This window comes from Alligator mississippiensis, chromosome 2, assembly GCF_030867095.1.
Source record: "Alligator mississippiensis isolate rAllMis1 chromosome 2, rAllMis1, whole genome shotgun sequence".
Lineage (NCBI taxonomy): Eukaryota > Metazoa > Chordata > Crocodylia > Alligatoridae > Alligator > Alligator mississippiensis.
Genome location: NC_081825.1, coordinates 179009123 through 179080854, shown reverse-complemented (window position 1 = coordinate 179080854; position 71732 = coordinate 179009123). Strand labels below are relative to the sequence as shown.

General features: G+C 45.9%; 1 protein-coding gene across 2 annotated transcripts; it reads right to left on the bottom strand.

The window, feature by feature from the left end:
- Positions 1-27660: 27660 nt before the first annotated feature.
- Positions 27661-67183, bottom strand: LOC102563693 (acyl-CoA 6-desaturase). Of its 2 annotated transcripts, XM_006274889.4 has the most exons (12): positions 66655-67181; positions 58986-59096; positions 56565-56762; positions 56088-56189; positions 51953-52078; positions 45296-45356; positions 44730-44806; positions 44424-44521; positions 41537-41633; positions 35476-35555; positions 34287-34412; positions 27661-32191 (listed from the first exon to the last, which is right to left on the bottom strand). In XM_006274889.4, the coding sequence occupies exons 1-12, from the start codon at positions 66859-66861 to the stop codon at positions 32140-32142; spliced, it is 1335 nt and encodes a 444-aa protein (XP_006274951.1). In that variant the 5' UTR covers positions 66862-67181; the 3' UTR covers positions 27661-32139. The 2 variants fall into 2 exon arrangements, with proteins under 2 accessions (XP_006274951.1, XP_059578484.1); XM_059722501.1 differs by lacking the exon at positions 56088-56189 and having other exon boundaries at positions 66655-67183.
- Between the last annotated feature and the right edge of the window lie 4549 nt (positions 67184-71732).

Genomic DNA, 71732 nt, shown 5'->3' with positions numbered 1-71732 from the left:
CCCTCTGCTCAAAGCAGGACCATCCCCAACTAGATCATCCCAGTCAAAGCTTTGTCTACCCAGGTCTTGAAAACCTCCAAGGATGGAGCTTCCATCACATCTCTGAGTAACCTGTTCTAGTGTTTTACTACGCTCCTAGTGAGAAAGTTCTTCCTACTATCTAACTTAAACGTCCCTTGCTGCAACTTGAGACTGTAGCTCTTGTTCTGTCATCTGCCACCACTGAGAACAGTCTATCTCTGTGATCACCAACCAGTGGATCTCAATCCACTGGTAGCTCTCGGAGCCTCTTGGAGTTGATCCAAGCCTGAGGTGGGGGGCTGAGTGCCTGCATGCATGCACATGTGCACCCCAGCCCAGCAGGTCAGTCCGTGGGGGATGGAAGGGGCGGGGGCTTGATTGAGGCCCCCATGATGAGGGACAGTGCTGTAGGGGCAGGAGCAGGGGTAAGTTGAGTGGGGCCCCGGCTGGGTAGGACTTACCTGCTGGGGAGACGTGTCCCCAAATAATTTTTTCTTCCTCTGCCTCAGTCTGCCCCCCCACCTTCCCACCCCACAGACTTTCTGGTGGATGGGTGGGGAGGGATGATGGCAGCACACAGTAGATCTTGGGGTGCTTTTAAATGCCAAAGGTGATCTACTTTAAAAGGTTGGAGACCACTGGTCTAGCTTCATCCTCTTTTGAACCCCGCTTCAGGTAGTTGAAGGCTCTTATTAAATCCTCCCTCAGTCTCCTCTTCTCTAGAGTTAATAAGCCCGGTTCCCTCAACCTGTCCCCATAAATCATGTGCCCCAGCACCCAAACCATTTTTGTCACCCTTTGCTGGGGGGTCTCCAATTTGTCCACATCCTTTCTGTAGTGAGGGACCCAACCCAAAACTGAACACAGTACTCCAGATGTGGCCTCACCAGTGCTGAATAGAGGGGAATAATCACTTCCCTTGACCTACTGTCAACACACCTACCAATGAGCCTTCTTGGCAACAAGGGCACACTGCTGGCTTGTATTCAGCTTATTGTCCACTGTGACCCCCAGGTCCTCTTTTTTTTGCAGAGCTGCTGCCAAGCCAGTAAGCTCCCAGCCTGTACCAGCACATGGGATTGTTTTGTCCCAAGTGCAAGACTTTGCACTTGTCCTTGTTGAACCTTATGAGATTCCTTTTGACCCAATCCTCCAATTTGTCTAGGTCACTCTGAACCCTAGTCCTACTAGGATGTACTACTCCCCCAGCTTGGCATTAATGTATCTTGTGTAGATGTGCCTTGTGTTTCCTAGAAGAAAAATGTGTTCTGGAAAGCAATATAACTAATGTTAGCAGGGGGAGACTGAATACCATGGGAAAACTGAGCTGGAAAGAAAAAGATGAAGCCAGAAGGTGGGAGTATTGCTTTCAAGGTGCAGAAGGCCAATTAAAACATGGAATTAAAGCCCCTCTCTATTGCACCCTTGTCACAGACTCAGAATGTGTTCATGGAGTCTGTTTGCAGATGGGGGATGAGAAGAGACTCTCTGCATAGAGCAAGGTTAGGATATACTTACAAAAAGTGTTTAACAAGATAACTGTAGTACAGAATAGATGTGAGGTGTGCTTAGTCTTTCAAGGAGAAATTTTGGCAGGAGGTGCACAGAGAGGTCTGCTAGGAACAGCCATGGGGTGCAGTGAATACAGAAGAGTCATTCTGTCCTGAGAGGCAGTTTGAGAATCGTACTGAGGAGCATGTGAGGAAGGCATATTGCTAGACAGAGATGGAGAGTCCCCTAAATCAGAAGTTTGAAGAGCTATCCTTCAGAAATAAATCTGTAAATATTTAAGGCCTGAGTTGGAACAGCAGCCAAAATGGGCATGCACCATTTTTTTTCCCCCATGTTGTCCTAGGTGTCTCCTTCTTGCTACAAAACAGGGAATGTCTGACTCCTTGCTGCTGGTGTCAGTACCAGGACAGAAGTCCTTAATGAAGGTGCAGGCTGAGGGACCTTCCTCTTAGTGAAGGGTAGGAGATGGAGGCCCCTATGAAAGCACCCTGCTTCACAGCCAGCATCTTCAGCCTGTGGGTTAAATAAGTATCTAACCAATGAGGCCACACTGCCATGCACCCTGCTGCTGTTCACCCTGAAGCTGATGCTGCTCACTTGCTTTCGAGGTCACTGCTCCTGGACACAGTTCCCTGCCCATCCATGGCCGCATCCCATCCACCTGGCTGAGTGCACCCTGCCCCCGGTTCTGGCCCAGTTTTCATGCAGACCTCACCCACCTGCTCTGTCCAGAGCACCTAGTGGTGGCTGTGGGGCAGACTGGCAGTGTCAGGTGGGCAACGCAAATCGCTGCCATGGAGGCTGCTGGGGAGCCAAGCCCAGCCGCTATGCCACCTCTGCCCTACTGCACACCCAGGGGTGGTGGAACCGGCTGCATGCACCATGGCCTCTGTTGCCCCCTGCAACTGGGCTGGGCATGGCTGAGGGCCAACCATGGGCTGGAGAGAATTCCTTGGTGGGCTGGATTCGGCCCACAGGCCATATTTTGCCCACCCTTACTCTAGGTGCATCTGTATCCATTTGAATGGGGACCGGGTTGCCTTCTCAATTGTCTTTTTCCTAAGTAGTCATCAAAAACCTACAGGAGTGACATTAAAAAAATTCTTGCTTGTGGCACAGAGCTAGCAATAGAGGGCTATTTGATGATTGCCTGTTTAATAGAGATCATTCAAACTAAAAGATGGCTATTACTCTAGGCAAATCTGAATTTCTGGACTGTGGTAATTAAGCAATGGATGATCTGGTGGGTGATACTGATCACCTGAGGCTGATCTGGGAGCCACCTGACAAAGGGAATGGGAGATTATAGAAGAAATAATTTCTTACTGGCCATTTTAGGGAGAGAGAGAGAGAGGGAGAGAGAGATTTTGGAAGGAAATGGGCTGCAGAGAGGAGAAAACAGAGACAGACAGAGAAAGATTCCATATTTCAGAAGGTCGTAGTGAGAGGAAGGATCCTGGACTCCTTAAATGACTTTAAGCTAAGCTGAAGTAAAGCTCATGAAAGATGAAGGTACTGAGGCAGAGATGTGTGTAGAAGTTCATTGTTTTGTCTACAGCTGATATCTCTTGTGCTAGCTAAAATAAATAGTGACTGGCTTTTTGAGCTCCTGCAAAATCTGTGGGTCTGCTGATGTCAAGTGCCCATGGGATTGGAGTGATGGGAAACAAGGCTCTGGTCCAAACTGAGTTCTGGTCCTGAGAGCCTTGGGCTGGTCAGCCAGGTGGGTTCACTTCCACGAAGAGGTACCAGACAGAGCACCTGTGCTCAGCGAGTAGCCCAGAGCAATTGAGGGATGGTGGTGAGCTTATTCAGACAGAGGGAGGTCTCAGACCTCATAGCTGTTGCACGCTGAGACCCAAGCACAGGAGCCTGCTGAGTGTTTAGCAGGGAGAGTGTTCCTAGGACTGACACCCTTAGGCAGGGTGACAACATGGCAAAGGTAATGAATGCAGCAGTAACAGTAATGCGGACAAAGGCAAGGAGAGCTGACAAGTTGCTTTTCTTCTCCCACAGCCTTAGCCCTTCTCATTACTCTTTTCTACCCCTCCCCTCACCCCCATTTCCATCCTGCCACCGTCTCTCTCTCTCATCTCTGAGCAAGGATCAGACTAGATAAGGGCTGTCCAACTTCTAGGCGGCTGGGGGCTGCATGCCCTGTGTGTACAGGGATGTGTCTGGGGATGGATTAACGCAAGGTCCTCAGATGGAGAGCCTAGGAGGACCCCCAACATAGTGGGGATCTACAGCTGTATGGGGGTGGAAGATACTGTCAGAGCTTTAGGAATTACTGCTGGGCCTGGAATGAGCTATGGGCAGAGCACTGTCTGTTTGCCCCACCTCACAGCTGGTGGATCTGGCTCTCAGGAGGCCAATGCTGCTTTTTGAGACTCAGTGCTGGCAGCAGAGAGACACTTGAGAGCTCTTCCAAAGTATGCAAGCCTGCATAAATGCACCTATCAATGTGCATTCACATGCAGAGGGGCTTGGATGCTGAGGGCTGCAGTTTGGAAAGGCTTCTGAGTCCCTTTTTCTAGCAAATGCCTTTCCTTCCCTACCCTGCAATGGTAGGCTCCTGAATCTGCCTAGACTAGGTGCACGCATATACGCCTAAGTGCTTGTGTCCATAACTGTATATGAAGGAGTGTACACACACATGCACACCTGACCAAGGCAGATTCAGGAGCAGGTGAGAGAAGTCATTTGTGGGAAGAAGATGGGAAGATTGCAGACTGGTGGATCCATGTGGTATCTGTAATGCTGCAGCCTACCTCTGTAAGAGCCAGACCTTTTGGTGCACCCTTCCAGAACATGGGCCAAAGCCCACCAAGTGGAGCTATAAGCCCCCATTGATGAGGGGGGCCACTAAGGGCATATCACTGATCTCTTGGGACAACTAAAGGACAAAATAGGGATGGGGCCAGAGCCTACTTCCTGTCCAGGTATATTGACAGCTTGGCTAGGGCCAGGAGGATGTTGGCCAGGACCTTTAAGAGCTAGGATACCTGGTAGCCAGCCCTATTCACTCTGCCCTGATTGTTATACCTAGGGCTCTCTGGAGGGAAAAAACCTGACAGTAGAAGGCTGGTTGTATTTTTTTTGTGCTTGACTAGAGCTTTGGAGCTGGCTATGAGGTGATAGGAGGAATTGTGATACTAGGGCTGTCCAGCTGAAAAGCTTGGCTCAAAAAGGAGCCATTGAGGGGAGGTTCACATGGCTGCAGACAGCAGGAGAGCTGCCTGTCAGATGAGGAAGAAGAGCAGGAGAGACCGTGCCTTCTGGAAGAATCGAGGCTAGCAGTCATGAAGGGCTGATGGAAAGCTGACTCCAGCTGCTTGAGATGGGAGTCCTGGGCTGCAACCCAGGGGAATGGGTGGATTTGGGGGTCCCTGGGTCAAGTCTTCCTTCCTCCAGTGCTAGAGGATACTGAAGACTGAGAGAGATCAATGGGTGCTAACCTGGGAGTTGGTCTGAGAAAGTTGGGTACAAGCAGGCAAACCACTTGATTGGGACCAGCAATTTCTGGTGTCATAAGGAAAAGCGAGGGGTGGGCAGTGTGGCTCTTCACATCACTGGGACAGGGAGTGGGGTATGTTGGGCAGTGAATGAAAATAAGCCCCAACCATTCCCCAAATGGACTGTACCCATAAGGACATCCAAGACCTCCTTACCTTCATCAAGGGACAAGGGACAAAAGGAAACAAATGTCAACTGATGTTCAAGATAATGTACACCTCCAGAAAAAGGGGGCAGAGGTTCAGGCTAAGCAACTTGAAAGGAGAACTTGAGCAGGGAAACCTAGACTGTGCTCACTGGTCTGGGGCTGAGGGAGTTGGAAGCTATAGGAGCCCTGCCTGGCCACAGGAAAGCAAAAATACCAGGATATGGGCTGTGCAGTCACAGAGAACACAGAAGATGGCTGTTCAGGGTAGTGCCAGGAGGACCTTACTACTTACGTCTTTGGACTCAGTGGGACCTGGATGAGGTGTTAGAAAAAGCACAGCTGGAACCTCATCGGAGGCAGAAGAGGGACCGATGCCCTTCATATAGACATGTGCCAGCATTGTCACCTAAGTGCAGAAATTACTGGTTTCAATTGCTCCAGCATTGTGACTGGGCTAGCTCCAAGAAGCCACCAGACTGAATCCCTGGTGGGACATAGAGCATGGTTGAAATGTAAACTGGCCTACCTGATGGGTTTGTTGGAAACCACAGATTTGGACAAGTTCAGGTCCCCCCATGCTCATTGTTCTCTTACTATCTCAGTTGTGCAGTGAAGGACCTACAAAATACCCATTGCAAGATGGATATCAAACCTACTAGCAAATGAAGTGGGATCCACTACCTGTACAGGCCACTAAAAACCCATTGTATGGCAATAGCTTTCAGTGAGGAAGGGTTTTGGCTTGGATTTGAACAGCAAACCAAGGGCTGAAGGGCTCTGGAGCTCACATTCCCTCCATAGCTTTAACCTCTGGGGAACCAGGGGGAGATTGAGTTCAGTTATGCTCTGAGTAAACTTGGCTGTGTGAATTTAATGGGGGTTTCACTTACGCACCAGAGGGCAGCACAGACTCTGCCACTGTATTTGAATAGTCTACAGTGCTCATAGCTATTGCGTTCATTGATTCTATTTGTCCTCAGCTGTGCCTTAAAATAGGGACAGTGCATGGAAATAAGGTGCCATGCCTGCTGGACTGGTTTGAAATTTAATGAGCTGTGCAGACATATATTAGTTCAAATACCTGTTTCCATACATGTATTTACCTTGTGCAAAGGCCAAATCAACAGAAAGTGCTCCTTTGTTTTTCCTGCTCCCTTACTAATTCTTTTTCCTGCCACAAAGAGCATTCTTATCAAGATTTTTATGTTAAGTTTGGGGGCATTTCTTACATACGTTGGCATTTATGCTGCTGCTCTCCCCCGTCCCCATCCTGAGACTGTCGAGATAAATGCACATCAGTGTGATTTTTAACCTCTTTCCACAGCAGCTTGTGTCAATCCACGTGAGACATGTGGTCACCCATTGTAACGTGATGAGAAGTGGCCAAACATATGGTTTCTCCTGGTGTGGCATTGGCTTCCTGGATTCATCAGAATGAGACCTGATGCCAGGGAGAGCAGCATTTCCAGATCCAGCTCTGCCACTAGTTCGCTGTATGATCTCAAGTATAGTGCTGGTTGTTGTGAACAGTACCAATACAGCTGTCAGTGCGCACAAGTACATGAGCGCCTCTGTGCCTATGGTTGGATGCAAAGAACTGGGTCATGTCACTTTATTAAGCCACAAGCCCCTTTCTCTGCACCAGCTTCAGTGTTCATGACTACACTTGATTGTCACTGAGTTTGCAGCAGAGTATGGAAGATGTCCAGGCTGCTTTTGTGGTGCTCTTGAGAGTGCTGCTAAGAAGCACATCTTACACACCTGCTCTGTTCTGCATTGTGAAGTTACTTGCAAGGCAAATCCTCTACTGCTCCTGAGCTCTCTGGCTCTGCTGTGCTGGAGAGCAATTGCGAAGGTGGCCCTGTGGGGAGCTTCACTGCCTCATTTGCTGCTTTGGTGCACGCGGACCAGGCATGAACAGGTAAGGCATGTGCCTCAGAGGTACTCTCTCACAGCAGAGGTGGTTTAGACACTCTCATGGGGTGAGAACCCAAAAAGGGGATGGCTTCGCAGCTTGGGCAGTAGAGACCAGGAATCTGTTTATTTGCAATGTACTTCTACCGCTAACTTTCTTTTGTGACCTCAGGCAAATCAGTCACTTCACTTCTCCTATCTATCAAATGGGGGCCATAGTACTTCCAAGCTGGTGTGAAGTGATGTCACAACTACGGCAGATGAAAGCAAATACAATCACTTCACTGTTACTTTGTCTTCTCCTACCCCTGGTTCTTATTGTTGCATCTCATCGCATGTTTGTGTTGTAAACTGTTCAGGGCATGGAGTGCTTTATTAGAGGCCCAGTGCCTAGCCAAGTGGGATTCTGCTTCCTGATTGGTGCCACTATGACTATTATAATAATAAATTAAGTATTACAGATCGTTCTGGGTGAAACAGTTCTAGGGGTTATTCTGTTACAGTGCTGCTTTATCTTGCAAGTGGCTGAATAACACTGTGGTGAGAATGGGGAATGGAATACTTAAATTACTTGAGTTCTTTTCAGCCCTAGATCTCAAATGGCTACATGGATTATAACAGGGGGACAGGGGCTTCTGAAGCTGCAGCAGAGAGGTCCCCAGGTGGAGGAAGAATGCATTAAAGACTGGCTGCAAGGGAATAGGCAGTCAGGGACCCATAGGGGTCCTATTGTGGGGCAAGCTATCTAGCAGTTGGACAGTAGGGCAGAGCTCTGGTCAGGCAGCAAGAACACTACCATAGCTCAGCTGGAGAATGTCACTAAGCTGCTCTGGAGTCTGAGGGGGACATACCCCCCCAGACTCCAGAGGGAGTCTGAGGGGGAGACCACTTGCCCAGAAAGAAAGGAGCCCTGGGGATGTAAGCCTGGGTCCCTGAGGCAGAGGGACCGTGCATCCCTGAACTCAACAGGGAGACGAACTCTTGCCTGCTCAGGCTGATCGGGAGTGGGAGCAGCAAACCATGGCAGGTGCTCACAAGGCTGAGACAGCCAGAAAATGGGGAGGTGGTTTGATATAGTCTGATGATCCAGAGGGGGAGTATTTGAGTTTGAAGTGGCTGCTTGTATTTTTGAGCAGCTTCCAGAGCTGCTCTAATTAAAGCACCGGCAGAATCATGTGTATTTATTATCCTGTGCTTCAAAATAGCAGTGGGGGCACTTTCACTAAAGCTTGTTTGATTAATTGAATCTGCTCTGATACATGCTAATTAGGACACATTGGAGCAGATGTCTGGCACATGTATAGGTGCCCAGAGAGGGCTGAGGTTGAGAGAACTGGGCCTGAATCAGTGGGCTAGGGCTGGAAGCTTGCAGCCAGAGAAAAGAGGGGTTAAAGCTGAGGCCCCTACAAGAGGACTAGACTGTGGACAAAGTAACATCTGTGAGGCATGGTTGTAGCTGTTGGGGTGAAAGGAGACCATGAATAGCCCTTAGGGAGACTGATGCCCTGAGGTACTGATGGGGCCACACAGGGGTCCTACTTAAGGCTTGAAAAGCAGGACTGGGGGTCAGTTGGATCTGGGAGGGACCCATTGACCAAAGCCAACTAAGTCTCACTCAGGGACCCTTGGGGAGCCTCCCTTTTACAACAGAAAATAATTCTATCAAGGCATAGCAGGAAAGAGGAGAAGGGAGGGTCCCTGAGGAGCCAGAGTGGGTTGGGAACTGCGTGGCCACCAGAGGTATCACAGCCACCCCTGGAGCCTCGTCTTGTCACATGGACAAATATTGTTATTCCACTTTAATGGCTAAGGAAACTGATCACAGAATAGAGGAGTGTTTTGATCACTTAATTAACGCAGCCAGGATAAGTTTATGGAGTGGATACAGAAAGACAAGTTCTAGCTGTCAAGTGATATGTGGAGTTAGGTGTGCTCTCCACAGGTTAGAATAGAATAGAGGGTGCTTGATTGTTCTCATGCTTCTGGGTTTTGCTGGTTGCTGCGTGGGTCCAGGAAGGAATTTTTCCTCCTTTTTTTTGCTGCAGGTGTCGGGGTTGTTTTTTGCCTGCCTTAGAATTGAGCATTGGCTGCAGTCAAGGCTGGGGATTTTGACTGAGGTGTGCCAATGCTCCTGATGTGACTAAACCCCATCAGTTTCTGATTAGGGGCTTTTACCCCTGTTTAGGATCAGACCAATTGTCATATTTAGGATCAGGATGAAATATTGCCCCATGATCAGATTGGTTTTTGCCTTCCTGTATAGCGGGGGCATGGTCCTTTTCTTTGCATCTCTCAAGTGCATTTTAACAGCTGTTGCAGTGGCAGGACACTGACAGCCCTTGTTGCTCAGCTGTACCTGTGGTAGGTTAGGGTGCTTTTGGTGTCTTGAGGCAATATGCCTGGCACTTGTGCAACAGGGTTGATTGTGTAGTTTTAGAACAGCTTGGACAAGGGCTTGTATGGGATGGTCTGGATCAGGATGATCCTGCCTCAAGTAGGAAGTTGGACTTGATGATCTCTGGAGATTCATTCTAGCCCTACATTTCATAGAATCATTGAACATGAGGGTTGGAAGGGACCTCAGGAGGTCATCTAGTCCAACCCCCTGCTCAGAGCAGGATCATCCCCAACTACATCATCCCAGCCAAGGTTTTGTCTAGCCAGGTCTTAAAAAACCCCAAGGATAGGGATTCTACAACCTCTCTGGGTAACCTGTTCCAGTGCTTTACCACCCTCCTAGTGAGAAAGTTCTTCCTAATACCTAACCTAAAGTTCCCTTTCTGCAACTTGAGACTGTTGCTCCTTGTTCTGTCATCGGCCACCAGTGAGAACAGTCTAGCTCCATCCTCTTTGGAACCTCCCTTCAGGTAGTTGAAGGCTGCTATCAAATTCCCCCTCAGTCTTCTCTTCTGCAGACTAAATAAGCCCAGTTCCTTCAGCTTTTCCTCTGAAATCATGTACTGCAGCCCAAAAATAATTTTTGTTGCCCTCTCTGGACTCTCTCCAATTTGTCTACATCCTTTCTATAGTAGGGGGCCCAAAACTGGACATAGCACTCCAGGTGTGGCCTCACCAGTGCTGAATACAGGGGATGAATCACTTCCCTTGATCTGCTGGCAGTGCTCCTACTAATACAGTCCAGTATGGCATTATCCTTCTTGGCAACAAGAGCACATTGTTGGCTCATATACAGCTTATTGTCTGCTGTAACCCCTAGGTACTTTTTTTCAGAGCTACTGCTTAGCCAATCAGTCCCCAGCCTGTACCAGTTCATGGGATTGTTCTGTCCTAAGTGGAGGACTTTGCACTTGTCCTTACTGAACCTCATGAGATTTCTTTTGATCCAATCCTCCAATCTGTTGAGGTCTTTCTGAATCTTAGACCTACCCTTCAGCATATCTACTATTTCCCCCAGCTTGGTGTCATCTGCAGACTTACTGAGGGAACACTCCATCCCATCTTACAGGTCACTGATGAAGATACAAGACAAAACCAGCCCCAGGACTGACCCCTGAGGCAGTCCACATGACACCAACTATCAACTAGACATTGAGCCATTGACTTTACCCTCTGAGCCTGATGATCCATCCAGTTTTCTATCCACCTAACAGTTCATTCCTCCAACCCATACTTCCTTAGCTTGCTTGTGAGAATATTGTGGCAGACCATGTCAAAAGCCTTGATAAAGTCAAGCTATGTCATGTTCACTGGTCTACCCACATCCCCAGAGCCAGTCATTTCATCAGAGAAGGCAGTCAGGTTGGTCAGGCATGACTTGCCCTTGGTTAATCCATGCTGACTGCTCCTAATCACCTTCTCTTCTTCCAAGTACTTAGAAATGGCTTCCTTGAGGACCTGCTCCATGATTTTTGCAGGGACTGAGGTGGGGCTGACTGGTCTGTACTTCCCTGAATCCTCCTTCTTCCCTTTCTTAAAGACGGGCGCTATGCTTGCCCTTTTCCAATCAGTTGGGACCTCTTCCAGTCACCACAAATTTTCAAAGATGATGGTTAGTGGCTCTGTAATCACATTAGCCAACTCCCTCAACACCCTCAGGTACATCTAATTTGGCCCCATGGACTTGTACACATCAGCTTTTATAAATAGTCCTTAACCTGTTCTTTTGCCACTGTTGCCTGATCACCTCCTCCCCAAACTGTGGTTCCTAGTGCAATAGTCTGGGAGCTGACCTTGCCTGTGAAGACTGAAGTGAAAAAGGCATTGCATACTTCAGCTTTTTCCACTTCACCTGTCACTAGGTTTCCTCATCCATTTAGTAAGGGACCCACACTTTCCCTGATCTTCCTTTTGTTGGTGACATATAGAAACCCTTCTTGTTACCCTCCATGTCCCTTGCTAGCTGCAATTATAATTGTTCCTTGGTCTTCCTGATTTCATGCCTGCATGTCCATACAATGCTCTTATACTCCTCCCTAGCTGTCCAAGCTTCCACTTCTTGTAAGTTTTCTTTTTGTGTGTTAGCTCACCAAATAGTTCTCTGCTAAGCCAAGATGGTCTTCTGCCATACTTGCTAGTCTTCCTGTACCTAAGGTTGGTTTGTTCCTGCGCCCTCAATAAGGTTTCTTTAAAGTACAGCCAGGTCTCCTGGACTTCTCTCCCCTCAGACTGGATTCCTATGGGATCTTGCCCATGAGTTCCCTGAGTGACTCAGAGTCTGCTTTTCTGAAGTCCAGGATCCTTACTCCACTGCTTTCCTTCCTTCCTTTCTTCAGGATCCTGAATTCAGTCATTTCATGGTTGCTGCTGCCCAAGTTGCCATCCACTACTATATTCCCCACCAATTCTTCTCTGTTTGTGAGCAGCAGATCAAGAAAAGCACAGCCTCTAGTCAACCTCTCCAACACTTGCACCAGGAAATTGTCCCCTGTACTCTCCAAAAACTTTCTGGATTGCTTGTGCACTGCTGTATTGCCCTTCCAGCAGATGCCAGGGTGATTGAAGTCCCACAAGAGAAACAGAGCCTGTGATTGGGAAACTTGTGCTAGCTGTTTGAAGAAAGCCTCATCCACCACATTCTAGTTAGATTTCCTGGCTTCAAGTCACGCAGATCATATTTTATGCTGAGAAGAACATGATGAGTGAAGGGGTGGAGGTGAAGACAGGAGGTCAGATCTACTGCAAAGAGCAGATCTGGGTGCAAAGACTGTGTTGGAACTTGGGATTGGAACAACTAGGGGGTATGTCATGTCATGTCACGTCCAGACCAAACTGCACTATCTAAAGCAAGGGTGCTCAACTCCCGCATGTGAGCAATATCTGACCCCTAGCACCGTGTAATTTGGCCCATAGGGCTCCCCACAGGTCTGAAAATTTAGTGGTGGGGGAGTGGTGCCACTGCTTCCCTGCTGCCAATTTTCCAAATTTGTGGGAGCCTCATGGGCCAGATAGCTTGGTTCTGTGCAATGGCTCAGGCCTGATCCCAACGCATGGGGCCGGGTAGGGACAGTGTAGGGCCTTGGAGCCCAATCCTGGCATGTGGGGCTGATCCCAGTGTGTGGGACCAGGAGGAGGCGGCGCAGGGCTCAATCCTGGTTTCTGGGCCAGGTGGAGGCAACATGAGGTCCAGTCCTCTTGCGGCGGACTCAATCCAGCCTACGGACCAGCTCCACACCACTCATCTGGAGCCAAAAGGTCAAGCACCATTGATCTAAAACAGCTTAGCTGCTACAGGGACAGTAACTTCAAGCACTTGGAGGGGGCTAATGTGCTTGTGTATGTCTGTGGTGGGGATATAAGTGGACTTTAAGATAGGTTTTGAGAAACAGGAAGAGAGAGAATGAGATTACAGGACCTAAATTGCTTCCTGACCACCACCCCTAATTTCCCCAGGGTTATCCTTTCTATCCCTCTCCTTTTCTCCCCCCAAAGCAGAGATAGAGCCCGGGTATCCTGGCTCCTAGCCACACCTCTACTTGCTAGCCCTTTAGTGCCAAGGCAGAGCTATGCAGGCAAGAAATAGTATTAACACTTAACTTGTGACTACTCATAGCACATTTTAACTTTTAACACTGCTTAACATTCTACAGATTTAATATGGTCTAAGTGTAATGTGTAACTTCAACCTTTAATGAAATGTCTAAGTGCTGTTCTATTCCACCCTTCTCAAGTCCTTGGAAAAATAGTTAATTCAAAGGGTATAGACATCTAAGTGGATTTGAACAATGAATAAGTGAAATAGAATCTGACCCCTTAACTGTGGTGTACGGAGGAAACTGGGCTTAGGGGCATACATGGGAATGAGAAAGGTTGTGTGTGTGTGCGCGCCATCTATTTTGACTCAATATGAAGTAAAGCAGCCTAGAAAGGTAGCCCATAATGGTTTGGATGATCATGGCCACCAAGGGGCAGTTGCTTGCTCGCTATACTTTCTCGGCACATACTTTATGCAGGGAGCTACAAGGAGATGGTGTTGGGGTTGAATTATACCAGCACTACCCCCAATAAGGATTCCCTCATACGACCAATCTTAGTGGTAGCACTGATTGTCTGATAGAGCAAGACATTAGTCTTTGCATTTAAATAAAGGCTATTGGGATAGCAGCCAAACTGATAAGAAGCTGATAAGAGCCAAAATGTAAACACCACCCCAGCTTTCAAGGCAATTGGACTTTGTGCTGGATCACCTAACAGTTCTGGCTCATGTTCATAGGATTATCTGGGGAGAAAGGGAGCTAGAACATTTGCCAGAGTAAAGTCACCCCATTAGGGTTGCCTACAATTGCCCTTGAGAGGGGAGGGAAGTTTTTGACCATGGTTACTGAACGGATATAAAAAGGCTTTCCAGATCTGCACAGGAACCAAACCACACTGCCATTTGCCTCTGAAGTGGGAAAAGGGAACACAAAGGAACGACTAGAGGGGTGCACCTGTAAAGAAATGTCTGTAGTCTAACACTGTGCTTAGCATTTACATTGCAGTAGACCCTGACACCACTCTGGGTTTGGGGCACTCGTGTTAAACACTGTAAAACATGCAAGAGAACTCGGTTCCTGTTTTGCAGGTTTTACAGGCCACTAGTTACAGATGAGTAACCCTCAGCCACAAACAGCATGTCACTTTTGAAACAGAGACAAGAGACGTATCTATACCAGAAATGTGGGCTGGAATTTCTCACTATTTCTGCCTCTGCTACATCACCAGTGGATGGTAGCCATGAGCCTCTGTGTAGACAAGGTACCAGTAGCTTCCAGCAGTTATAAGCTTTGTCAGGTAGACATGTGTTAAGCAGATTTTGGTGGTATGCACCCATTGCTTTGAGTCTGGCCTATATTAAGCTTCCTCTGGTGGTAGGAATGTGAGGGCAAACTCCTACAAATCCCAGTATAGGCAGGTTTAATCAGATTAGACCTGAGTCAAAGTGACTGCTGAAAATGACTGACTCTTGAGATTTGCCTTACAAAAGGCACTGATTTCTCCTGGTACAACACATGGTGTTGACAGTGATAATCTTCCCTGGCAGTGATTTCTCTAGAGCTGCCTAGACATTCCCGAATTGGCAGTGTCACCAACCCTCCCAGCTTCCTTGGGGTTTAACAACAGTTTAGTCATATCTGGAGTGAGCCTGGCTATGACTTGAGAAATGCAAGCTGTTGTAAAAATGTCAGTTCTGACTAGGAAAAAAGCCTTTTAGGCAGTTCTTCCTCTGCCCTTAGGATTCAAGATGAGTTCTGGGGATAGGGGATGTTTAGGGAGGGGTGGGGTGAAGAGTTTACCCCCATTCTCATGGGGGCAGTGGGTGGTGGAGAAGGAAGCAGAAAGCTTCCCAGGAGTTTAGGGTGGTTCAGCTCCCTTCTCACCTCTCTGTTCTCCAGAGCAACTGGTCCATCTACTCCCTGTTCCTCCTCCTTTGCGGCAACCTCTGCAGTTAGGAAGTGGAAGGAAAAAATCTCTGGAGCTGCCTACATGCCACCAGGCCTGCAGACAAGGAGAAAAGAACCTTTCTAGGGTGGTGTCCCATCCTTTGGTGTGGGTATGATGAATCCCTTGAAAATACTGGAGGAGCATAGCTGGAGTGGGGAGAGAGGAGAAAATGAACTATGTGGAGCTGGGTGAGGAGCTGAACTTAATAGTTGGGCTGGGTATCAGGTTCTGTGCCCGTGGCAATAACATGGGTCAGCTGCATCTCAGCAGTGGCAGCTGGGCCAGTAGCAGCAGTGATGGCTGTTCTTTCACCCCACCTAAGTGGGCATCCCAGCCTAGGGGCCAGTTCACTCCCCCTGTTCCCCCCGCTCCATTATGCTTCTGGTGGGCAGATGTACGTAGGACAGATAACTACTTAGCTAGCATTCTGTGGGAGAAGTGGGAAGCTGAACCTCACCCATGATAGCTCTTGCAGTAGGGGGCTTACATCACCTTGCCTTATGCACTTGACACAGCTGACAACACTAATTGTCACGTGCACTCCCTGAGGACGGGCAGAAGGTGTTCAAAATTCCAGGCAGACTAAAACCCGCTCTCTTGCCTCTATTTATTTGTTTTTAAAAGACTCCTTTCAAATGCTGGGCAATCTGAAATATGAAAGACTGGCAATGCTGTTATCCTTACAGGCCAGACTTTTTGCAAGCACATATGGGTGTGTAGACAGTGGCTACATTATAAAAACATGTTGCGCTGCCCTTCCCAGTTTCATATTCTGGCTTTGCATGCCCAGCTGTGTGCACACAAAGCCCAGCTCCTTGATGCATTTGTCCAATGACCAAGTCATGGGGTGAAATGCATCCCCATTAGGACCCAGTGCAACTCTTGTTTAAACTGGCATACATCTGGAGTAACTGGAATGTTGTCAGTGGAGTTGCTCTAGATGTTCACTACAGTAAATGAAAGAAGGATCTGTCCTTAAACTATTTAACATCCATATACTCAGTTAATAGGGCTGTGCGAGTCAGCAGCGATCTGATCTGGCTTCGGATCCGGCCGCTTCGGATGGCCGCAATCTGATTTGCATCTCTGGACCGGGTTTCCACCTCGATCTGGCTGAAGTGGCTCCGAAGCTTTGGAGTTGCCTCGGAGATCTGGCCATACGGTATAATGGGGAATCAATGAAATGTCTATAACTTTGTTGGTTTTTGTCCGATTTAGATGAAATTTTCAGTGGTGGTAGACTCAGCAGAGAGCATAAAGCCTGCCAAGTTTAAAGAAGATGGGTGGAGGGAGTTGGGGGAAACTGTACCCCAAATTCTTGAAAGCAAAACTCCTATCACGTCTATGTGTTACAACACAAGGGGGGTGAAAACTGCAGGGGTGGTAGCCTATGTTGAGGCCACAGAGCATGCCAAGTTTCAAGAAGATCAGTGCAGGGGTTTGGGGGGACCTGCACTTCAAGCTGTGGACAAGCAAAACTCGTGACATGGGTGACGCTGTGAGTGTGTTAAGGCACAGCGGGGTGACAGCTGCAGGGATGGTGGCCCCTGCTGCAGCCACGATGCCTGCCAGCTGTCGAGGAGATCAGTGCAGGGGGGTTCTGGGGCCCTGCACCCCTAACTGCTGACGGACAAAACTCGTGCCAGGGGTGTTTGTGGGACTGAGTCTGTCTTGGGGCAGTTGATTGTCTGTATTGATTCTTTCCTCTCCTTAGCCTGGTTTTGTAGGTGCTAATTGATGACAATTAACTGGATACATTAGCTAGGTCCTGTGTATTGAGCTGGTCCCTGAGTGAATCATGATTGATTGGTAACTGGTAACACATGAGCTTAGCAGCTAGGCCTGCAGTAGTGTCTCCCGTGCCCCAGGACAGACACAGTCAGTCCCACAAGCACCCATGGCATGAGTTTTGCCTGTCAGCAGCTAGGGGTGTAGGGCCCCACAACCCCCCTGCACCGATCTCCTCGACAGCTGGTAGGCATCGTGGCCGCAGCAGGGGCCACCATCCCTGCAGCTGTCACCCCGCTGTGCCTTAATGCATGCAGTGTCACCTATGGCATGAGTTTTGCTTGTCCGCAGCTTTAAGTGCAGGTCCCCCCAAACCCCTGCACTGGTTTTCTTGAAACTTAGCAGGCTTTGTGGCCTCAGCAAGAGCTACCACCCCTACAGTTTTGACCCTCCTGTGTTGTAACACACAGATGTGACAGGAGTTTTGCTTTCAAGAATTTGGGGTACAGTTGCCCCCAAACCCCTATGCTGATCTTCTTGAAACTTAGTAGGCTTTGTGGCCTCAGCATAGGATATCATCACTGCAGTTTTCACCCCCTGTGTTGTAACACCTAGACATGAGTTTTGCTTTCAAGAATTTGGGGTGCAGTTCCCCCCAAACCCATGCACCGATCTTCTTTAAACTTGGCAAACTTCATGCTCTCTGCAGAGTCTACTACCCCTGAAAATTTCATCCAAATCAGACAAAAAATAACAAAGGCATAGATATTTTATTGTTTCCCCATTATACCCTATGGCCGGATCTCCAAGGTGGCTCCGAAGCACTTCGGGAAGCCGAACAAGGCAGCGCTTTGACCCGGACGTGCTGCTTCGGACCCCGAAGCATCCGAAGCTTCTCCGGATCCAAAGCTCTGTCCGAAGCCTCGCACAGCCCAATCCATTAAATAGATGACACTGCAAAGTCAACTGCTTATCTGGACTGTCTGAGTTGAATATGCAATAATCAGTGGTTTTCAAACTTCCTAAAATCACAGAACACTTTCATATGATTACTTCTGTTGTGGGACCCATACCCCTGGCTCTGCAGGCTGTGGGAGCCATGCAGAACCAGGCAACCCAGCAGTGGTGACATACCATTTCCCAGCCCACTCTGCCATCATTCCCAGTCTCTTTGCAGAACCCCTGATGAACCCCTAATGCAGAACTCCAGGGTTCACAGAACATACTTTGAAAATCACTGCAAATAGATTTTACCCACTGCAGTGTGACTCAGATGGGAGCTGTCCTCCTTTTGTACTATTCATACAAAAGTTTGAACTATTAAATCTAGCCATCACAGCCCTTCTCACAGTTGGGGACACTACAAAACTGTTTTAAACAAAACCTTTAAAAATTGTCTGGACATTTTGTCTCTCCACTTTCCATTATAGTTGTTTATCAATTTGTGTTTGTGTGTATATTCATAACAAATAAATATATATTGTTGCTAGGAAGAAAAAAGGTCTTCTTGCCAATATGTATGTATGTATGTATGTACGTACATACATACATACATACATACATACATATATATATATATATATAGGCAAGAAGACCTTTTTTCTTCCTGGCAATAGTTTTCTTTCTCCATATGTGATTCTTAAATGCTGTCATCAGAGCCATGCAATATTCTCTGTTTTCACTATGTGAATAATCCATTAGGAAAAAATGCCATAGTCAGACAAAGCAACTTAAAAATGTTGTTTCTGATACTATTTCTGGGTATCAGAGTTGGGAACAACTGGAAGAGTCTTGGGTTATACCTTATTCCTGTTGCAGTGCTATCTAGGGCTGTAAAAAGACATCTTATTAGATGCTGGCCTGATTGCCCAAGGGTTTGACTGGGATCAAAACAAGTGCAGCACATGCATTTACATATCACTCTTCTAAGCTACATTGCTGCTCTGCTGCTGGTAGGTGACCAGTGAGAGCACACTGCCTAGCTGACTTGGCCCTGGAACAACCCATGATAACCTTACAGTGGCAGTGGTTGGTACAGGAGAGGAGGGAACATGCTGATGAGCATGGAGGGGAAGGAGAGTGGTGCTGAGAGCACGGGTGGGAGTTGGAAGGTTCTTACTTGTTTCAGGGTTTTAAAAAAGTCCCCAGCTTCTGCAGCATGGTCTGACAGGGTGGGGTGGGGGGAGGCTGAAAGCAGGAAGTGAAGCCACCCCTGCAGCCTTGGTTGCTGCTTCTGCACCCCGTTTACAAAATCCTGGATACACCCATGCACAGGCACCTAATTGTTCTGGGAATGATGCTTCTGGAAAGGAAAAGGTGGAGTTACCATTCTTTAATTTTGTTCCTCCCCTTAGTTGGCCACTGTGTCTAAGAAACTCAAAGCCTCAGTGGCTCCTTCGAGTCATAGTTCAAATGCCCTTTTTAAATTTGGGATCAGAGTGTTGTTATAGCCATGATGGTCCAGAAAATATAGGCAAGGATTTTTGTGATATCTTTTATTGGACTAAAAGTATAGTTAGGAGAAAGGTTAGACATGCTTTTGGCTACTAATGACCTTCCTCAGATCTCTGCCAAAGAGCGCTTGTCTAATCTTTGTGCCAACTGTACAGTTGGTCCGATAAAAGAGATCACAAAAAGTGATCTTGCCTCTGGTTTGCATCTGACATTTACTCATCGGTTGTCAGCAGCAAATGTTAGGTTTGTGACTGGTGCACTAAGGGTGGCGTTCTATTCCTTCTTGGTCATCTAAGCGGTCATTTTTTTGGTTGTCTACATGGCATTTTTGCCACTTCTGCACAGGTAGAAATTTTATTCTTGGGTACATAAGCCAACATGTGTAGAATAATCATGTTCAGTAAGCTATGCTCTGGCATGGTGTGGACATGTAGCAGCCTTCAAGACCCAAAAATGAACCTTCAAGACCCATTGAATAAAATGCATAGATAGTGGGTGCTAGAAGAAGTTCCTTCTGTCTTTTCCCCACCAATAACTGAGGAGTCCCACGGTCCTGGCTCCACACTGTCACCGCTCCACAATTCTGGCTCCAGCTCCACCCACCCATCCCACTCCTGGAGGCCCCTGCCTGCACCCCTATCACCATTCACCTGTGTCCTGCCTGTGGGGGTCCCAGGCCACTCTCCAGGGAGACTCCACCTACCTACCCACCCATTGCCCTGGCAGTGGGTGGGGGGCAGATGAGCCAAGGCCAGATAGGATCAATTGCTCTCCCCTCTCCTGCCATGCTGTGGACCAGGCTGAGTCAGCTCTTGGTTTCCGTTCCCACCCCCCCTCACCCCAGCCTGCAACAACTCACCCAAACTTCTTAAGTGGCCCTCCAGCCCAAATAATTGCCCATCCCTGCCTTATGATGAGTGTAAGCAAAGCAGTTTTCATTTGGCAAGAATGGAGCTATTACACATGTTGTTTTCCACTTAGTGAAAGGATAGAGTAAGCACTTTATTGCAGAAGTCAATTGATCAGCTAATTCCAAAATTATAAAAATCACTAGTGATATAAGTAACCACCACCAAGGTGTTGCTATTTAAGAAAAGTTGTTCCCTGAGAGGGTTCTTTCCTGGAGCCTTGCTCACAGTGAGGCAAGCTACTGTCCTCCACCCACTTTTTTCCAATGTCTGTATTCAATGCAAAGGGCAGAGGCTCAGTTTCAGGAGTGTCTGAGAAGGGGCTAGATAATGCCTGGTCTGTAGTATGTATGGATGTGTACAAGCGTTCACAAAGCATGAAGAAAAAAGATTTTAAGTTAGGCAATTTAGTTTGAGTTACCCTAACCTGCATCAATAGAGCAGTGTGCAAGCATTTGTCATTGGTGGGGAGGTCTGCAGGCAATCTGCGCTGATGACAACCTGCAGACCCACAGAGGGCCCTTTTGCACACATCCCAGCATGACCTGTGGCCTTCTCAGGCTTCTGAACATTTTCCAAGTGCAGCAAAGTGCCTGGGCTACCCTTAACTGGCTGGGTACTATGGGGAACCATGACCTTCTTCTCCCGCCCTGCCTGCCTGCCTGCACAGACCTAGCTCTGGCTCCTCCTAGCCTGTGTGGAAGCTTTCAGAAGAGATATGGAATGAGCGCCCTCTCTTGTTAACTGCTGTAAACACATCAGTTTCTCTGTCCACATCCTGCCACAGGGCCCTACCACACGCACCCAAGCCCACAGACCCAGGAGATGCAGCATGTACTTCTTGCCATCCTACATGACTGTCATCAGAAGCTGTAGGACATTGCATGTGCCCACCTGGAGATGGTCTGGCAGATGATCATGGTGACGTGCCTTTCTGCCTATGACCCAGGAGCCTGGTGTCCCACATGGGGCCACTTACCACACCCTATGTCTACCAGGTATCTTGGAATCAGCTGATGATTTTCACATGGCTGACAAAAACAAGGCCAGCCTGGATGCCATGGCCTCAGGTGCTCTGGCACCACCTCCGGACAATTTAGTGGTGGCCTGGGGCCTGCAAGACCAGCATTGAGTGGTGGGAGTGGATCATCCTGGGCACTTGGGACAACAATCAGTAGCTCAGAAATTCCAGATGTACTGGGCCATCTTCACAGACATTGTTGCCTAGCTGCCCCCCTCCCCACTCCTCCCCCACATTGAGTGGCAGGACATAAACATCAGTCAACTCCTGACTCCCAAGAAGTAGGTTGCCACCCCTGACAGTCTCTGTTCCATCACCAACCACTTTGGTGCAGGCAAGGCCACTGATGAAGCAACTGTCCAAGCGGTATGCCTGGTCATCCAAAATGTCCTGGCAAATCGTTCCAGCTGCCACATGGACCCACAGAAGGTCATCACCAGCTTCCACTGGATGGCCTTCCCCGATTATGTGGGGGACCATTGACAGCACCTACATCTCCAACCTCTACTCTTCCCAAGCCAGCCAAGAGCTCATCAATTATGAAGGCTATTTCTCCATCATGTTGCAGGGTGTTGCTGACAACAGGGGACACTTTAACCACTTCTCTGCCTAGCTGGGTAGGCAGTGCCGATATGATGCCAGGGTCTTCTGGAACTCCACCCTCCTTCAGATGATGGAGAATGGATGCTATTTATGTCTTTGGGGCCCCCAGCATTGAGGCCAGCAGCAGTGCTGTAGCAACAAAATGTGGCACCTGGGGCAAAGCCCACAGCGGCAGTCCACCCTTGTGCCATGAACAGATCCGGGGGGGGGGGCACGCACCCCCCCCCCATGCTCACCCAGGAGTGCATGCAGTGGTGGGAGCTGCCCTTCCCCCATCCCCATGCTGCCCCAAAATGAGCTGCTTATAGCTCTGCCCTGTGCCTTGCCCTGGCTGGGCAGTGCCTGTTGGCACCCCTTCACTTCGGTGTCTGGGGTGGTCATCCTTCTTGCCCCTCCTTGCTACGGCACAGGTCAGCAGTGTTCTTGTCCCATTCTCATTATTAGGGATCCAGCCTATCCTCTCCTCCCTGGCTCATGAAGCCATACACGGGCAAACTGGAGCACAGAAAAGAACACTAACTACTACCTCAGCAGGTGGTACGTGGCTGGAGTGCACCTTCAGATACATGCCTCAAGGCTCACTAAAGGGCTTTGAGCATCTGCCTCGATGTGTGGGAGGAGTACCTGCTACACCTCATCACCACCACCTGCATCCTGCACACCATCTGTGAGACCAGGTGGGAATTTTTTGTGAGGCCTCATTGGAGGAGGTGTGCCATGCTGACCAGGCATGGCATATTGAGGACACGCAGCACCCAGGGGCCATCCACAGTATACCCCTGCCAGAATGTGTGCTCTCTGAACAGCTGGACCAGCAGGGAGTTCAGGTCAGGTAAAATGGTCCTTGTGCTCCTCTGAGGGACCCAGAACTCCTTGCCCACATGCAGTAGGACCTAGTCTCCTTTTGCTGGGATACTGGGCATGTGACCCTTAACCATGTGTGGGGCCTATCTCATGTTCTGATACTGGGACTAGCAAGTGGCTATACCCACTGCTGCTGGAGCACTCCCTGGCAGCAAGACCAGGGTCCTGTGGTATGGAATTGCTTTGTTGTGGGTCCTCTGCATGGTAGGTGTGTACAGTGTTACACATATAACATCCATCTATAGCATAAGTGGCTTGCTCAAGGTAATGCCCGCCATTTGATAGAGTCAAGAACTGAACCAAAATCTCCTAATAAAGTCCCCATTCAGGGCCTAAACCACAAAACTAGGCTTCTTTAGCCTTAACACTCTTCTCTTCTCTTTTGTTTGAGATTATTAAAGCCTGTTGAACTGGGAGAATACAGATGAGAGAACCAAATAAGAATGCAGAGGCAGACCCACAGGGGATGCAGTGGAACATCTGCATTCTCCCTTTCAGACCATGTTGTGGGAGCAGTCAGGGACTTGCTTTAAGTCCCAAAGCAGATAAGAATGTCATCCCTCTTATTCCCCTTCCCTCCCCTCCTTGCTCAGTGACATGTCCTGTCCCATCCTGCCCCTGCCCCACCACTGCTGCCTCTGTCCCCAGCTTCCCCAGGGGCAGGGAAGCTCAAGACTTGCTTGTGCCCTACTCTAGCCAGACTACATGGGGAGCCTACAGCTGAGGACAGCAGCAGTGGTGGTGTTGGGGAGTAGGTTCCTCCTACCTGTCTGGTCCCTCCCAGATGAGAGAGTCAGGATGGGGCCAGAGAAGTCCACCTGCTGCTGCCACTGTCTCCAGTCAAGCCCGGCTCAGTGCAGCCACTCCCTGCAAGGTTAGCTGGGGCAGTGAAGGAGCAGCTGAGACAGCAGCAACTGTAGGTGGGTCTCCCTGTAGCCAGAGGCATAAGTAGAGAGAGGGAGGGAATAGGACAGCAGGGGAAGCTAGGTGATGCTGAGCATGGAAAGGAAGGAAGGGGGTGCAAAAGTATGTGGAGGGACTGGATTTTTACCTGCTTTAGGGACTTTTAAAAAGTCCATGGCTGCTGCTCCCATGGCATGGTCTGCCCACTCTGGTGGGGGAGGAGGGAAGCTGTGAACTGGGGTGTTCATCTACTCCTGAAACACTGGCTGTTGCTTCTTAAAAATCTTGGATCCACCTATGTGAGAATGCACCTTCTCCCATTGGTCTCTGCATGTCAGTATATGCAGATATTATCATAGAACCATAGAAAATGAGGGTTGGAAGGGACCTCAGGGTCCAACCCCCTGCTCAAAGAAGGACCACCTCCAACTAGATCATCCCAGCCAAGGCTTTGTCCTACAGGGTTGTAAAAACCCCGAAGGATGGAAAGTCCACAACCTCTCTAGGTAACCTGTTCCAGTGTTTTACTACTGTCCTCATGAGAAAGTGTTTCCTAATATCTAACCTAAACTTCCCTTGCTGCAACTTGAAACCATTGCTCTATGTTTGGTTATCTGCCACCACTGAGAACAGTCTAGCTCCATCCTCTTTGGAACCACCCTTTCAGGTAGTTGAAGGCTGCTATTAAATCCCACCTCAGTCTTCTCTTCTGCAGAGTAAAGCCCAATTCCCTCAGCCTCTCCTCAGAAGTCATGTGCCCTGGGCCCCTTACCATTTTCATTGCCCTCCACTGGACTCTCCAATTTGTCCACATCCTTTCTGTAGTTGGGAGGCTCAAAACTGGACACAGTACTCCAGATGTGGCCTCACCAGTGCTGAATAGAGGGGAAGAATCACTTCCTTGACCTGCTGACAACACTGCTACTAATGCATCCATTAGCCTTCTTTGCAATAAAGGTGCGCTGTTGGCTCATATTCAGTTTAGTGTCTACTGTAACCCCAGGTACTTTTCTGCAGAGCTGCTATTTAGCCAGTCAACCCTCAGCCTCTACAGGTGCATGGGATTGTTCCAGCCTTTGTGCAGGACTTACTACTTCTCCTTATGGAAACTCAAAGAGATTTATTTTGATCCAATTCTCCAATTTATTGAGGTCTCTTTGGGCATGTCTACATGCTCATTAATGTGCTGTAATTATGGCACATTAAGGTTAGTACCTGCAATAACAGGTAGGTATTAGATGTGTTGTAATTGGTGCTACTGCGCAGTAGTGCTGGTGCATACTTTTTGTGACGCTAATGTGCACTAGACTAATTCTACTGCATATTAGCATGGTTTCTGCCTGCCGTGGTAGCGTAGAGTAGAATTAGTCCGCTGTGCATTTAGCGTCTTGTGTAGATGCACCCTTTGCATCCTAGCCCTCCCCCCAGCTTGATGTGATCTGTAAACTTGCTGAGGTTACACCCTATTTCATCTTCCAGGTCATTGATGAAAATATTGAACAAAACTGGCCCTATGACCTACCCGAGGCACTCCACTTGAATGTGCAATGTCACACATCGGTGGAGGATTCTGAGTATACTTTTAAATTTGATTCTCCTATTGCATGGGCCTTTGCGAAGTGGGCTGTTAAATTTTTGCACCATAACTGGAATTTATGGGAGGGCTTTTTAAGGAATATTGTAACTGGTGAAATTTGCTTTATTGCCTCTGCTAGTACTGCAGATAGTGTCTCCCTTGCCCTAGGTGGCTATTACCATGCTGTGCCTCTTTTAAGACTGTAGTTAAAGAATAGTGTATTTTGAATACACATCATGGCATCATTATATTTCTTGTGAGAAGATATTCCTACTTTCAGATTAGTATGTTGTACGTATTGCTTTTATTTGATCCTAAAACCAGTCAGGATATGAGGCAAGGGAAAATTCCCCTCCACCTTTAATTCTATGAAGCCTAATAGGATTTTCTCTTTCCTGAACTAATTTACCTTGGAAGGGTATAGATATTGAAGTGATAGGTACTTTAGAAATTGCATATGGACTTGGTGTTACAACTACAAGAATGTTTCCAGAAGTCGCCCTCAGATTTTACATGAAGCCAGTTCTTAAAGGCAGGACTCCAGTAAGGTATCCAGCAAGGGAGGTTTAGGTTGGATATTAGGAAAAACCTTCTCACTAGGAGGGTAGTAAAACACTGGAACAGGTTACCCAGAGAGGTGGTGGAAGCTCCATTCTTGGGGGTTTTCAAAACTTGATTAGGCAAAGCTTTGGCTGGGATGATCTGGTTGGGGATGGTCCTGCTTTGAGCAGGGGGTTGAATTTAATGACTTCCTGGTGTCCCTTCCAACCCTTTTTCTATGATTCTATGAATAGCTGTTAAGTCCTTGTATGTTCAGTAAAGTTAGCAGTTCCTTTTGCAGTAGGAATATAAGAATCCCTTGATTGTTTTGGGACTGCCTAACTTTGCTGGTGTGGGAGGTGGGGACACGTGCCACTTTGGAGACAGGAACTATAGGAATTCTATTTCAAGTTTAAGATGAATTTATAAGTTTTGAAATAAATTTCTAGAGCTCATATGTCAACTTTATTTTGCTCATTATATTTTAATGTCTATTGTGGAAGACTTACCTCTGTCAGATGAGGAGAGGAGCCGGCGGGATGCTGCGCTGGTAGTGGAGCATGGTGAAAGTGAAACTGTGGCATTCCCGCCTGCTATGGCAAAGAAAGAAAAGGGAAAAAACCTGCCGAGTCGGAAGGAGCCAGGATTGGCTCCCACGTTGGTGTGGGCATGCTTTATAACAGTGTGCCGGGGCTGATTCGTTGGTCTGGAACCCTGAAGCTGGGATAAAAGGCCCAGTAGGGAATCAGCGGGCAGGACTGGAAGTGAGGTCCTCAGCTGGCCCGGAGGGGCCAGATACTGAAGGCAGTCCCAGCTCAGGGATGTGGTGGCTACCCCAGAAAGCGGCTTCCTTGAAGAGTCAGAGCCAGAGATGGCTCCACAACTTACCGGAGGAGATTCCATGGACATCGGAGATCTACAGCACAGACTGGGTCTCGGCAGAACCAGATAGAGAAAAGATCAACACACAACTGGCCCACGGCAGGTATAAAACTTGAATCGAGAGTGGGAAGCTGGAGAACACGACAGGCTGGGACCGACAAGACGCATAAATAAGGCAAGGTGCGGCAGGGAGTAACTAGGTCAAGTAACATCCCAATCCCACCATAATAAATCCAAAGGGCCAAGACACCAAAGCGTGCATAGTACTAACCCTGGTGGCCCAGGCAACACCATCTTTGGTTGGTGTTAGGTGGGGTATAGAGGAGGTGCAGCCCCAAGCAGGAAGGACAACCAGAACAACTGAAGAAAGGTAACAGGAGGGACAGGATAGACAATCTTCTTCCCCATCAAAATTAATTTTCCAGCAAGGACGTGGCAGGTGAGACCCCCCTGGTGTATCAACCAAGGTCCATTCCATTAACAAGCCTGTTTTTTCCTTAAAGCAACAGCGAAGTCAGAAAAATCCACACAGACTCGACACACAGGTGAAAGGCATGGGAAATTACACTATTAAGAAAGAAAATTCTCATATTTTTTTAAGCCTTCCTGAGGTTGGGGGCCTGGTACTACTGTACCCCATTCTTTGCTCCTCTCCCTCATAGACTCTGCACCTAGGTGAAAACATGTATGTAGGATTAAACAAAGAGGCTGTAATTTAAACTCTCATCCCTCTAGATTGCAGTTGGGTTTGAATTTCTTATTGTTCGTACAGTGTGTGTTTCATTTTTTGGTTTGGGATCCAAAATGGGACAGGAGTTTTCTGCTTCTGAATTAGAGGTTTCCTATCCCAAGAACAGCAGTGACAGAAATGAATTTGAATCCTAAACCTGATTCAGTTTTAATCCCAAATTGCACCTTAAATCCTTGCTAGTTATGGATTTGAACACACCCTTGACCCACACTTTCTGCATAAGGAATGATGTATGACCTTGGTACAAGTAATACAGTAGCAGAATGGTCCAAAATATCTTCTATGGAGATATTTTATGAATGGTCCAGCTATCTTCTCTGTGTTTCAGTTAGGTATGTGTGTACACCTGAAAATGCCTCAAGAAGTGTGTAGGTTAACAGGTTCCATTAACCACCAAAGGGACTTTGAATATGATGGAATTAATTGAAACAAACAACAAACCATTATGATTTTATTAAGTAGTGGATACTCTAGAAAAAAATAGGTCCTCTGATATATATTGAAATATTTACTTGTAGAATGATACAATCAAGAGTTTTTCTATGATCAGCTTTGTATTGATGCTTTTGTGGGTTTTTTTTAACTAACTCTAGATCCAACTAAGTTTTAAGGCTCTGTTAGGGAGGCTTCTAGGAAAGCATCTGCTGGAAAAGATCATAGCTGGAGTAGCAGCTTGTTACAGAAAGAAATTGATGTCTTTGTAACAACATTGCCTGAAACATTCAAGGACTTAAAACTTGTTTGGCATTAGTCACAAAGAAAACAACTCCACCTCCTATAATGAAGGAGCCATAATAATTTGGAGACCTCCTCTTGTGTTCAGAGTAATGATGATGAGGCCTCTAATCCATAGTACATAAATACATCATGGTTAGTAGATCCTCCCCTACAATCTCATTGAGACTGACTAATAACTACCAGAATTCACAGAGAACACAAGACATACAAGACAAGATCCTCATATGGTACAAATAGCCCAGAACCATTGACTTCATTGGAGCTGCATAAGTCAATGCCAGCTGAGTATCTACTTCACAGCTTTTAGGGGTTTTCCTAATTGGCTAGCCCAGTATATATTTCAGACTGCTGGGGAAGCACACCCCTCTGAAGGAACTGAAATGCCCTGATGAAGTATGCCACATTCATTTTGTATCTGCCCTACTCTGCTAGTGAGGTGGGAGTAGGATGGGTCTATGGGCCTTTTGAGGTATCTAGTGCTGCTGTCTCTATCTGACATGCCCAGTTCTTGCTCTGGAAGAACAGGGACTGAGAATGAGTCTTCTCCTTCAGCTTGTACCCTCTTTCTTCCTAGGGTACCCATGGAAAGGAAGTCTTTTCATTTAAGCAATTATTTGGTCAGGCAACGATGATGAGAGAGAATGGGGGAGCGTTGTGTGTTTTTTTTCCTCCCCACACTAGTATCCATTTTCCTTTCTGTTACCACCATCCTTTTTCTCCCTCTCATGCTTGCCTACCTGACCTTTTTCCTCTCTCACACATACCTCTACCCCAGCTCCCTACTACCTCTTTTTCCTGCCTACATTTCCTGTCTCTCTCCTGTCCCAGGACTCCTGCTGCTCTCACACTTCCTTCTTGCAACACTTTCTCCCTCCAGCTGTCAAGCCCGAGAGTCATACCTCCTTTTGGCCTCAACGTTCTGCCCAATCTGTACTACTAGAGTAACTGGAGGGAAGCAAAGACCATACCTCCTTGTCTTCCTATTTTATTATCGTCTTTTGAAATAGCATGCCCACCACAAACTCATGGCCTCTAGAATAACTCCACCCGTTCCTGGTGCCAAATCATGTATGGTACAGATCAAGATTGTCTGAAGGCTCCAACAGGAGCTCAACATGTTCTAGAGTTTGTTGTGTGCTTAAATGCCTTTAAAATGCAACGAATCATGCAAAATAAAACCAGTGTAACCCTGCCCTTTCTTGGAGGGAATATCATTCATTTACTTTCTGAGAGTGTTTGGGCAAATGTGATTTAAGTTTGCATTTTAGTACACTGAGGGTCAGGTTGGAACCTAGAAACATATAAAAGTCACACTGAATTGAAACAGCTGTTTTGTTTGATTTAGGGCCAAAGCCAGACAAGTTCCCTTCGGTTCTGCACATCATATTTGAAATCCTTAAATAATGCTAGGGTCACTCAATGTGCAGCCAGGGTTTGAAGAGTTCATGGTATACCTGTCTGTAATTTCACTGTATTTTAGAATGGAGTAAAGCTTTTACAATGGGCCACATTTATCTCCGGCTTCAAGGGCTTCATATGAGAGATCAGACTGGCCTCCTTCAGTTTATGCATGGAGAAATGTTGGATGAGGCTGCACATTTGACTAAGTGGAACACTGTATTTGGAGAGAGGAGATACCTTATTTCTAGTGAAAGAGGGAAACTTTGAGGAGAACACTGCTCACCTTTGATTACTAACTAAGACTGGCCATAGTGACAACAATCAGAGGGAATACATTTGCCAGAGCTTCCGGCAGCTATGTTTTTCATCAGAGGAATTTGTTTTCTCATGTTAGTCAACAAGGTAGGATAAACACACCTGCAAACTATAAACAGGTCAGAGAAGATTTTTATCTTCTAGTAGAAGCAATGAGACATGACATGACATGAACTTCTCCTAATTGTAAGATTGCACAGTGTTTATTTCAGGAGCTTGAGTGATTCCTCATTTTCCATGAACAAGAATGTTTCTATGGTTTAAACAAAAGCTGCCAGCTGGCCTGGCTGTAGCAGGAAAAGATAAAATCATGGGGTCTCCTGTCCTGTTGGATTCCCTTGATGTGTCTTCTGTGCAGGACTAATGAAACAATAATTCCTTTGTATGAGAACTGTCCCTTCCTTCAGCAGATTGTCCCAGCAAAATGTCTCTCCTAGAAGGTTTTAGAGTCCTACAGCTGTTAGTAGTGGTAGCTGCCATCTCACAAAGCCAAGCAGGGGGTTCTGCTGGAGTTGTATTTGTCTTTTATTAAAACATTGGTCCCTGTAACAAGCTGATCTGTGAGAAGACCAAAACCAAGCAACTGGATTTAAGGTTACTAATTTGGAATGGATCAGCTGACCCATCTGTTTTCTGAGGTTCCTCTGAGTGTTACCAAGCAAGTGGACAACTTTCTAGTAAGGTAGATATCAGAGATGACAAAGCCAGGGAGCAAATGACAACTGAATTCACAACAAACCCATTCTGGAGATTAAAACTCAAAGAACAAAGGATATAAACCTTAAAGAAAAGCAAGCTGTATGTTTGAAAGTTTGCATACCAGAAGCTAGAACATATCCCTGCTGGACCAGAGAAATGTGAGATGCATTCATGGAGTCAGAAAGATGGCAAGATAAGGCATTCTTAATGATGTTGCTAATACGAAATACTAACCCATCATTACCTTGCACTAGAAAGTTACAATATTCAGAAAGATATTACTGGTTATACTGCTAGAGCTCAATATAAAAGATGACCGAGATTGGTTTAAATTCAAATGTCCAGGATGGTAACAGTTCGCTCTAATGACTGCTAGTGATATTTAGGGATTGTAATCTGACGGGTGCATAGGATCACCTAAATATTTAGCTCCCTTCCCCCCCCATTCCTCCTGCTCTTTGGAAACCTTCGGTCTCAGTGGGCAGGTTGTTACTGTTCTCTGCAATGAATTTTCTGCCTCTAGTAGAGTAAAATCAGAACCTTGGGTCTTTTATATTTTTTCAAAATGTGGCAGTAAATATTATGAATGTTAACCCATGATCCTGAGCTCTCTTCATTTGGGCAGACACCCATTGATTTCAGTTGCACCATCAGGATACTGGGCTCTACCTGTGTGCTGGTTGATGGATTAGGGCAAAATAATGTGCTTGCAAACTTGCAGTCAGGTAACTGCAGGAGTAAAACTCTGTTTTTCACATGGAGGAGTGGGTCTTGACTAAACAATGACATTGAGGGCAGGAGGTTAGAGGCTACTTTGGAAACTGTAATCCTTAATGTTTTCTGAAGGCTGCATTTCTCTCTTTTCAACTGTATTAAACCAGGGCCTCTGGGTCTGATCTAAAGACTGCTGATTTTACCAGCAGACTTTCTGTTGCCTTCAATGGGCCTCTGGCTTCAGGGCTGGGGTGGGTCAATAGCAGATGCTTCCTCCCTCCCATCTGAGCTGCTAATGGATTTTGGTAACTATGTCTTGGACAAAAAAGAAAAGGTTTGGACAAATTAAGACTCCTGCTAATCTACGGAATGGTTCATACCAAAAGAAAATCCAGACCAGCTTTACACTCAGCTGAATTTGTGAACAGTCTGGAAGATGGCTAGGGTGGGAACTCCTCTTTGCTGAAGCTTCCTGCAGTATTTGTGCACTAGATGAGCACAATGCCTGCAATCATTCTTGACTCCTAGCGCCAAGGAGAAGCAGTTCCTATTCTATGTCCTATTGTTGGGCACTTGCAGAAGTGCAGAGACCCAAATGTCTACCTAGTAGCAAAACTAGAGGTGGGCGAGTGGGGCACCAGCCCTCGGCACTGATTTAGAGGGGGTACAAGACTGGCAGCTGCTGCCTCTTCCTAAGGTGTGAAAATTGACTGTGAGGAGAGTGAAAGTGTTGCTCTGTTTTAACCTCTCCTTTCTTTCATTCCCTGAAATAGAGAGCCCCAACCTGCTTGGTTTTTTTCCCCACCAGCTTGTGCTTGTGTGATTATTATGGGCATTTTGAGTCATCCCTGAGGACTTTGCAAAAAGTCTAAACTCTCAGGTTTTTAACAGGTTGCCTGAACACCCCCCACCCTCCCTCAGTAGCATTCAATGAGACAGGAAACTCCCCTCAAATTGTATATGCAGAGAGAGACTGAAATCTGATAGCAAAACACACATAAATGACCCCCATCCCTCCCCATCACCACACCTCCCTATTAAGATCAGGTTTCATTTATGGAGGTAGGCATCCAACCAGAGATCTCCAGATTTCTTTAGGGACCTATGGAAAGAGAAGAGAGGCATCAGAGTGGTCTGGGAGTCAATAACCTCCAGTTACAGAAATGCTAACAGGTTACTATTCCTCAGGAGGCCAAAAATTTTGTCCCTAGCTTGCATACATAAAGTAAGAAGATATATCAGTCTGTCTTACCTTCTAGATATGTTAGATTGTTGAATTAAACTCTATTGGGCAAGATCCTAAGCTAGAGTCTATCATATTACTTTGCTGATCTCACTGAAATTATACTGAGGTACACTCACTGAGTGCATCTACACATGTGCTTTACTGTGGAGTAGACTAATAAGCTCTGCAGTAAAGCATCACTGTCTACATGTGTGCTGCTATTAGGATGCAGTAAACTAATTTACTCGGGGAGGGTACTGTTTTATGGCAGAGTAATTAACTGCACTGAAACGCACGTGTAGAGAGTGACTGGGTGGGGGCCAGGCTCCTGGCTGCCCCCTGGCCACACAGTTCTGCAAGTTCTGCACCCTTGTGCCCTGGCCAGTCCCTCCACTGCCTGATGCTGTCACCTGGAACCTGGGACTGACCCCCGTGCCTCCTGCCAGCCTGGGTCTGCTCCATCCCAGCTCAAATTGCTGTTGTCTCTAGCACACATGTAGATGCTGTGCCCAGGAGCAGTTTACTTTGGCAGAAACAGCTCCAGAGTTTATTGTTTCGCTTTAATTTTACATGTAGATGCACCCACTGAGGATGTGACCTAAAAGAAAACAAAAATCAGCTGCACAAAGAACAATTGGCAACTAACCAGAATTCATACTAAAAGAATGTCCCTTTCCCTTTTCCCTCCCTGTTGTTCTCCTTCATGGGTTCCAACCACCATCAGCACTCCTAAAACAATTAATTATGTACCTTGCAAGAGAATTGAGCTATGTTGGATCAAAACTTCCTAGTCACAAATCAATCCTTGGGCTTGGGAATACTCTGCATGGCTTATAATCAACATTATGCAAGTGTGGGGGACTTCTCGGGTATGAGGTTTTTACTCTCTCAAACAGGGGCCACACAGATGCTTCCCCATGGAGTATGTGACATAGTTGCTACCGTGTTCAGCTGGCTGAAACGGCTGTGATACTCTTGCCAACAATGAATAGCCCTGTATTCCATAGGGGCTCTTACTGTCTTACTGGAATGAGGTGGGGAAAATATCTTTGAATTTAGATCTATATTCACCTATCTTGAGGTTAGCAAAGAAAGGGCTATATACTCTTCCTTTTCTTGACAGCAGGAAGGTTTTATTATTTAGATGCGATTGGGATATAGCTTGACATGCTTCGCAGCAGGAGCTCCTATATTAAAGGTCAAATAAATTCAGTGATTGGTTCATTTGAGGGAACTTGTATGTGTTGCAGCCACATGAATTGAAAAGTGCCATGCTGACAAATGCCAGGCAGATGACCCATGCACATCAGAGTAGCACTCAATGTATCTGAGGACAAGAGGGCAGAAGCAGAGGTGGTTTTCTGCCCCATTTGAGATGGATCATCATCTTGCCTATTCATCTTAATTTCTGCCCATTCTCCTACTTAAGATGATATTCCCTATGTCTCAGAACTATCAGATGAACAGGGAGATGCTGTAGGCAATGACACAGTTGCTTCTCAGGTTTAAATAGGCAACTACCAGTATAGCATGCTGGGAAGAGTGTCATAAATCTAATAATCACCAAGCAAGCAACAAACCCCTGGCTATGCAATGCTTTGCTGACCAGGATGGAAGGCACTCTGTGCGTTACAGAATTGTGCCTACTTCTGTTTTGGGGATTGCTAAGTCTCTTGCCTTCCTATGATGGTGTGATCTAGGTTCCCCATTGATCTAAACTGTCTTCACCCCATCAGAGGCAGTGGCATCATATCACTTCTACAATAAATCAGTATTTCTAAAATGGCAGTCCAGATGCTTTTTCATGTGGGGCAACAAAACTGTCATTGCACTAATGTTTTAAGCTCTGATGCCATTTCTTAAGGTGCAGGGGTCAATAAAGCCAGAGCTCTATATATTAGGGGGAAAAAAAGAGGTTACCAGAATGCTGGCATTGGCTTTGCAGCCTCCAGATAGTAATGAAAGCCCTTACCCAACTATGTCTATGAAAGCTCTTCCAAGAGTCTTCTCTTCATAGTGGATTCCATGCTTGGCGCACAATGATTTCACCAGCGGTTTAACCTTCCAAAAGTTGTGACGTGGCATTGTTGGAAACAGGCTTGAATAAAGAAGTAGAGAGAACCTGAGAAAAGCCTAGCAACAGCGCTCAGGGGACATGCATTTCTTTTTGCCTCCTCCTACAGCTAATTATTTCTCCTTCTCCCTACACAATACAGGCAGATAGAACGAAGTGAGTGAAATGCAAGCTTTGAAGTACTCTCTTTTAAGGATGCTCTCGAAAACAAGTACAATCATTCCCATTCCAGCTGTGTCATGCCCCAAAACAAAAACATCTTTAGAAAGAGAATGAATGATTAGCTTGACAAACAGAAGGAGATGCTGTCACCAATACAGATGGCGTGTTAGTGTAGTAGGCAGTAAGGAAACATTGCTTGGCCTACTGAGGTGGCTGCCATTCCCTTTGGACAACAGCTAATTGTCTGTTGCTGAAGTGAATTGTCAGTGACTTCCTTTCATGTGCCTAGATGCTCGCAAAGCAGGGAAACAAATAAAGAATTTGTGGTCACATTACCCTATGCTGCTCAGTTGGGATTTATTTCCTAAGCCAGCTTCCAGGCCTTTCAGGCCTGCCTTCACATGACCTCTGCTTTAAAATTCACATTGTCCTGGGTAACAAGTCTGAAGAGTGGATCTAAATCTGTCAATATCTTTGAACACTAGAATTCCTCCACTAGGTATAGGAGGGGCAGAGGGTGGGGGGCGCTGCTCTATAAATTGAAGACTATTCTTGGCTGGTAGAAGACAGAAAGACTTGATATAAAATAGATAGAAATGCTCAATTCTGAGATGATTTAGTGGCCATTTTAATCCACAGGAGCCTTTCCATTGACTCTGATCAGTGTCAAATTAAACTTCAAGGTCATGAGGGTGAAAAGTTAAGTTGCTTGTGGTGATAGGTGAAAAATATTTGTGCTAACTGTGAAAAGAGATTAACTCCAGTTGATTTTCTGATCTTATAATATTCATTGGTACACATTCATGTCCCTTCTTCTCCCCTGCTACCATCTGCCCTCTTTGATCCTACCCCTGCCCAGACTGCCCAGGTTGTGACCTTCTTGTGTCCATAAGATCCCTTGCTATCATGCCAGACTCATACTCACTGGTGCTCAATTTGGAAGTTCAGGTGTCCGGTGAACCAGTCATTGAAAAAGGACTGCTCAATATTGCACGTGGCAGCCAACTGCAAAGACAAGAAGACAACCATAAATGCCAGTGAAGCCTGAAAACACTTGATGCCACTGGGCCCTTCCTGCATGTGACAGACACCAAAGCAGAGGCGTAACAGTGCAGCCAGGTGCCTAGAACAGCAGACTTCTGGCTGCTGCTGTACCACTGGCGTGATGAGGTAGCCCGAGAGATACTTCAAATCAAACACAGAGATGTGCCTCAATGCACCAGCAACCTGTAAGGCAAAACATTCGCTCAGAAGCTTTAGCTCTAGATAGGTCCCCTATATTCCTCTAAGCCAGTGTTAAACAAAATATGGTCTAGTAGCAGGGACCCCTAGCCCCTCTTCCTTGAGAGGTAGGGAGCCAACACCAAAGGGCTACAGTTATGTAGGCAGCTGGGTAAGGAGCAGTTACAGAGCAACAAGCAGCCAGGAGAACCTACAAGGTGTTAAAGGGCAGTACAAAGCTGCAGCACCTGGTATCAGGTTGAGTATGGGGCCATGTGGTCTGAAGGGGCGGAGCTCCAGCCTACTAAAAGCCTGGATCTCTAAACCAGAGGGCTTTGTCTGGCCCTGTTGCCTACTCTGAGCAGAATTTCTGCTGGCCTGGAATGTAACAAAGGGGAATCCAACTAACCAGGTACCTGAAGACTTGCAAAGAGCCAGCAGCCAAAGGGTAGGATGTGACTTGGGCTGAGGGGGGGCCAAATGCGCAGATGCTTACTGCACAGTAAATTGGTCTACCCCATGGTTAATTTGCTACCTACAAATGCAGGTAGTAAATTAACTGTGGAGTAGTTACTGTTCAGTAATGCATGTGTATATGGCTGACCAGGAGATTACTCCCTGCCCCCAGGAGCTGTCTGCTGCCAGGATGGGTTCCAAGCTCAGAGTCTGGCCAGGACAATGTCCCCCTGCCCTGGCAGCAGGCAGCTCCCAGACTGGGCTTTGCAATCAGAGCAAGGGCTGGGAGACTGCTCCCTGATCCTGGGAGCTGCCTGCTGCTGGGGTGAGTGCTCCAAGCTCAGAGCCCACCCCAGCAGCAGGCAGCTCCCAGGATCAGTCTCCCAGCCCCTGCTCTGCAATCAGAGCACGGGCTGGGACCTCCCTGCATGTGCAGATTTCCCCCCACAGCCTGACAGTTTCTGGCCAGCCCCAGGCTACATGGGGAAGTCTGCAGTCATGCAGCCTGGAGCTGGCTGGGAATTGTCCTGTTGTGGGGCAAGTTCCAGCCAGCTCCAGGCTGCACATGCAGACTTTCCCACACAGCCCAGGGCTAGGTTCCAGCCCTGCAGCTCTCAGCCCTGTGCCCTGATCAGGCGAGTGAGGCACAGGGCTTGGAAAGAGCTGTGCGGGAGGGGCAGGTCCCAGCTCCCTGTCCTGACCCAGCTGGGGGGCTTGCTGCTAGCTGCTCCACTGGTGGAACAGCTCCTGGCCACCCCTGGCTGAACAGGGACTCCCCCTCAGCTGGGGCTCACTGCTAGCTCCCCACCTTCAGATCAGGGCATAGGGCTGGGACTTGCCCCTCCCTTGTAGCTCTTTTCCAGCCCCATGTCCCGATCAGGGCACGGGGCTGGGAAATAGCTGCAGGAGGCAAGCACAGCAGGGCCAGCCACAGGGAATCCCCGCTGGGCACAAAGCTTGCCTCCATGTGCACGGGGTGGGACAGCTCTGCAGCAACTCTCCTGCCCCACCCACATCACGACCCCTTCTAATGTGTACAGGGCCAGGGATGTCTCTTGGCCCTGTGCTCCCTGTCAGCCCCTGGGCTAGTACCCACAGGGAGCCTGGAGCTCCCCCAGGCTGCTGCAGGGGGGTAGAGCAGGGTAGGAGTAAATCTGCTCCCAACAGGGAGCACATGTAGACGTGCTCCCCAGTAGGCTTACTGCGCAGTATTTTTATCGTGCAGTAAGCCTACTTCAAATTAATTGTACATGTAGACATGCTGAGGGAGACCCAGAAGGGGTTTATCAGTAGCTGGCATGGAACTGGAGGATCAAATGTAGCTGATAGGAGGCCACAAGGGTGTCTGAGGGGCACCCAGCATATTGCCCTTAGAGAGTCTAGGACCCGATGTGCTGCATGGGACTGAAGCCCAGTTTAGAGCCTGAAGAAAGCAGCTCTGCAGAGTCAGGGGCTCAGGAGGCTGTGCCCAGTTAAAAGGCCAGAGGCTCTCAAGAAGTAAGCATAGCCTTGCTGGGACCAGGGGGACCATGGGCCTGGGATACATTGTGGGCAGCCTTGCCAGGGCCAGGGGTGCTAGGGGGCTGGCCAATGTGAGATAGGGCCAGGGACCTGGAAAATAAGACAGGCCCTGGGGAGGGAAGTAAAGCCAAGGGGCTGACACCAAGGAAGCCAGGCCAGGACTAGAGTAACACCTATAAGGTATGGGTGTGGCTGTAGGAGAGGATGGAGGCCACAATTTTAGCCTTAAGGCAACTGGGGCTTAGGGGCTGGATCCCTATGTAGACAGCCAGTATCTTGAGGGGTCAGAGCCCTACAAGGAGAGCCAATATGGATTGGGTTGGAGTCCCAAGGCCAAAAGACTGGGCAGTTGGGCTGAAGCTCTGAACCAACTGGGCCAAATCAAGCCCAAATAGGGACAGAATACAGAGGGAGCACCCAGAGCTCACCAGCCTTTGAGGGCAGCCTCCCTTCTGTATTAATACCACCAAGGCATGACACAGGCAAGGCAGCAGGGTGAGACCCTGAGGGGCTGGAGTGAAAGTGGGGCAAGACTAAGGTGGCCATCAAGGAGCATCACAGCCACCCTTGGGCCTTATCCTGCCACAGGCTCATGGGCCAGATTTGGCTGGCAGGGCTTCCTGCAGCTCTGGAAATTTATCAGCATGGTGAATGGTGGCAGCACTAATTGTTGCAACTCCTGGAACTGTGACAATTAATACTATTCATACTCATCTTGCCACCAAGTTTCTGGATCTGTGGGGAGCCCTGCAGGCCAGACTTGGTGTGTGGTAGGCAGTGTTGTGATCTTTCAGAATAACAAGGCTGATCTGAAATTATTCTCATTGTTTTAGGTGTTGACCTGATCTCCTTTTAATTATTGTAACAGTAACCTCCTTATTTTTAACAGGAGGAAGTTCCTAGAAATGTCTATCATTTCCAAGCCAGAGGCTTGGAGGAGAGGAGAAGGGGTACTAAAAACCACACTATGAGCTCCCCTGCTTCTTTGGGAGTAAATAGTTGCATTGCCTTTGGCTAGCTCCACAGGTCCAAGTTGCAAGTTGTAAAACCTGTGGCTTTGGCACCAAAACTGATCAACAATTCTCTGTTCTGTTTCAGAGCAGGGACTGCACAAATTAGACAGCAGACTCATGATTTGCTTAACAGGATACAGCCTTTAGCTATGGCCTATGCTCTCTGCCTTGAGAGTAAGTGGAGGAAAAAAAATTAAATTGCATGTCTAGCCAAATGTGTAATACTGAGAAAGTAGAGTGGAGGGTTGGGAGGAAAATGCAGGGGTATAAGAAAGTTCCCTTCCTACTCCTACAAAGGGTTTTCACCTGATGCCCCTGAAGCACAAAGTTTGAATACTAAAGTATTTTTTCCTAAGCTTCTGTTACCAATAATTATAAAACATATATATCCTATCTTAAAAGTTTTATGCGCTTTGTCTTGCTAAGCCATTGAAATCAATTCTACATGGTGACTACACAAGAAGTGCATTTCCAAACCATGCACTTAATTTCTAAGCTCATGAAGAATCCTACAGACCTCAAGAAGTTTTACTCGCATGCTTCAAGGTAACAAAATACTTAAATGCACCATTGGATCTGGGCCCAAGTGAGTAGGAAATCTTGCCAACCTTTGGAAGCTATACCTTCAGGAAGACTACCTCAGTAGATATTGTTATTTGATTTAGGGGAGAGGTACAGTTTTTACTGATATCACCTTTAACCCAGTGTGAGGTACCTTGAACCAACTGAGACCTGAATTTAGTTCAGAACACTATGGGTAAGATGTTGTATCCTCTCATTTGGAAGTTTACTTAAAGCTGTGGAAGGCATTTTAGAGATACTGCTGCTTCTATCACTGGTTTTCCTATAATGTGTTCAGACTTCATTTTTTTTCCTTTAAACTCTTTGGGAGGAATTAACTGGTTTGGTGTGCCCGCAGCTGATGTCCAGGAAGCTGCACTGACTTATATCATCTGAAGATCTAGTTCATTGACTTCCATGGAATTATTTCTGATTTACATGCATGTGTTCCCAATGGGCAGATCTAAGGTTTTGAAAAGGGGGGTGCAGATGATGCAACTAGTGATGCAGGGACCCACTCCCAAAGCGGACAGATCGTTCCACAGTAGCGTCTACCAGGGACTTTGAGTCCCTGAAGCTGATGCATCTCTCCCATGTATGCACCACTGTCCTCAGCTGACCCGGGAGAAGGAAGCCCCAGAGCCACTCCTGTCACTGCAGCACCTGTTTGGAGCACCCCACCTGCATGGGGTGTCAGGCTTAGCCAGAGACACCAGTGGTGATGGGTGGGTCACCCCTTCTTTACCTGCCTTCTGCTTGATCCCTCTGGGTATTAGGCCTATGCAAAGCAGCAAGTATTCAATTCTGATTCGGTCGATTCAGAGGGGATAGTGATTCAATTTGGTGATTCAAGTCACTGTCCCGATTTGATTTGGTCGCATCGGATTCAGAGATTTGGTGCTGATACGGAGATTCAGCCATAGACTATAACGGGGAATCACTAAAATACCTATAAGTTCCAATTTTGCTGATTCAGATGAGAATAGCAAGGATTGTACCCCCTTCTGAGGGCATGAAGCCTGCCAAGTTTCAAGGAGACAGGTGCAGGGGTTTTTGTGAAAGTGCCCCTCAAACTGTTGAAAGCAAAACTTGTGTATCACTTGTGTGTGTTAAGAGGTGTAAGTTTTAGCCGTGTTGGTCTAAGGACATAGGCAGACAAGGTTCTTTGGGTCAATCTGATAACTCTTATTAGACCAACTGAATAGTTGGAGAAATCTATCTTAGCAAGCTTCCGGGTTTAAAAACCCTTAGTCAGGCTGAGGAAGCATCTGCAGTTGGTGTGTGTTCTCTTCCTGGATGGAAGGAACAGTAAAGACGCCAGACGCTGGGCTGCAGGTAAGAAAGGAAGTTGGTGAAAATGTAAATTGAGGTGTTGGGGGATAAGAGACAGGTGGGGGCGGAAGGGGGTGTAGCAGTTAAATAGTGGAGAGGTACCTGGGGAGTCCGATGTCAGGCAGGTTATAGTGTGTCATAAAGCCAATGTCTATATTGAGTCAATGATTTTTTTTATATCCAGTAGATTTATGAAGTGAAGTTTATAGGTTTGTCTGTGAAAAGTGTTTCATAAATTCAAACAAGCACTGAACCTCGCTAACCTCATCACCAGAAGCAAACTTCCAATAGCCCAAAACACACCGAATGGATTCAGACCATGCCATGACAAGAAATGCAGAACTTGTCAACATAACTCTAGTACCCCCACAATTACTATATCCCACAACAGAACCATCACCATTCCTGAATCTTACAAATACACTTCCAGGAACGTTATATACCTCATCACCAAATGTCCTGATGGAAAATGTGTAGGAGAGACCAAACAACAACTGCGCACCAGAATGAATGCACAATGAAAATTTATTAAAAACAAGAACACTCAATTACCAGTGGAGACACATTTCTCAAAAGAAAACCACTCTCTCTCCAATCTCTCAGTTGTGATCCTCAAAGGAAATCTACAAAACAACTTTTGTAGACAAGCCTACAAACTTAGCTTCATAAATCTACTGGATATAAAAAATCATGGACTCAACATAGAGATTGGATTTATAACACGCTATAACCTGCCTGACATCTGACTTCCCAGGTACCTCTCCACTTTTACCTGCTGCATCCCTCTCCCCCACTGCCCAGCTATTCTCTAAGTAGCAAACTTAATTTCTCACCTATTTTTAGGGTGAACAGAGTTGGGAACATTAGTACCATAGCCATTACCTGAGAGCTGAGCCAATCTCTGTGCTTCTCATTGTCAATTTCCATTGGAATATGGTTCATCTGTGTTACCCACACAAACCAGTGACTTTCCAGAAACCTTCAAAAGGAAGAACAACAGCTGACATCCCAGATCAAAACACAGTCCATACAAACTGCCATGGCGATGCAGAGTAGCCTAGGTAAAGCTAACAACAGAGGAGATAAAGGGAATGGAATATAGATTGTAGTCCTGTTATATACAGAGGAGGCATAAGATGTCACAGAAGTATTTCTTCAAGGGAATGGTGAAATCTCCGATTCTGAAGAGTAGAAACCATCAGTTCTGCATTAGGTTTGTTCTCTCTTTTGGCATTCCCTTTAAGGGCTTAAAGCAATTGGGATACTGCACCATGTTAATCCTTAGCACTCTCTCCTTCCTAGGTGGATTGCTTTTTCATGCTGTTCTCTGCCTTTCATCTCAATTCACCTCTCTGCATGTCAGATAGTAAGAATGAACCTGGAAACACACTTTGTACTCGCATTGATCCCAGAGATTGTGTTCTCTCAACCCCTACCACTCCATGCCCTCAGTTGCTGATAGTTTTCTGGTTTCAGCCTCAGTAGAGGCCAAAAATGGAACAAGCCCTAGGAGCCAAAATGCCTAGGCAAATCTTCTTCAGTTTGGGACCAAATAGAGACCTTGACTGGGTAGTTATATTGCTTATACCCTTGTTTAGCACTTTTTCTTTAAAAACGTAGATGAATTCAGTCTACATGGTTTTCTGCCTTTTCCCAGAAGTAACTTCAAATATAAGCCAGAAAGAGCAAGATGAAGAAGGATCTAGTAACTGTTCTCAGGTCTTTTCGATGGCCTTGGTGGTTGCTGTGCACCCCATGTGCACTGTGTAGTATTTTAACCTGGCAGCTAAAGGATTAAGGTCTGACTTCTGCAATGTGATGCACAGCTTAATTAGAACAATCTGAGCTTGTGATTCCCTGCACTGCCTAGATGTGCCTGGGGTCAAACTAAAGGTAGAGACTTGCATTTATATTCTAATAATAGTGATGTCTCTGTACAGCTTGTATCTTCTCTGAGCAATGAGGGCACCTATACATGTGCATCAAGGCTGCTCCGATGCACTGTAATTACAACACATTGGAGTGGACTCAATTAACTGAGTCTGCTGGAGCGTGGTAATTACCACAGTCCAGCAACTCCAGTGTCACATGCATCAACATTCCCGCACTGAAAAATGGTGGCAGGGGTGCTTTAACTAAAGCTTGTTTGAGCTTTAGTTAGAGCACCCCACTGCCATTTTTTGGCATGGGGCCACTGATGCATGTGATGCTTTGGGCACTTTAATTAGATCTGCTCTCAGAGCTGCTCTAATTAGTGCCCTCCCCACCCTCTCACCTCCTGGAGCATGTGTATAAATGCCCTGAGAGACCAGCAAGGGAGAGTTTTCATAACTGATTAAAATGCCGGGCTTCTCTATAAAACTCCTTGGACTCTTTACTTATTATCTCAAATTTAAGTCAACTATTGTTGCTACGGAAATGCCACTTTGTGATTCTTCACTAAGAATAGGAAGCAATATTACTGGGAGGAAACCTGATCCTACATCCAACCAAAACAAGGACATCCAGCAACAATAGCTCAGCTGTTATAGAATTTCCGACTTGACTGAAGAAGGAATTGGCTTGCTAAACTTTTAATCACATGAACATTTACCATGATTTGATTAATCAATTTAATGACGACTTTTGAGGGTCATATTTCTCTAAGGACCTGATCCAACATCAGTTGAAATAAGGAAGTCCTAAATCATGGCCAAAGTAATTAAAATAACATGGAGATAGAATTCAGATCCCATAATTTAAAGAACCTTTATATAGTTTTTCCTTTTTTTGGGTAGAAGAATCATCTTTAAATTAATTTCTTCCTTTTTTAAGGATCTGAGCAGTAGAATTGACTGTACACCTGCTTGCACCCTGGGCATGACTTAGCAGGGTCACAGAAAGTACTTCTAGGATAGATACATGAATTAAATTCTGTGCTACAGTTTGGAACATCAGTCAATCATAGTGTAACCTTCTGAGTGTTTGGTATAATCCCTGTTCTGTGCCTCATCCACTTAAGATGTGATTGGTTGCAATCTGTCACTCCAGAGCTGGAGCAATTTAAGTCCAGCTGTAGCAGTTTGTGCTTTTAGCTCAGGTCTAAAGTTGAATTCTTGGTGTAATCAGCTAAGAGGTAGTCATCACAATGGCACCATTTCTATAACGGGAATATAGAAGTAATGATCCTTGAGAGTGTGGACTAGGGGCCACCCAGCAATGCACATTGCCATGCTGGGTGATCAGACTGTAAGTTGGTGTATGGTTTCTCTCTGACAGGAACTGGAAGTACAGTGAAGATGGTTTTCCCCACTCAGAAAAATGGAACACCCTCCATTGTTCCTAAGCTACTCTCCAGCTGATCTGGGAAGAAGTTGCAGTGAAGGGCTGGATGACATGGAGCCACTGGGGCAACTTCACGTGTGTGTGGGAAGGAGGATGGAAAGGTGTGCAGAAGGGAGGTGAAGATGGAGAGTCTCATCTGCCTTTACCATCATTAGGGACTTCTTAATGAGGAGGCAGACACTGAAACCCAGTAACAGACCAATTGGTGTAGGGGTGAGCTTGAAGAGAAACTAAAATGGAGGTTAAGGGGGAGATTGAGACAGGGGAAGCTAATGAAGGTAGTGATAGGAAGCAGCAGAGACTGGAAGAGATGAAGAGAGAATCTGGATAGTGTGATGTAGAGCAGAATGAGTTTAGCTTGGCACTGCTTATCCCCCTAGGATGGTTTATGGTGCCCATGGTGAAGGGAGAGGAGAGCAGTGGGGAGGCCCTTTATCTCTCCTACCTGACAAAGGTGAGGAGAAACAGGGACCCCAGAACTCCATAGAAAGGGATGAATGTGATGAAGTAGCGTATGTAATAACTGAAGGCCCAGATCAGGTCCTAGGGAGAGAAAGAAGAGATTATGTATTACAGACAATGTACGGTCTTCCACCTCCCTCTTTAAACCAGCTGTCCTTGCAATAAGGACATGATCCTCTTCTCTCCCTCCTCAAAGAAGGTTCTTTTGGGTATCAGTTGGGCCTTTTCTTCCCCACCCTCCAGATGAGATGGGGCTCGATGCACAGGACAGAGATGTTCTTTCACTCACCGCCCAGAACTTGTGCCTGATCATGCTCATCATGATTTGCATTTGGAAGTACACAGGGATGAGGAGAGGTGGGAAAACTGAAAAGCAAATGCAAGGTATCAGCCATCACGAAGCAACTGACTGTAACATGATGGAATTATGGACAGCTGCCTGCAAAGAATAACTGGGGGAGGAGGGGGGGGGACCTGTTAATAGGGAACCCACAGCTCTTTCCTACTGCTTCTCTATGTCCTGATTACCTTCAGGTTCTCAAGCAATTAGACCATAGGCTATGTGTTCAGAAGCCCAGTGCTTCTGCTGACAGGTCTTTATGCTGAGGGCTGTCACCGACTCTCAACCATTTGCCTTACTTTATTTAGCCACTTAGTATCAGCAATGATGTGATGAAGAAAGCAGGGCACCTGACACATAGCAGGTAAAGTGTGAAAGTGATTACAAGCTCTAAAAATGGATTAATAAAAAGGTGAAAAATTGTTCTCCCAAACCAGGAGGGAGTGGAACAGTAAAGGGGCATTTTCCACCCTGTAAGCACTTTGGGAAATGAAAGGCACAGTGCAGATACTCACCCAGGAAGAAGTACTCATGCTGATGGTTGTAAGGCAGGTACTTCAGCTTCTTCTTGCCATACTAGAAGGGGAAAGTGGATGTCAAAGATCTGGCTCAGCTTGTTACACTCATAGATAAGGAGGAACCTACTGAGGATACCTCTTTAAGTTTAAATATCTCTAGTCAGAGCTGGAGACTTGTGACCTAATCTGGTCCTCCTGAAGTCAAGGAGTGTTTTGCTATCACTTTAAATGGGAGTGGGATCAAATGCTCACAAAGCTGTTTCAGTTTCCTGCTGTATCTAGACTAGGATACTTGAAAAATAGGTTAGCCAATCACAGTCAGTCCTACTGCAGGGGTGTGGGTTGATCTTGTCTTGACAACTTGTTTTAGCACGACTTCCTAGTGAACGCTGCATGGAAATCCCCTTTGGATTCTTCTATTCTCTTCCTAAATAGAGACGATTAAACATACTAATTAACATGTGTTTGCAGGCTATTTCTTGTCTTCCTATTTTGGGCCCAGTACAGGAGCTGAGGAATGCTTCTTGTTGGTGGGAGCAAAAGAGATAGAAACGTGGTAGGACTTGTTCTTTTTTCTACCATGGACCCTGTTTGATTTAAGAAAAATTATCAAGGACAGGTAATCAGTGAGAAAAGAATATTATTTCCAAGCTTCCATACATAAGCCCAATGGCATTCACCTTTGTGAAACACTGTCATGTGTAACAAGGTGACTGGACCTTTTGATTAAAGCAAATCCTGTTCACTTGTGATAGAATAGGTGCATCTTAATTGCACCTGATTAGCAGGAGCAGGTGTCACCTGGAGCTAATAAAGGGAGAAAGAGGAAGCAGGAGTTCCTTCGACTGTGTGGTCTTGGGATGTCTTGCGAGGTCCTTAAACAAGGCTAAGGACTAGGATGGTAGCAGAAGGGCTTGGATACTAATCTTCAGTCAGTCATTCAGCCAGACAGGACTGGAGAAGACTGTGGGTACAAAAAGTAGCAAAACAGTAGAAATGGGAAAGTGGTAGTCAGCGGTGCCTGTACACATGCTGGGAGGCTGCTATGACGTGTGATGACCATGACGCATCAGAACAGACTAGATTAATCGAGTCTGCTGGAGTGTGCTAATTAGTGTGCTTGTGTATCAGCGTGCCCGTGCTTCAAAATGGTGGTGGGGGTGGTTTAATTAAAGCTCATTCAATGAGCTTTAGTTAAAGCACCCCTGCTGCCATTTTGAAGTGTGGGGACATTGACACACGAGACACTGTGGGCTCCTTAATTAGAGCGGTTCTCGGAGCCACTCTAATTAAAGCCCACCCCCGAACACATGTAAAAACATTGCAGATGGCTAGAGAGGACAGTAGAACAGACACAGCAGATGGTCATTCCCATGTACTTCTCCGAGATGGAGGGCTGTGGGGAGAAAGCTAAGGAATGAAGGAGGCAGAGGGGCTTGCTGTCCTGTCCAGAATAACTGTAATGAGATGTCAAACATTGGGCTGCTAACACTAAGGTGTTGGGTCATAGATTTGGTTATAGAACGAATATACTCAAGGTGATTCTTTTTTTTGATGAAGCGTAAATAAAAACAGGGTGATGTTTGGCAGGGCCGCTGTGGCCGATGCCCTAGGAAAAAGGCTGTGGAAAGAAACAAAGATGAGAGCAGATTCTGATTGCTAATTATCTTTTTGTGCAAAATTTAAAAAGAAGGTTACATTTTCTGCAACATATATATTTTTTTTGAAGAAAACCAGAGCCCAACTTTTACTGAAAATTGAATATTCTTATCTGAAATATTTGGATTTTGGTTCCCAGTTCTCATTAAAGAACTGGAAAACTTTGACCCCAACAAAAAGTAATAATCCAGTTAAAAAGGTTTTCTCATTTTGCTTGAAACATTATTTTATTTCTCATTGACTAAAATATTTTGACAAAATTTTAACCAGCTCTAAGGAAAAAAAAAACATACTCTCAGGGGGAAAAAAAAAATTCTTTGTGGCTAAGATGCTGGATCAGGATGTGCATCAGGAGATCTGGATTAACTGTCAACACTGCACAGATTTCTTGTGCGACCTGGTGATTGAGTCATTTCATTCCTCAGTGTTCCTCATCTACAAAGTGAGTATAATAAGCTTTCTTTTTCTTTTCTCCCATTGGCTGCCTTACTCGTCTATTTAGATTGGACAGGTTGGAGAGTGGGGACAGTCACCCTTTACAGACACCGGTACACATTTATGCTGCAGCACTGGATGCTTTTAAAAGGGGTGCCAGGTGCCACAGCACAGTATGCATCAGTTCGCATGCGGAGCAGACTTGACTAATCGAGTCTGCTCCAACGCACCGGATCTCCAGCACATCTCCGCATGAAAATGTATGTGTATAAATGCTCTGTGTCTTGTGTAGAGCCTCTCTCAACAAAGTCCTGAACTCAGCTGAGGCCTGTGATGATCCCATCTTAATAATAAGAAACCAGTTGCATAGATACTTTTGATTCCGTTAAATCTATATAATGGCATTGTGGATTTACATTGTGCGGGCTACTCTGAACGGACACGGCCTATGGCCAATCTTAGCATGCACAAAGAGTGTGTGTGAGGTAGCTTACTCCTGAAGTAAGCTATTTCTTCTAAGGGTGTCCTCATGGGGAGTTAGTGCAGAGTAGCCTAAGCACTGTAAATTTATGTGTTTGCTTACTGCACTGTAGCTTCCCTGTGTAAACAAGCCCTTCGCCTCCCTGCAGCATTTGTAACTCAGGCAAGCTGTGCAAAGTAATAGCCTGTAATATTGTGTGCAGTAGCACTGATGCAAGTTTTATTATGGTTTTGTAATGTGTTACATTACAGGTCTGCAACAGGGGGTTGGACTATCTGACCTCCTGAGGTCCCTTCCAACCCTATTCATTTATGATTTTGCTGTTAGTAATAAGCAATATCCATATGGTTATGGCAGTAAAGTTAAACTACCAGAACTGTAAAGATAGTGGCAGAAGAATAGCAGGTACACATGACTGATAAAATCAGGTCACAGACAGTCTGGTAGTCTCCACCATGCAAAATAAATCTACAATGTCCGTCTTGTATCCAGCAGACTGCTGCTGCTGTTAGTGGCAGTGGGGAGGCCAAGGCGTGATTAGACCAGGTTGAGAAGTGATCCCTCATAGTAAGGGCTATGCTCAGAGCTAAGAACCTGCCACAGTGGCTGTCTTTCATATGGAAGAGGAGAGTATCCTGCACCAGCAACCTAATACTACCAATTGTGAGAAGTCCTTTGCTTGGTGTCTCCACCCAGTTTTCTTGTTTTAAAATCTCTGATTCTAAGGTGCCATTCCTGTTATCATTTTTTTTTTTTTTGTCCCAAGTAATCTCTTGATTTCTGGGGCCTGTGATTTATGCCCCCCTCACCTCCCCACATAGATTTAGCTTCTGTTGGGGCTCTGTCCACCTTCACTGCACATCACGAGGGCTCATATTTGTCACCAGTTTTCTGGGGTTCTCTCCTGTGTTCCCCCCACTAGTACTCTTCTTTTACATGTTTATCCCCAAATTTCTCCTGTCTCCTTATACAATTTTTATTGACTCCCACCCTCAACTATTTTGTCCCTTTCCCTCTCACTGAGTGAGGTCTTCTGGGGTTTGTTCATGTCCTTGAGTTTGATCCAACAGATCAGTACCCTTTGTCACTTGTAAATTCCTACATCTTGTGCAGCACCAATGACTTCATAGATTGCAGTTTTATTTGGAGGAAATTAAGCAAGATCTGAGCTCCACAGGGCTGCATATTTGGCTCCATCAGAGAAAGGTCTGAACACATAAGAGCATCTGAATACAATTATGGTCTACATACTTCTAACATACATCTTCTGAGAGCAAGACAGTTTCTCCATTGCCATAAACATCCATATTTTGTTATTTCATGGCAATGGGACTATGACCCTTGGGCAAAACTCACTCAGCAGGAGCCAGATTTTCACAAAATAAATTGGCATACTTCATTGACTTCACTATGGTGATGCCCCCAGTATGAAACCTCCTCTGGGTCTGAAGTGATGGATTTAATTGCAGTACCTTAATATACCCTGTAACTAAGTGTGCAGTGTGGCTCACAGTAGCTGTGGGAGCCATGACCAAGAAACTCAGTTGCAGTAAATAACTGTAGCTTCAGTGATTTACACAGTTGAGGACTTGGACCTTTGTCTTTGAATAAACTGGTTTTCCTTGTTTCTCAAGGAGGCATCCTGTTTCTGAATTGCTTCTGTTTTTGCTTACTCAAGGGCGGGGGCAAGTCACTTGCTGCTAGCCCATACTGGCAGAATACCATTCCACCCCATGCTGCCAGCTCAGCTTTGCTGGCTGGTGCATTAGGAGATGTAGTCAAGACTCCACTTGTTCCCTGCCAGTTCCCCTACTAGCTCTGGTGGGGAAACAAGAAAGTATTTTGCACACCTTTTCCTTGCAAGCCCACATCTGGACTAGATGCAGGGACACGTGTCAGGGCTTAATCTCCATAGGTACAAATTGTTCAAGAAGGACTGGTAGGGAGGAAAAGACAGGAAGGAAGCAAGGGGAGCAGCAAAATGAAGACACCAGACTTCAGAAAGGAAGGCTTTAAGAAACTCAGGGAACTGGTAGGCAGGATTCTCTGGAAGACCAGTCTGAGAAGAAAGGTTGTTCAGGAGAGCTGGTCTTTAAGGCTACTGCTCCTTGTCCTGTCTGCTGTGGCCACAGAAAATACACTATCTGCATCCTCCATATAATGATCATTCAGCTATTTGAAGAGAAACTTCTGGAGATGGGGAGCATGACAGAATCAAGCCCCAGAGGTGGCCACAACGCCCCTTGGTGGCTGCACCGTTCCTGCCCTGCTCAGGCTCCTTAGGGTACCCTCCCTTTCCTCTTGCCTGCACACCTTTGTTAGAATTAGTTGGTTATAAAAAGGGAGGCTGCCACAGGATCCCTGAGTGAGCCCTTGTCTTGTTACTGGTCAGTGGGTCCATCTCAAACTCTGTTGATCTCTGTCCTGTCTCTCAGGCATTAGGTAGGGTCCTCCTGGCCCCTTCTGTGTTCCAATGCACCAGTTCCCTTAAGGGCTAAAATCCCGCCTTGTGCCTTAACCTCGGTACGCCTCTTAGGCGCTCCCCTGCAGTCTACTCATAGCACCTTGTAGCCACCTCCACTAGCTTAAACTTAAGCAAGCAAAAAATAATAAGCAACTGCTTAACATAAACCATCTCCCCCTCTTGGAGTTCAACAGCTATTTGTCTAGCCATCCTCCCACAGGGCTCTCACCTTCCTGCCTCCAGAGCATTTAGTGCCTGCCAGCATCTTTCAGGCAGCTCTTCCCTGCTGTGATCTCCATCCCTGTAGACAGCACCATCCTTCCTCTCTCCAGGTGCTGGCTTTTAAGCTTCCCGGAGCAGGGCTCCTCTTGGGTCAGGTGATTCTCTAGCCCAGAGGTTCCCAAACTCTGACCAATTGGGCACCCCAATTTAAAATGATACAACCTTAAGTACCACCAGCACATTTTTGTCATATAAAGTCATTATAATAAATCTGCTAATGCGTACCACTAACAGTTGTCTGCATAGAACTGGTGGTACCTGTACCACAGATTGGAAACCACTGTTTTAGCCCCAGCATAGCTCTCCTTCCTTTATTCTGATATGCAAACTACGACTGCTAGTTTCGCTGCCATACCAGTACCCTTGCTACTCAAACAGGACTCTGCCCTACTGTCCTACTGCTGGCCGGCTAGCCCAGCAATAGGTGCTTGCAACCTGGGGGTTCCTGGCTGCTTATTCCCTTGCAGCCAACCCATAATGAGCAGTCCTTCCCTCCGACCTGGGGAGCTTCCTGCAGATGCTTCTTCCTTAAAGTAAAGGAGTCCCTGGTTCCTTGTTACAGAGGGTTTGATTAGGTGACCTCCTGAGGTCCCTTCCAACCTTATTATTCTATGATTTTGATTGCACCCCTGCGTGGGTATTCAATTCAACCAAGACTGGTACTTGACATCTAAAATTGCAGTACTATAGGATTCTGCACCCTATATGATTTCCTCAGATCTTGTCTGAAGCTGGATAAAGCAAAAAGAAATCCTTGCACCCGTGTTACCATGATAGCTGCACTCAACTGAATTGCAAGGGGTCCAGTTAAGCACGCATTCCTACTCCTGCTTAGTATATATGGAAAATGGCTACACAAATATTGAAAGACTCTCTATGCCAACATGAGATCAACTTTTTAACTGAATCTATTTGTACTCAAAAGTGAGTGTCCTCTGCCATTCTTTCTCTACACCTTAGGTCATATTTTTGGATGAAATTTTTTTACTGGCTTTCTACATCCTGTTTTCACTCTCATTCCTATCATTTTCCCTTCCCCTCCCCACACTGCAATTCAAAAATACAATTATCTTTGGGCTGGGAATGGGGATGAGAATTTATATTGGTTGACCTAATCAAGGCCCTTGCATCTTTCCAAAACTTGGGCCCAACTCCTGTCAGGCAATTTCCTTTTGGGTTGGGATACTTCTTCTCTACATTTCTTTGATATTGAATCTTAACAACCAGAGTTGGGTCCATCAGACACAGATCACCTTTTTAAAATTTCACATACACAATATTTTCTGAAGACTTTCAGGAAAAGTGCCACTTTCTTTTCATCCCACTGTCTTACCTCAACAGGCTGAGAATCTCCCAGGACAAAAATGTGTATCATGTTCACATCTGGGTCCTTCTTGAAAATATTGGGCTTTGCATGATGCTGGAAGTGACGGTGATTCCACCAGTTTGCTGAAGCACCCTAGAGATGGGAAGAAGGAAGAATAGTTAGTCCGCAAAAAGGCATAGTCTCTCCCTACTAGAATATCTATTTCAGTGCAACTTTGTTTATACCCAAACGATTGACTATCTCTTAAAATTGTTCTAAATGTTAAAGAGCTACATCCTTAGTTGATATAAATCTCACTAATACAGAGGAACTGATTGAGACTATAAAGGGGGAGATACTATGGATAGAAGCTCACTCTTGTAAGGGACGGAAGGTTTGAGAGTAGCAGGATAAGAATAAGGGAGTTCAGTACACTCAGGGAGCTTGTAGGGAGACTGTCTTGGGAAGATATTTTTAAATGATGCAAGAATGTAGAAGCGAGGTCAGTTTCTGAAGGAGACCACATTAATGAACAACTGAAAGCCATCTTGATATGGAGGAGAGAGGGGAAGCATCATATGAGACCACTGTGGCTTCCTGAGGAGCTCCCTACTGATCTGAAAATCAAAAAGGAATTACAGAAATAGAAGACATGAGGACACATAGTGAATGAAGAGCACAAAAGAACAGCAGGAATTTGTAGGGAAAATATAAGGACAGTTAGGTACAAAACTAAATTCAATTAACAAGGAACGTGTTAACAAGGAACAACTAAAATCATTTAACAGCAACAACAAATCTGTGAATATATGAAAAGTATGAAGAAAACAAAGGGATATAGAGGTCCATTACCACATGTAAAAGGAGAGCAAATAAAGGACGACACAGAGAAGGCTGAGGTATTTTAGGTCGTCTTTGCTCCAGTCTTCATGAAAAAGGCAAACTGTGATCAGACACTTCATTAGCGATGATAAAGAAAGGACATGTTATAGAATAGGTAGATGGCAGACGGATCAGCCAAATCTAATGAAATTCATTGAGTGCTGCTTAACAACCTAGCTGAAGGAATCTCTGAACCACTGGTCGTTATCTTCAAGAATTTGTGGAGGATGGGGGAGAGGTCCCAGAAAGGCCAGGCAAATATAGCACCTCCATTTGGGTGGGAGGCAGGGAAGGGGAAAGAGGAGGTTTTCTGGAAGCTCCAAACCAGTCAGCCTAACTTTGATTCCTGGAAAGATTCTGCAACATATTATTAAGCCACCAGTTTGCAAGTACCTAGAAGATAAGGGGATTTTTTTTTTTAAAGCAAGCAAGCTAATGCAGGCTTGTTAAATATAGATTCTGTCAAACAAATCTAATTTTCTTCCTTTGACAAGATTACTGGACTAATGGATAAGAAGGAGGCTGCATATATTATAAATCTTTAGTCCAGTAAGGCTTCTAACACTGTCCTCACAATATTCTCTTAAACAAGGTAAGGAAATATGAGCCTAATATAATCAATTCAAGGCAGGTGCACAGTTGTTTGAGACACGGCTCTCAGAGAATAGTTCTCTCTAACTGGGAGGGCATTTTAAATGTCTTTCTGCTTAGATCTGCCCTATTACTGTTCAACATTTTCATTAAAGATTTGGAAGAATAGGAGTCAAGAATGTGAGACCAGATGGAATGGTGTGCCCAGTTTTGAGCACTAGCCCTTACAAAAGATCAAGACAAACTGGTAGAATCTAGAGGAGAAAAAGAATGATGCCAGGTTTGGAAAACATGACATATGAAGAAGAATGCTGCGGGGGACAGAGTTATTTAAGTCATTTGCTTTGGAAAAGGCTGTTATAATAATGATGACCATTTGTTCTCTGTTGATACTATGGAAAGGGCAAGACGCAAGAATTCATAACTCAATGGCTGTGAAAAGTTAGAATAAGCTATACAAGGATGTTGCAGAATCTCTTTAATGGGAGGTATTTAGGAACAGATTTTTGTGTATATAGTCTAGGTATACCTGATGTTGCCTCACTGCAGGGGGTAGGCTCAATGGCCTCTTGAGGTCCCTTTCTGTTCTTTATTTTTATGATTCTATGAATTCAGTTTAGCTGAACTAAAACATTCACTTTGTGTGCATGTGAAGTCAGCCCAAACTGCAGGTAATCCCTAATATTTTTAGTCTACAAAAGCAGGCAGGCAGAAACCTGTTCAGCATGGGGAGTACAAGATAAATGACATTTTTTGCTCTGAGCTCTATCATTAGTGTCATCAGACATGTCAATGGTAATCATAGCAACAGTGTGATGAAGGCTAATCTGTGTTGGTTTGTGTCATGGAAGAAACAAGGTGCTTGTGGGGGCTGATGATGGAAAACTGGCTAGCGAAGATTTTTCCCCCCCAACTTTTAAAAGGGTTTTAATGGAAAATAAACAAGGGGGTGGGGAAGAACTGGACAATGGCCCTAGCAGTCCTATACCCTCATTGTGTCTCCGGCTCCTGAGAAATGCAGTCCCAAGCTGTCTCACTGCCAAGGAAGTTCAGGCAGGAGGCCAGCAAGGCACTTGCCTTGTGAGTGGCAAGACGCATTGTGGACTGCTGGCTTCTCATGCTGCTCCTAATCTCTTCCAAGAATTCAGAGTAGACAGAGAGCCTCTTTTTCACAAAGTAGCCTTGAGTTTGGCTGTGGAAAGATGATGAAGATACTTCACTCTAATGAAGTATGTTGGAAAATGGTTGCCCCAGGACTCAGCAATAGTCTGGCAATTGGCTGTTGGAAGTTCTCTATAAATGACTGACTAGCCATGAAGGAGGAGCTCTTGTTGTTAGACCGCTGAGATAAATTGTTTTGCATTATGCTTCCCTGGTGTTTTCTGTTCAGGATTTGTGAGTGAATTAGGAACGTCTGACAGTGAGAATGTTAAAGGTCTAACTGTGCCCATCCCTTGTGCTAGAAGGAAACTTACTGCTTTGCTTATGATACCTAATTCTAATAGTTTATCTATTTGATGTGCTTTTATCTTTAAAGCCTGCTGATATCATTGTGCACCTGATCTCTTCCCTCTCTCCTCTTTGGTATTTTGCCTGCCTTCTGCCTCATGTTTTTCTATACTAACTAACCTGACCTGGAGAAGCAATTTCTTTTAGCATCCACTCTACCAGTTCATGTAACCTTATTCATATGAATGAAGCTCTACCTCTAGTCCCTTTACTCTACTCTAGAAATAAATGGAATCCTAGTGGGAAATGCCCTTCCTCCTATGTGTAAAAGTATGTTGAGAAACAGTCAAACAATGTGTGTGGTGATTGCAAACTAATAAAACTTCTGGCAGATACTGTCTGTGCTAGATACTAAGGAGGGCAGTGGAAGGGTATGGCCACATGCTATGGAAAGGCAGTATTGTTGCAACTCCAGGAGGTTACTTGTTACTGCACTTGCCAGTAGATGAAACCCTATGCTGGGAAACACAGAGCTGTTTCTTATTGCTGTCATAATTATTGCTAATGGTTGCATTCCAGGCCTGTGCTTAAATGGCTGATAAGCAACCAAATAGGCATTTGACAATATGTACCATTTCCTTGTTTCCTACAAGACCTCCCCCTTCCAGGAACATATGCTAGATCAGTGATCCTTAACCATGGTGCCTTGGAACAAAAGAAACCCAGAGGTTTTGACCAGGAATCCATGGTGTTAAAAATGTTCTGTGCTTTTGTGGTCTTTCAGAGTTCTTTGCAACTTAAGAATGCCTCTTGTCTTTTTCTGCAATCAAAAATGAGGGAAAACAAAGAGCCAGCATTTTCTGAGGAGTGCCTTGAGTTTCAGGCAGGGGGTTGCCTTGAGTCTAAAAAGTTTGAGAACAACTGTTCTACACAGCTGTATTGCACAGAACTCTGCATTGGACCTTACTGAGTTTTGAGTGTAAATCAAGTAATTCCACTGAAGTCACTGAGACTATAGCTGCTAAAGCTATAGTTGGTGAGACTATAGCTGTAAGATGCTAAAGTCCTGGATTCGCATCTGATCTTTGCTCCGGCTTCACAGGGAATCTGTAGCAAATTCATCTTCCCTGTGTGGGTTTATTGCTTTTACATCTAAAGCATGTGACAAGGGACCGATCAGATCCCCAGACTTCTCCACTGCAATCGTCTCCTTAGCATAGAGTGTGTTATCTTCCTTTACCTTCAGGTGCCCAATCACAAACTTGTGGACTATGTGGTTCCATACAGACTTCTTAAAGACAGAGAGGTGACCAAAGTCATGTTGCAGCCACCCAGCCTGGGCCTGGGGAAGAAAAGGAACAGAGGTCACAGGGTGGTTAGAAATCAAAGGCAGGCAAGATACAGAGTGGAAGGCAAGTACTGTGTGTCAACATGATGGTGTGGATGGTCCTACCAAAAGCAAAGGTATGGAAGAGGAGATGAAGTTCTATGCTTGCTACAGGGGTTACTGGATCCAGGAGAGAGGGACATGGGAGAAAAAGGTGTTCAGGGAGCATGAACATTATGTGGTGAGGGGGTGATTGGTCTTGGAATGTGCTTCTAAAGGGAGTTTGGTACTAATCTTGGCAGGAAAAGCTCTGAACAATTGGGTGCATGGATGGGTCAGCTTTCACAGAAGCACGTGCAAGTTGACTACTTAGGACCCACTACTTCTCACCTGGGAGGTTGCAAGGATGCAGGAAAGGATAAAAGTTGTGATCCAGCCGTTGCCATAATATGAAATCATTAACAAACCCAAAGCTTCCATAATCAAGATATGACAGAGGTAAAGTGAGAAGAATAAGGGATCTGCTTTGAACAAGTTCATTTCCTCTGCTGTCTTCCTCAAGGCTCGGAAATCCTCCACCAGCTGAGACTACAAAAAGGAAATGCAAAACAAAACATTCACTGTCTATACAGGTCTGAATTTTTCCCATGAAGCTTTGGGCTTCAACTCTAATGCCCCCATCACTGTTTTGGAACAATAAAGTCTACATACTCAGACAGCTGTCAGCTGTTTCTCCAGGAATGTGATCCTATTCCCTCACCTTCTAAGATTAATTTTGCTTCCTTGACTTACTCTTTTTTGAAATGGGAAGGGAGTTTAAGTCCAGATTCTTAGCTGGTGTAAGTCATCTGAGCAATGCTGAAGAAATAAAGCTACATAAGTTTATATCACGGATCTAAATTTCATTTTGGCCACGTGGCAGGGCCAGCCTGTGGGCCAGGAATGAGGGGCTACCCACAAGGCTGAAAATATGATGGCAGCAGCTCCCAGAGTTGTGGGAGCCAGTGCTCTTCCTGCCACAATTTCCAGCCCCATGGACAGACCCACAGGACAGGTGACATGGCTCTGTGCTCTGGATCCATTCCTGTGGGGAGTCCTGTGGGCTGTATGATTGAGGGCAGCAGGGCAGGCCCTATGAGGAGAGGCTATGGGACCTGAACCTGTTCAGCCTCCACAAGAGAAGGGTGAGAAGGGATCTGGTGGTCACTTACAAACTTGCCAAGGGGGACCAGCAGACAATGGGAGAGTCCCTGTTCCCCCAAGCACTACCAGGAGCAAAAAGGAATAATGACCATAAGTTGACTGACAGTAGATTCAGGCTAGATATCAGGAGGCACTACTTCACAGTCAGGGTAGCTAGGAACTGGAAACAACTTCCAAGGGAAGTGGTGCTTGCTCCTACCTTGGGGGTCTTCAAAAGGAGGCTGGATAATCACCTAGCTGGGGTCATTTGACCCCAGCATTCTTTCCTGCCCATGGCAGGGGGTTGGACTTGATGATCTGCTCAGGTCCCTGCCGACCCTACCAACTATGAAACTATAAATTTGGCAGTGGGACAATCACTGGCAGTATTAATTGGGAGCTTTAGTGATTGACACTGCTACTACTGCTGCCATCAAATTTCCAACCCTGTGAGGAGCCCTGCACACCAGATGACAGCTTTATCGATAATATCTTTACCATGCCTGGCTTACATGAACCAAAGATTTAGCCTATTTTCCTTTCCCCTGAAATTATGATTTAGTCCATTCACCTATCCACAGCCCTGAAGCTCTGCTCTTGTGCGAGTGTTGCATTTAAAGCAGCCATTTTCTCTTTTTGATTGGTCAGTTGGTGTGTGTAGTCATTTATGAAGGTTAATGTAATCACCCCCTATTATGGATGATGAAAGTATATATTAAATTCCGTCATCTAAAGAACAATAGGGAGGAGGAAGGATTTCACTTTAGAAAGCAGCCAGGCAGCACACAACATTTGAATAATGAATGAATGGAACATTTGGTAGGTGTATAGCACTGGTCCCATGATGTGAGACAGATGAGAGGACAGCTCTGCAGCTTTATAAGCACAGTACTCAGCCTGAACAGTTTTTGTTTGCTTTCTCCCATTGGCATTTCATTCCCATGCCACATGTGCCATCAACATGGCTACTCTTTTGAACTATTTCTTCATCTGAGGGCTCAGCAGAAGCTGGTCTGAATTTTGGAGTAGAATTTCCTTGGGGTGAGCTGTCTAAAGGATGTTATGGAGCAGACTATAGAAGGGACAGGTGGCAAGCAGTATCCGTGTCATTATTTTGAAGCCTTTTTATCCATAGCAAAAAAACCAACAAGCTCTATGAATGACTGGTAGAACCAGGACATCAGAATAGGAACAGCAAGTCTATTGATTAGAGACGTGTCCCAGCCCCAAAGACTGGAACCAGATCCAGCCTGATCTTGATCCTTTTCCCTTTAATTTTACGGGCATTGCAATCTGGGTGCTAAGGGCTGGACTTGCCTGATTGTTACAGAAAGAAGTTGAGCTGCACAGGGGTTGCTACTGAAGAAACTGCAGGAATAGAACAGGAAGGCCTGTTGCAAGTATGGTATCTTCATACTTGTCAACACTGGAACATACACAGAGGTGTCTCGAACGTGAATGTCTTTTCCCCGGGTTTCTGTGCTCTCTGGAGTTCCTTATAGTGTGGCAGACTTACGCATTGTGTGTAACAGCACTGGACACAGGAATTTGGAAGGTGGCTTGATAATTAAGCTGGAATGGGCAGATTATGGATTCCTGTCTAGCAGAAAACCCCTGAGAGCTACTCACATTTTTATCTCGATCCTGGCTGGGTTCTCCTGGGGCAAGCTCTCCAATAAGTAATGGCTTGAGAAACTTCTGCACAAAGCTGGGATTGATGTGAAAGGCCCAGAAAGCATCCTGGGGAAGAAACACAGGTAAATAAACAAGATTCAATAGCAGCTACTGGCCATTTCACGCTGGTTCATTCCTCTGTCCCCTGCAGTAGCCCCCTCCACACCATTTTCCCATACTTATTCAGCAGTAGCATAATGGTATTGACAGTAGCATAATGAAGGGGGGACAGGGGGATGACTACAGCAACAACCTCAGGTTATAACCCCAGAAGGGAAGGGGGTGTGTGAAAAAATAGAAGCCGCTGCATTGCAGGATTGGCTGCTGCTGTGCCACCATCATCACAGGCAGTGATGTCACATTACAACATTGGCCACTGACTGAACTGCAACCCCACAATACACAATTCTTCTCAATGTTGTGCTTCCAGGTCAAGAAGATGACTGAAGTTGCCTTTTATTAGGGTCAGAATTTTGACAGTGTTAGTCATCTAAAGATGCTGATAGAAATCTGTCTTGTGGGATTCCCCAATAGGAATTAGGTACCTTGTTGTTTGCTTTGAATGGAAATTAGGTACTTATGAAAATCCCAAGGGGTGCTCACTGATTTTAGGCATCTCTACCAGTAGGTGCCTAAATACCTTTCAGGTCCTTAAGGACCTGTGGCATTGCGCTGCATTCAACAAAAGGTTCTCCCCCCTCCCCCAACTCCAAGTTCACTGTCCAGAGACTCTCCAGGGCAATCCTAAAGCTTTTGCTTTTGATGGGCTGTAAACTAGTATGGTATCAAACCAAACACCAGAACTAGCACTGGCTACATTCATAAGTGTGTCTCAAAGCAAAGTGAAATTTTACCATTGGGAAAGCTAGTTCCTTTATAATCAACATATTATAAATGACAATGGATTGCTAGCTGATCAAGAAAGATCGGTTACACTTACTGGTATATTCTATTGTAGAACTGCTGACTCCCAATAATCACTTAGAAAACTCCACATGCATTACGTGTTTACTGTGTGCCTGGAAGGAACTAGATGTCTTGATTTGAGAAATATTTTGCAAGGTAAATGTTGAGGCCCTGGATGTCAGGGAGAAAAGGCTGAGTCTGCCAGATTTATGCAGGGGACTTCCCTGGTATACAGCCAATACCCTTCTCTGTTCCTTGATATGATTTGAACTAATTTCTCCCTCATCTTATGCTTCCTCCTACATACCTTCCAGCACCAAGATCCCACAGAGTCCTAGCAGGGAGAAGAACTGATACCTCCAAAGGTATTTTGCAGTTGTTCATAATCTCCCTTCCTTCCACCAGTTAGATTCTGGTCCAGAAAGATGGTGCTGGTCCAGAATGATGGGGAGATTTTAATAAAAGTTCCTCCATCCCTGCTCTTTCTTCAGTGAATCCCAGAACTATGTAGTAGTCAAATCTTTCCAGGACTTGCAAATGAATTTTAGTTGTTCTGCATGATCCCAAGAGCTTCTATTATAAAGGGTCCTGTCAGAGACTTGCTTATCTATTCAAATTGCCAAATTCCTAATCTACGATGTCTCCCGTGGCTTGGGAACTCAAAAGGAGATTGTGGGCATTATTGTTGTTGTTGGGTTTTTTGCCCCTGACGCTGTATGCTGCATACAAAATTCTCTCCAAGCTGCGCGTGTGCATGGCTGCGCACACTTTAAAATCATGCTGTGCACAAACTTATTAATGCCGTGCACCCGCCCAGAGAGGCACATCATAAAAGTGACACTAGAAGAGACCAATGGCGGAGGCACTGGGGCCAGCACAGGGCACTTGCCAGAGGTAAGCTCAGGCAGCGGCTCTTCCCCGAGGCCATGTATCTCCTTCCCAGCCCCAATGCCATGTCTCCTTGCTCCCAGAGGCATGGTGAGGTAGGACTGGGGGCTGGCGCAGGCTCTGCCGGTGCTGGGAAACTGCTCTGCTCCCCAGCCCCGACACCATGTGCCTCCTCACTCCCAAAGGCGAGGCGGGGGCTGGGGCCTGGAAACCTCTTCGTTCCCAGAGGCAAGGCAGGGGCTGGGGGCTGACATGGGCTCTGCCAGCACTGGGAAACTGCTCTGCTCCCCAGCCCCAATGCCATGTGCCTCCTCGCTCCTGGAGGCGGGGGCTGGGGCTGGGGCCAGGAAACTGCTCTGCTCCCGGAGGCGATGCTGGGGCTGGCGCGGGCTCTGCCAGCACTGGGAAACTGCTCCACTCCCCAGTCCCAATGCCATGTGCCCTCCTTGCTCCCAGAGGTGGGGGCTGGGGGTGTCACCAGTTTTTTAGCCATTTTTTAGCCATTTAGTGGTTTGTTTTTATTGTCACTAGTTTATGCATTTGAATTTAAAAGTATTAAACAGAAAAAGAAGCTGCAAATGGTGTTTTTATTAGAAGAATCCTAAGCTGTGTAATCTTGAATATGGGAGTTCTAGTTACAGCTGTGTCTAAGGGCACAGGCAGGCAAGGTGCTTTGGGTGCTGTGGGGCAGACCAAAGTGGCGCACTCACAGACTGAAGTGGTACGCTCACAGACTGCTACATCTTAGAGGAAATATTGGCTGCAGTGTTTCTGCTCAATGCCAGTATGAGAGCTTTCACTTGTCACGCAGACAGACTAGTGAATGTGGCCACTATGCCACCTAGCACAAGAGGGCTAACATTTTCAAGAGAACCAAAAGGGAGGAAAATTTAGAGACAGTTAGTTGCCTGACCCCCTTAGAGTTCCATGATAATAACACCCTGTGCTGCCACAACTCTTTTCATCCATGAAACTCAAAGCATTCACTTAAATACGTTTTGCCATTTTAATAATGTTACCCATTTAGCAAGTGCACAAACCAAGGCACAGAGAAGTGCCTTTCCATGGTATAAGAGCTAGGAATAGGACTCAGGAGTTCCCACCTATTTTCTAAACACAAAGTCCAGATTTTCATGTGCTTGTTCTCTGCAGCTGACCTACCTGGGTGCTGAGCTCTTCAGAAAAATCTAGGTCTGACTCTAGGTGCTGAATCCTGAATAGTCCAGGCAGGGTCCAAAGCTCAGTGGAGTCAATAGAAGCTTTTCAAATGACTCTTTCTTCCTTCCTTCCTCATGTCCTTGTGTGACAAGGTATTTAGTATAATTTGTAGATTAATTGGAATCTGTCAGGGCTATGCTGTAAGCACTTCTGTTCTGGCCTTGAACTTGTGATCTCTATGCTGTCAACCATGCGTCTTAGTGCCCACACCACTGTAGCCCCCTTCAAATTATTCTAATTAGGACTTTGCATTACATTCTGCCTAAGAAACGTTTGCTGACAGAAAGGGATGAGATGAAGAAAGGAGGGAGACAATCCGAGTCATTTAACTTGAGGTTCAAGAAATGCAGGAAGAAGCCAAGCCGTTTTTATATATGAGAAGTAAAGGCTAGAACAGGGGCAGAGAAGGACAGAAGCCAGGTAGTTACTAGAAGAAAAGAAAAAGTGTAGGGAATAATCAAGAGGTTAAGAAAGCTGTACAATGCTAGCGCCTTAGCAGGGAAAGAGGTAAACATGCAGCAGCCTAAGAGCACTGAGGGAGGCAGGACACAATGCCGAATAAATTTGACTTACAAAATGCATTTTTTGTAGCATTTGGACTTTCCAATTAGCTGTGGGAGAAGCTTGACCCCTTATTACCTCAGCAAGGGAATGAAAACCTCTCTCCTTAATGGGCAGCTTGCAAATGAGTGATGAAAAAAAATCCCCTTTTGGGATCAAGTGGGGAATAAAGGGAAAGCCTGTTACTGTAGCAGATGATTTGCAGTGAGACTGGGTCTGTTTATGCCTTTGTAACATAAGGGGCTGGCCTTGGTTTCAGTCATCACTATAATCCTCTCATGTAGACAAGGAAAGCTGTGATTTAGACTGGCAGAGCTTACTTGGATATCAAATAAGAGTGAGTCCTGCTGATTCCAGCTGCAGCTTGCCTGGCATGTATTTGGGAGTTAACACCAGCATACCCACACTAATGGCTGAAACTGGGACAACCTCTCAAGGGCACCTTGGGAATGGTTTTGAGCTCTTCTCCTTTTCTCTGCCCCAGGCCAAAGACACCTTGCCTTGAGTCTCTAAGTTTACCTACTTAGATATCTACAAAGGTACTTGTATGGCCTCCCCGAGTACAGTACGTGTTCTTCACAATCTTTAATGCATTTATTCTTGCAACACCTCTATGAGGTAGGGAAGAGCTATGATCACCATTGCATATAGAGGATATTGAGGTATGGAGAAGCTGAGTGACCTTGTCTAAAGTCAAACATAAAGGCTATAGCAGAGTGGGGATTTGAAACCAGATCTCCCAAGCCCCTAGTTAATGTGATAAACCCTTGCAATAAGCTAATACCCCCAGAATTTAATGGAAAAAAACTGGTTACCTGAATTAGACTCCTTTCAGATACTGGCTACAACACTTACCTGAATAGAAAATCTCACTTGTTAGATTTTAGCTTTCAAACCTGTTGCCACAGCAAATTCATAAAATAGACCTCCTCCTCCTCATTTATGTTTAAAGCACACTCCTGGTCCCTTCAGCAGGGAGTGGGGTGGAGGAGGCAGGGGACAAATTAAGCTTGTCTAAGCAATGGTGGTCTGCCATATTTCCAAGGCTATAAGTATTTTCTTATTTGCAAAGGGCCAGGTTCCTATTCAGGTGCCTTTGAGGCCCTGGACGTGAGGAAGAACAAAGACCGAGTCTGCCAAATTTATGCAGGGTTCTGCCTTCCCTGTCAGTGCACATCACTGTGTCACTGTGTAGCAAATAGTCATGGAGGAATATGCCTGGGAGAAGGGGTGTGAGAAGGATTAATGTTTGGGATGGATATCCAAGGATCCTTGCTGCCAGGTCAGTGACTCAGAGCAAAGATTCTGGGGAAAGACAAGAGGGAAGGCCTGGACCACAAGGGAAATGACAGACTGTCAGATGTGTATCATTTATACCATGAACTAGTGGAATTAGCGTGTCTTCTGAGGAATGCTTTGGTCTCATCCTGATTACAGCCTTGGAGCGGTCTCTGTCTGAGCCACTTGATGTTAATGGAGGGGCAGCTCAGAGAAACAGTTTCTTCCTGCCTCTTGGAAGGTATTTTCATCTACTTGTATTTAGCCTGGTAATTCCTTTTGTACTTCCTCAAAATGCACTTCCTAAATACATTGTGAGTATCTCATAAAGTGTCTTGGGAAAGATGCTTTCCCTCCATCTCTGCTCCAGATCCTTCTTTGAGTCTTGGAGGGGCTTTGAAACTTTGAGCAATGTTCGATTGTTTCATGCTTCTATGAGAGGGAAGGGAAAGGAGCTGAAACTGTTTAGAAATGCAAGTACACATGTGCACAGTGTCAGAACAAAAGGGTTTCTCTCTGGTTTCATTTTGACCTTGCACCTCCCCACTACCCTAGCACATGTCTCAAAGGAGACCCCAGCAGGTGGGTTCATTGAGTCCTTCTATTCAAGGATGGCTGATAAAGAGTAGGCATGTCACTGACATATGCAGTGGGGAGTGTTTCAGTACGCTGCCATAGAAGCATGAAGAATGCCATCTCCTGAATATTTAATACTGAGTTTATCTCTTGACAAGATAAAGATGATGACAGAATTACCCTTTCATTAGATATACCTCTTACATGTTTAATTTCTTTTAGGCTAGGAGGTCATGAGTTCAGATCCTATACTGGGATTGTAGGGCACCCTCAATGCCTTACATAAGGAAAGGTGGGGTAGAAGATGGACTCTGAGAAGTAAGTGCTAAGATATTTGGATGTACTACAGCCAGGTCTTGACTGCCTGACACCAGTGAGATGTCCAGTTAGGTTCGTTGCAGTGTGAACATGTTAGTAGGAGCGAGGGAAAGGGATGTCCTGATCTCTGTCAGTTAAGCAATTTTTAATCTCCAGAGATGGGAGTTGTAGCCTGTGTGTAACCTGTGATGCATGTGAAGGCACTATTAGTGTGTGTTGCCATAGTGCAACCTATGATGTATGTTTAGGTGTTAATTTTGTGAGTGCCCCAAGGCTGATATTTTATAAGAACAAGAAATAAGATTTGCATTTCAGACTTATGGGGCTTTTTTGCAGGATAGGGGAAGGGGAGGAGCACTGTTGCTACTTCTTCCACGTTCCCACTGGACCACAATTTCCTGGAGTACAAAACAAAATGCTGTAATTTGTCTTGGCATCATTTTCCACCTGAATGAGGTTATTTTGTAATCATAGATTTCTTTCAAAATAGGAAAGTTGTAAAGCAAATGCTTCGTCAAGTCCCTTTGACCAACACAGCTTAGGAGAAAGGGGACCTAAATCTTGGGCTACGTTCAAATCATTCTCTCTCCTTCTGTGCTTGTTTCTCTGAAAACTGTGGAATGGGTTGTAGTGGGGGAGAAACAGCCCAGTGATGGAACCACAAATGCACATCAAGATCTCTCTCTCAGAGTGACAAGAAGGCCAATTGCACTTGGATTTACAGCTGCAGGTATTTGAACCAAATTCTCCTATCTTTTACACATGTGCAGCCCCTCTGATTTTGGTGGGTGTGCACTGATGCACCTGCAAGGAGAATTTGGACCATTTATTCCCCTCAGAGGTTGTGATGGAAGGAGATAACGCAGCAAGGCACATCACAGTATTTTAAGGAAAATAACCAGTAATAACCTCAGAGCCAGTGACTGGCAGCAAGTACAGATTGGTGGATAGCCAGGTGTTAGTGATTCATGCTAATTCTGTCACATCTACCATTCCTTTCTGCAGAGGAGCTCACAAATCATGGTCAATGAATGGTTGTCCTTTCTTGCTCCTTGTCATCACTGGCGTACATACTCTCTGAAGAGCTACAGTGCAGCATAATTATTATTAAGGGTGGGGTGATGCCCTCCTGTGAGCACATGCTCTGACCGCAATTTTGGAGACAGTGGCTTGGGAAAACCCAGACTACAGCCAACAGAGGGATAGTAGATGTGCTCCTTTTAGTGCTCATTTTTCAGAGAGGGACTGAAATGTGAGATGGTACAGAGGAAACCAACTGTTAACTGCAAGAAGCAGCTCTGCCTGGTGGCAGCAGCAAAGGGAGAAATGGATACTTTTCTCCCAAACCTGTGGTAGAAAGCTCTAAAGAATTCCCTCCTGGGGAACTACGAAACAGCTCCTGCTGTTCCACCTCTGCAGCTTGCCATCCGCACAAAAGCCTCTTTGGATTATAGCAACCCATTTCAACCAGGAGAGATCCTTGATCATAACACTGAAACAACTAGCAGCATCTTACAAACAAGAAACAAAGTGGGAAACAAATGTTCCTGGCAATCTTTGAAGAGCAAATCTCCAGAGCAGGGTGGTCAGCTCCTGTCAATTACCATAGCTCACTGGATTCAAAAGAGCTATATACATAGATCGCTTGGATTCAGGAGTGCTATATGCCAATTTACACCAACATCCCCCCCCCCCTTTGCCCTTTCCCCCTCCAGTTTTTTTTTTGCACCCTGGAGCTAAAGCTCCCAAAGAGATCAGTTGTAAGTAGAGCAGGTGTCAGGCAGGGAGACAGAGAGGCAGCAGCACAAAGAGTAAATCCCTGCGGGGACCCCAGCCGTCAGTGACTCTGGTGGGGAGAGCTCAGCGCAGCTGTCCTTACCGTGGCATCCTCTCCAGCATAGTGGCTGATCACGCGGTGGCCCCCAGGGTGCCTCCTCACCCAGTTGGTGATGTTGTAGACCTTCCTGTCGATCACCAGCCACTTGTCTGTCTTCAGGTTGTGCTTCTGGATCTCCTCCCAGCTGTAGAAAAGGATCTGTGCCTCATGCTCCCCGGTCTCCTCGCCTTTCTCCCCTCCTTTCCCCATGGGCCAGCCTTGCCTTGGCCAGAAGCAGACACTGCCCGGTCCCTGGCTGCACCCCCTCTCTGGCCTGTAAAGGAGGCGGGTTTCCTTCCTGGGTGAGTTCAGCTGATCCCCGGTTCTCTCCCTTTTTCTTCTCTCATGTCGTTCCTCCCTCCTCCCCTTTGTCTCTGCTCCCCTCTCCCTCCCAGCCGGCGGGGCAGCCTCCCCGCCGCGCTGCCTGCTCGGAAGTGCCCTCTAGGCGGCTCTTCCCTGAACTGGCGGACTTTCCCCTCTCCTGCAGCCCTGCCCGGGGGGGACCTCAGCCTCCCATCCCCCCTGCTCAGCATCCTCCTCCATTCATTACTGATGGGGTTTCCACAGTGATCAGCAGAGCTCCTGCGCCAATCCCGGCTCTCCCCCAGCAGCGCTGTGCTCTCCCATTGGCCCGGGCTGATCTTTCGAAGGGAAGCAGGCTGGAGTCCAGCAGAGCCTAAAGAAGCCTTGACATTGTATCCCATTGGGCCTGGGGCCAGAGGGGCAGCGGGAGGGGGCATTTGGGAATTATTCAGGGTAGCAAAAAAAAAAAAAAAAAAAAAAGGGGGGGGGGGGGGGTTACTGTCTTGTGCTCCTCTCTCTCTTTCTGCTGCTTTGTGCATTTGGGCTCGAATTGTAAAAAAAAAAAAAAAAAAAAAAGACATTTCAGTCCTGCCACCTAATTAGTCTCCCTGTAGGAAGGAGAGATTTGTATTATGACTGAAATTAGCATCATGTGCTCTATTTTTGTCGTGTTGAGTTATGGCTGTGATCACCAGGGATCCTGCCTTGCTCTGATTAAAACCAAAAAACACCTCATTTTTGGTGTACCCCCCCCCCCCCGAATCCACATTTTTCTATGATTCAAATGCAACAGCACTATTAAAAAGTAACCCCAAATCCACATTTTTCCAGGATTAAGATGAAACACCACTATGTATATGAGTATTGCATTTGAATCATGGAAAAATGTGGATTTGGGGTTACTTCTTTGAAACTGAAAATTGGGGATTTTTTTGTGGTGTTGCATTTGAGTCATGGGAAAATGTGAGTTTGGGGTTACTTTTTTATAGTGGTAACCCCAAATCCACATTTTTCCATGATTCAAATGAAACACCACTATATATATGAGTGGTGTTGCATTTGAATCATGGAAAAATGTGGATTTAGGGTTACTTTTTTTGAATTCCCAACACTCTTCTCAGCCCCATGCCCTGATTGCTGAAATAACTGCAGGAGAGGGGCTCAGGGGCAAGGTCAAAAAATCCAATGCGTATACGTATGTGTTAGTGGTGTTTCATTTTGATCATGGAAAAATGTGGATTTTGGGTTACTTTTTTTAATCTGAAAATTGGGGATTTACACAGATTCACACAGATTCATGGAAGTTTAGGGCTGGAAGGGACCTTGTGAGATCATGGGTTCTAGCCACCCCTGCTCTGGGTAGGAAAAACTGCTGGGGTCATATAACCCCAGGAAGGTGTGCATCCAGCAGAGAAAACCAGGATCCCTGATGATCACTAAAATTCCTTGCAGTTTCCTTCATTGCTGGAGTTTTTCTTTGGGTATATATTTTTTTCTTCTTAAGTAACAGTCCTGGCTTAAAAGTTTCTACTTCAGGGCAGATGTGCTATCTTTTATTAGACCAACTAAATAGTTGGAAAAAATTTTCTTTGCAATCTTTTGGGTACAAAAGAATGAATGGAATAGTTTAATGAGATAATGAAACCAACATAAAAGCACTGCCCTGAAGCAGGGAGGTTGTTGGTGTAGTTGTGTTGGTCTAAGGACATAGGCAGAATTGTATTATGTAGATAATGAAACTAATTAAAAACAATTTTTCCAGCTATTTAGTTGGTCTAATAAAACACAGCACATCTGCCCTGAAGCAGAAATTTCTAAGCCAGGGTTGCTACTCGAGAAGATAAAAATATACCTAAAGAAAACCTCCAGCAATGAAAGAAACTGCAAGGCATGTTAGTGATCATGGCGGTAATTCAGCATAACAAAAATAGAGCAAATCATGCTAATTTCAGTCATAATGCAAATCTCTCCTTCCTGAAGAAGAGTGTTTATGCTTGAAAGCTTGCAAAGAACTATTTTTCCAACTATGTAGTTGGTCTAATAAACAATATCACATCTATCCAAAGAACCTTGTCTGCCTATGTCTTTAGATCAACAGAGCTACAACCAACAGCCCCTCTGCTTCAGGGCAGTATTTTAATTGTTCATTTCATTATCTCATTAGATTATTCCATTCATTCTTTCTCTTGCTCTAGGTCATGACATAGTAGACTGATCCTTGTTTTGAGGTTGAAGGAGGAGTTTTCAAGTTGGAGGCAAAAAGAATGGCACAATATCTTCCAGATGCACCAAGATATTGATGACAGCCTTATGGGGCAATTTAATCCTGACCATGGCAGCCCCAAACTCACAACTCACAAACTCTACATTTTGTTTTTATTCCTCTGAATAAGGATTAACCCTGATATGTCACTGCACCTTCATCCTAACCAGGCCAGGACCCTTTCTGCATAGTTTTGAATGCACATGAATTGTAACCTGTCCCATCTCAGTTGTTCCAATCCTCCTTCTCCTCCCATCTCCTTCATATGTCCCAACCTCCATAGGCGGCAGCACCTTCTCCTATTCTATTTATACTTCTAAATCTATATTTTATTTCCCCTTGCTTTTGAATTGCCATATGGCTCCTTCCTACACCCATCATAGATCGCCCATGCAGCTCTAGCAATGAACACCAGTTCTGCCCTGCAACATCCTTTGTTAATCTAGTTACAGACATTACACAGAGTTCTGCTGGGATAGCCAATCTTCCCTTGTTAAGACACTGAGATAAAATGGTTACTGTCCTGGCATGTGCATTGTGCAACAATGGCTACCTCTGTCTCATTGTATGCAGTTGGCAGTGCTCTTTGCTTAGCATATGCTTGCTATCACACAGCTTCCCCAAGTAATATGGAATTGAGACTGTGCTTCCCAGGGCTACCACTCAATTTCCCACCACCCATATTAGGCACTTCCTACCCCTCAGAAGCTCCGCTGGCTGGTACAGGACAGTAGCAACACCAGAGTAGTACTGATGTGGGCGTTTCTGGACCCAAATCCTGGTGAAAAGGGATGGTTTTAAATAACCCTTCCCCAGCTAGTAGGTGGTGTCTTGGCATCAGCGTGGGTGATAGAATCAGTCCTTAACCAGCCTCCACCATAGTTTTTCCTGAGCTTAGGTCCTGGGCACATAAGGGAGCCATGGTGACCACCTGTGAAAGTGCAGGGTTTTAGCTGCCTATGTGATCTACCTATACTGTCAACCCTGATTCTGTTCAAGAATATGCCACTAATTCTGTAGGGTATCCCAGAGCCAAGATTGCCTCACTTTAATTCCCAAACTGCGGTACTTGATGGGGCATTTTTATTTTTAGTATCTAGGCGTCCACTGAATTTTACTTGTTTCATATTGTTTGGTTCCCTCTTTAGCATGGGACATTTTCTGTTTTCTTACTGGTATATGTCAGTTGTCCAATGTATCCAAGTGGTCATTCCTTTTAATGTTCCTTGTAACAAATTTATTAGAACACCAGACTCTTGGCTACCTATTCCTGGACATTGAACAACATAGACCTTATGTTTCTGCAAGTGGAGAATCGCTCTTGGCATTCTGCATGGTGATACAAAGAATGGTTTCTCAATAATCGGTTCAGATGTTTTATAAATCTTAAAACAGCGTAACATAACAACACTGATACAAGTGCCTGAAGACAAATGCAATTGAATAGTTCCTTATCTGTCTTGGATGATATTCCTGCCTGAATGATTTTGAAGTGTACAATAGCTGTCAGCTTTCCTGTAGCCAACCTGTAGTGATCCATTTGCATATTATGATCTCAGTTCTGCTCAGTGCCATAGCAATGAAGTTTGGCATCCAGGGCAAAGCCTACAGCAGCAGCCTGCCCTCACCCCATGCACAGATCCAGGGGGCACACGCTTCCCCATGCTTGCCCAGGAGTGCATGCAGCAGTGGCAGGTGCTTTCCTCCCATCCCTGTGCCCTGCCAAATGGGCCTCTTGCAGCTCCATCCTGCGACTCACCCTGGCTGGACAGTGCCTGTTGGCGCCCATTTGCTTCTGCGCCCTGAGCAGTTACCCTGCTTGCCTCAGCCTTGCACCAGTACTGGTTCTGCTCCTCTGGGAATCTATGGCAAAATTCTGAATAATGCCAGAAAGAGCAGGATGGTACCAGATTTGGGTAAAAGGAGGAAGCAATGGGGTCTGTTCCTTTATGATAGTATTCTTCAGTTTCTGATAAGCAAACATGAGGTGCATCTAACATGTCACCCCTTGTCACCATAATGATGTGCTACATTGCCATCTGACATGCTATGGCAACAAAGCGATCATGTGAGTCTACATGTGACCAGCAGCTACTTTGCCATAACAGCACACTTCCCTGTTTTAGCACACCACTGTGGTGAAGCAGTGGCTAAAACTAGCTGTGCACTGCATGCATGGCATAGTACAGGTGGTTCCTGTGCCATGCTTTAGTACTTCCAAAAGGAAGTACTAAAGCATGGTGCAGGAACAACATCACTGTAGGGCAATGTGTAGATGTGCCCATTATGTATCATATCCTAATATTACAGGCACCATGGTACTAGACCTCAAAGTTGAAAATATTTCATTATTTTTTGTGTTACATATATTATGCAATTTACTGGTTAATCATGCAATAAATTTAGACCAGCCACATATACAAGTCAGACTGGCCCCAAGTGCAAAGTAATTATCACACAATTAAGTAACTGGTTAATCACAGAGTAAATTTACATCACACATGCAAAGTAATTA

Bases quoted from the DNA above. Each gene is read 5' to 3' on its own strand.
- LOC102563693 (XM_006274889.4), bottom strand. From the start codon at position 66,861: ATGGGGAAAGGAGGGGAGAAAGGCGAGGAGACCGGGGAGCATGAGGCA. The intron at 44,522-44,729 runs GTGAGTGAAAGA...TTCTCTCCCTAG, and splicing joins TCAGGCACAAGTTCTGGGCG to GACCTGATCTGGGCCTTCAG. The intron at 35,556-41,536 runs GTAATGGCTATG...TTGTCTTTGCAG, and splicing joins GAGATTGGCTCAGCTCTCAG to TTGGCTGCCACGTGCAATAT.